Source organism: Micrasema longulum, unplaced genomic scaffold, assembly GCF_059751315.1.
Source record: "Micrasema longulum isolate JH-2025_06_02 unplaced genomic scaffold, ASM5975131v1 h1tg003260l, whole genome shotgun sequence".
Classification (NCBI taxonomy): domain Eukaryota; kingdom Metazoa; phylum Arthropoda; class Insecta; order Trichoptera; family Brachycentridae; genus Micrasema; species Micrasema longulum.
This window is the reverse complement of record NW_028280343.1, coordinates 17,709-88,958: the sequence shown is the minus strand read 5'-3', so window position 1 is coordinate 88,958 and position 71,250 is coordinate 17,709. Positions and strand designations below refer to the sequence as shown.

Sequence of the window (71,250 nt, the reverse complement as noted above, 5' to 3'; positions counted from 1 at the left end):
TGCGCAGCTCTACACGTAAAAACCGCAAAGCTTTACACTGAATTTCCACTTAGTTACGCCAAAAGAGAATTAAGAAGTCTGACTTTAACAGAATGGGAAGAACGATACCAAAGCAGCACCACTGGTTCTGGAACCAAATACTTTTTAAAGACACTAGAAGAGTGCAAAAACTTCAGAAAATCAAACACGCCAACATTCGAGTCAACCCAAATTCTAACGGGCCATGGAGCCACACTCTCTTATCTTCACAGATTTAAATTGAAAGATAATCCGGCTTGTCCTTGCGACGCACAGACGGAGCAAAACGTAGATCATCTGTTGTTTCACTGCCCCATGTTTGCCATAGATCGATTCTCTTTCGAAAAAGAGTGCAACAGATTAAATGTTCCATTTGAAGATTTTACGCAGGTACTTCAAAACAGGTTACTCTCCGGGATGTTCGTGAACTTTGCTAAAGTAATTATAGATAGAATAAGACCCATGAACAAGTAAAGAGGCTGGCACTCTATACTTGTCATAACAATCTGTGATAATAACAATATTAAAATGTAAACTAATCAAAATTTCTCCACAGATACCTCCCTTTCCTGTTAAGGTTTCTCATGGTTCCCTTAACACTTGGACGAATGTCGGAAAGCGAAACTAGCCCATGAAAACAGAGGTTATAGGTACACAAAACACAAACACGCAAAATGACTCACATAAAAACGAACACATATAACAAAATACATAACACAAACAAGTATAGTCGCATTCGGGGGCGCCGACACATGTATTTGTGTTAGTGCTTTTGATGTGATTGTAAACTAATTGACAGTACACAAACACTTACACGTAAAATCATACACAAAGCACTAACACTAAAAACAGCACAAATATATCACCTTGATAAATAATAAGCAAGGGAAAAACAATGCAACACAACCAAGAAAAAAAAAAAAAAAAAAAAAAAAAAAAAAAACCTAACCCAACCTAACCCAACCTAACCCAACCTAACCCAACCTAACCCAACCTAACCCAACCTAACCCAACCTAACCCAACCAGTTGCAATCAAACCGTCGTCAAGGAAGGTCGCGCTCTGTGTGCTCCGTACGCTCAAATATTGAAAATCGCGATAAAACTAGTTTTTTCGAAGTTTTTGTGTTACTGTTACATATCATTTTCTTTGGATTTTTAGTGCGCTTTTGATGCTTGTTTTCATTTTTCTCTAAATTCATCAGTTTTATAAATATTTTTAAAAAAGTGGTTTTCTTTTACGTAAAAGTGCCGTTTAGCAAAACGCTGCCCTCTGGGTTCAGTTTTAATACATTCTGTTTACTATGTCTTGTGTGTTCTATTAAATTCTACAAAAAAGCCCGCTCGACATATAGTGTACCACCTACCGTTTTCGGAACAATCAGTTTTTTCCGTTTTACACGTGTTCCTGAAAATCTCCATCTCTTTTGTGATATAGTGTTCATTCATATCAAATCACGTGAATTAAAGAGGCAAATACATGTACGTTTTTAGATTTTGGAAATATTTAAGTTAAGTGACAGTTTTCAAAGAAAAACTGAAAACGACCCTTTTTCACGAACGCTCACCTTGTGGATTAATATATTTTTTATTTATTTTCTTTTTAAATTAACATCAAAAGACGCGGCTTCTAAAAACAATTAAATAAGACCTTTACACTATATTTTTATCTCTTACACGTGCCGAGTTATCTTGATTATTCCGTTTTTCTTTTCTACGAGCGTACAAAAATATTTAATGTGTGTATGTGCTCGATGACAAAAAGGCTCAAGTGACTTTCGTGTAGACGTCTTGTTCTGTTCGTTCCTGTCCTGTTCTCCTATCGTGTACATTATCTATGAAAACTCTTCGTCTGCAGAAAACGCAAAGTGAAAAGTGAAAACTCGGAAAATTCATAAGAATCATAGTTTGTCGGAAAAGCCCTGCAAAAGCCTGCACTTTGGCGTATTTTTTTTTTTTTTTTTTTTTTTTTTCCTTTATTTTTCCTTTCCATCATAACAATACTATTCTTTCATAATGTCCATCAAGCCGACACGCTCAAGTCTCGGGCCTAAGGTCCTTGCCAGCGGGTCGCGTTCAGTTCCTGGATCTAGGGACTCTTCTCCTATTGAGATGATATCCTCCGGAATAACCATTACAATGCCCGATAAGGTCCCACAAAGAATTTTATCTCCCACTGAGGAGTCTTTACGATTAATGGAAAAGGCTGTTGAAGCACTTAATAGTGCAGGAAACTTGAGGAAAGGAATCAAGCAAGAGGTGGTTGCCTCTCTAAAGGGCCTTGACAAAATCGTCAGGCAACTAGCTGCAGAGGAAAACAGTTCAACCGCTGCCAGTTTCTCCAGCCTTGAGAGGGCTGTCAAGGACCAAACGGCAATGATATCCGCCCTTCCAACCTTGCAGGCCCTGGAAAATTTTCTCAACAGCGCCAAAGTACCACCTTCTTCTGTTATGACGCCGCCGATGCCTAAGATGAGCTACGCTCTTATCGTCAAATCCAACGATCCTAATAAAAAAGGGGAGGAAATCGAGGGTATTGTGAAACAAAGCGTGAATGTTCGTACCACGGGCATAGGCGTTTCAGGGTTTAGGAAAATTAACAACCAGCAAGTTCTTATTAATTGCTCTTCCAAAAAGGACCAGGAAAAAATGATTCATGAAATAAAAAATAAAACATCGAACTTGCTAGTGGAAGAGGGAAAGAGGAAAAAACCACTTATAGTTTTTAAGGGTCTCATAAAAGACGTCACCCAGGAGGATATAAACGAGTCTATGAATACGCAAAATGGTGGCCTGAACGTTCCAAATGGGGACCTCACGATAAAATTCAAGAAAAGAAACAGGAATGCCCTTCTTTCAAATGTCGTCTGTGAAGTTAGTCCATCTACCTGGCGAGCTATTACTCAAGCCAAGAAAGTTAATATTGGTTACCAAAGAGTTGTGGTGGAGGACGAGAGTCCTTTAGTGCAGTGTTATAAATGTCTATCGTTTGGGCACGTAAGAAAGTACTGCAACCGTGAGGAAATGTGCGCATATTGCACCCTTAACCACTCCACTAAGGACTGTCCTACCAAAGAGCAGGGTCATCCTATTTGTCACAATTGTACCGTTAGAAATACTGAAAATAACAGCCATTTCGCTACTAGCAAGCTGTGCCCATTACGATCCATCATGGATCAAAGAGCAAGAGAAAGGGTGGAATACCTCTGCTAAGGGCGGCCAGAATGTGATAAATAATAATGTAATTAAAATAGTTCAGTGGAATATGGGAAGATGTAAAGCGGCGCAGGAAGAAGCATTCTCTGAAGTCGATAAATTGCCTGACATATTTTTGATCCAAGAACCATACACAGGAAGTGATGGAAAGGTATCGATTCCTGGTTTTGTAGTTTTTCAAGCCTTAAACGAGCAAGAGAAAGTTTGTAATGCGGCTATTGTGATTTGCAACAAAAAAATAAGTGGGTTGTTTCTTACAAAATACAGTACTACTAACGAGGTGTTCGTTGAAATAAATATCAATAGCGGAAATGTTACCACTAAGAATGAGAACATCGTCATTGCGTCCGTATACGTAGAACCAACCACGGAAATAGAGAACATTACAGTTGTCTTGAAAAAACTAATAAACAAAAAAATGATCGTCGGAGGAGATTTCAATGCAAAAAATATATGGTGGGGCAGCAACAGAACTGACCGTCGGGGTGATGTGCTTGCTTCGTTTATGGCCGAAACAGATATGCATGTAAATAACATAGGTAACGATCCAACTTTTGAAACTTACAGATGTAATCGACATATATGTAGCACTATAGATATAACAATAACAACTTCAACAGCTTTGAATTTAGTCGAAAATTGGACAGTGATGAGGAATATGTATTACATGAGTGACCACAATCCAATATGTTTTAATATTATTACAAATCCTTTTCTTCCATGTCAAAATAAAACATCCATTTATTATACAAAAAAGGCAAACTGGGAAAAATTTGTAAAGACACTTAAGGAAGAATTTACCAAATCTAAAATAACTGTTGACATATTTGTAAATTTAAACGATAAACACGAACTCGAAAAAATAATAGACAAATTTCATGACTGTTTGACAAAGTCATGCCAGAAACATATTCCGCTTAGAAAAGAATCCCAACATAGAAGTTGTCCATGGTGGAATTCAAACTTAAAGAATATAAAAATGGAATTAAGAAAAACAAAACATAAATTGGAAAACTCTAGCTTTAAAAACAGGCCAGCAATACTTATAAAATATCTTGATTTGAAGCAATTCTACAAAAAAGCCATAAGTAATGCAAAAACAGAATCATGGAGGCAATATTGTTCTATTCAAAACAAAGAAACAGCATGGACAGCAATCCATAGAGTATTAACAAAACAAAGAGTAAAACTGCCTACTGCCACTCTCAAAGACGGGAATGAACAATTGGAAACAGCAGAAAGAACCGCTCAGAGGCTAGTTGACAGATTCTTTCCTGATGATGTAGAACAAGAAGATAATGATGAGCAATCAGAAATTAGAAGTTCAATAACAAACGAAATATTTTTAAATTATCAAGAAGATCCTCCATTTACAGATAGCGAAATACTAGAAATTTTTCAAAACTTGAATCCTAAGAAAGCCCCCGGACGTGATCACTTGACAGCAGATATTTGCCTTCATACTTATATGTCGAATCCTGATCTTATAAGAGAGATATACAATGCTTGTTTACGAATTAAACATTTTCCGACGCGGTGGAAAATTGCTTTTATAGTGGTTATCCCGAAACCAGGAAAAGACGACCATTCGGACGTAAGTTCATATCGCCCCATAGGACTTTTACCAGTTTTAGGCAAAATTATGGAAAGGCTTATGATAAATAGAATCAACTGGAATCTGCATAATACAAAACAACTCAGTGATCTCCAATACGGATTCACTCCACAAAAATCGACGGAAGATGCACTCAACGCATCAATAGAAACTTTGAAGAAAGCTTTAAGATGTAAAAAAGTAGCTGTAGCTATTTCACTGGACATCAAGGGTGCATTTGATAATGCGTGGTGGCCCTTTCTTCTTCTGCAGTTAAAAAATAAGAAATGTCCGGTGAATTTGTATATGCTTGTTAAAAGTTACTTGAAAAATAGAAAAATTCAACTCACCCATTATAATACTACAATAGAGAAGAAAACTACAAAAGGATGTGTCCAGGGATCAGCGTGCGGCCCAAGTTTCTGGAATGTAATAATTGATGACATTCTACGAATAACGTTTGACGGCAATGTAGAAATCAGGGCATTTGCAGATGATATTTTCCTCATCATTGTTGCTGATAATGAAAATGAGTTGCAAACAAATGCGAATAAGGCATTAGAAAAAATAGTAGTATGGGAAAAGAAAACTAAATTGCACTTTTCACAAGAAAAAACCAACGCCATGTTTGTTACGCGAAAGAAAATTATACCTCCCATTATTCATATGAGAAATTGTGAAATTAAGTTTGTCGATTATTTTAAGATATTGGGGGTAACTATTGACAGAAACCTAAATTGGTCTAGGCATATAAATAACACTTGCAAAAAAATTGCAGCTTACACAAACAAATTAATCAGAGCAGCAAAACCAACTTGGGGCGCATCACCGGAAGTCATACAACAAATTTACCATGGAGCTATAGTTCCGTTGGCAACTTACGCATCTAGTATTTGGGTTGAAGCAGCGGAAAGAAAATGCAATGTTAAAAAACTAAATGCTGTACAAAGACAGATCGCAATCAGATGTTGCAAAGGTTACCGCTCGATATCTATGATTTCGGCACAAGTGCTTAGTATTTTCATGCCACTTGACATCAAGATTAAAGAACAGGCAGAATTATACAGTGTTAAACGCACGAAACAACTCAAATGCCTTCCGAATGACCGAAATTATCAAGGAGTAATTGACATTCATACACTTCCTCACCCAGCCACTCGAATAAATGCAAAATACATTTACTTTGATGAAAAAATTCCAATACCAGGCCCAAATGAATTAACAATTTACACAGATGGAAGTCTATTGGATGGGAGGGTTGGCGCTGCTTTTGTTCCTTTTGAAGGAGAAAAAGAGCTACCGGCAAGGAAAATTAAGCTAGAAAATTACTGTTCTGTATTTCAAGCGGAACTTCTAGCTATAAATGAAGCAATTTTGTATGTGCTAAAGAAACCAAAAAATAGATGGGAAAATATAACAATATTGACTGACTGTAGATCAGGAGTAGACAGTTTAAGAGATAGAAAATCAACAAACCCTTTAATAGTGAGCATCAAACGCAAAGCAGAAGAATTAGATACAAGGCAACAATCTCTTATAGTAGGATGGATAAGAGGACACAAAGGAATAAAAGGTAATGAAGCAGCGGATGGCAAAGCAAAAGAAGCAACAAAAAAGAAAACAGCTAGTGAATATGATAAATTTCCGATCAGCTTTGCTAAAAAGACAATAAGGCAGCGATCATTAGAAATGTGGAACGCAAGGTACATCAATTCAAGTAACGGAAAAATAACAAAATTATTCTTCAACTCTATATACGAAAGATTTAAATCTATTGGATTATTTAAACTAAATTTCGAACTAACACAAATATTGACTGGACACGGGAGAATGAATCAGTACCTGCATAGATTTAAAATAAAAAATTCTGACACATGCCCATGTGATAATGTTTCGATCCAAGATGTTCCTCACCTGATAATTGAATGCCCGATCTTCAGTAAAGATAAACATGATTTGGAAACAATGCTGGGAGAAGATCTAAATATATCGAAATTAAATGAAGTAATTACGAATCCAGAAACTGCAGGAATATTTGTAGAATTTTTGAGGAAAATTGTAATAAAAATAAAATTCATAAATGAAAAGAGCGAAAGCCAATTTTGAAAAAGAAAAAAAAAAAAAAAAAAAAAAAAAAAAAAAAAAAAAAAAAAAAAAAAAAAAATATAATAATTAATAAATATTTGAAAAAATGAACAAATAATAAACATGAAAATAAATATTAAAAGTGCCGAAGCCTTGTACATTACACGCAAGGCGGTAAACAATAAAACCAGAAAAAAAAAAAAAAAAAAAAAAAACCTAACCCAACCTAACCCAACCTAACCCAACCTAACCCAACCTAACCCAACCTAACCCAACCTAACCTAACCCAACCTAACCTAACCCAACCCAACCCAACCCAACCTAACCTAACCTAACCTAACCTAACCTAACCTAACCTAACCTAACCTAACCTAACCTAACCGAACCTAACCGAACCGAACCGAACCGAACCGAACCGAACCGAACCGAACCGAACCGAACCGAACCGAACCGAACCGAACCGAACCGAACCGAACCGAACCGAACCGAACCCCGTTTAGCAGCAGCAAATTTACAAACAGCTTATAACAATTCCGACCTACCAGCCCTGAAGCCGAAAACTCGGCACATGGTTATTATTCAGGGTAAAATAACGCCTACAGCGAGCGAAACCCTCGAAAAAAAAAAAAAAAAAAAAAAAAAAAAAAACTATTAAAAGCACCGTCAACGTTGCAGCATTAGGGATCGGAATAAAAAGCCTTAAAAACAAACAAACAATAAAGTTCTTATACAGTGCGATACTGAAGAACAATGCAACCAGCTATCGGCCGAAATTTCAAAAAATGACAGTCTTAAAGCCCAAATCGGTACCAAGATTAGACCAAAGGTCATCTTACCGCCGATCTTACCACGCCGATCTTACCAAAGAACAGATCGTAACTGCTCTGCTTAATCAAAACACAGCCCTAATGAAACTTCCACTCCTAAGGCTTCCGTTCTCTTTACACTAGCTTTTAAAAAAGATGTCACACGCAAATGCGCGTGATTTCAGTCGAGTCTGAAATTTGGTCCCGCCTCGTTAAAATGGAACGCGTTAATATTGGGTACGACAGAGTCTGGGTGGCAGAATACATGGCCATCATTTCATGTCAAAAATGCATGAGTTACGGACATTCCGTTGCTCATTGCAAAAACAAAGAGGTCTGTTGGAAGTGTGGCGGAGAGCATAAAGCTGCTCAATGCTTAAAAATTAAATGTTACAACTGCTCCATAGTCAACAAAGTTTATAAAAGCAAAACACCAACTGACCACAAAGCTCTTAGTCTGGAGTGTCCGGCACACCAAAGACAACCAGTTAGATATAGAAACATTGTCGATTATGGACAGTAAATCTATAAAAACCATCAAAGTTGCTCAGGCAAACCTCCAAAGATGCGAGGCAGCCACATTGTCATTTTTAGAACAAGCTATACAACAAAAGTATGACATAGCACTCATACAAGAGCCGTATACTGGTAACACCGGAAAGATCAATAAATCAACGTTCAGTGGCAAAATATTTCAAAAGTGTAGCCGAAATTCACCAGTAAAGGCAGCCGTTATAATTTTTAACTCTGAGATATCTCAGAGCTGCATACTCTTAGATAAATATAGTGATACTACGAGCGTTTTTATTGAAATTAAAACAACATTACAAACACTTGTATTAGGCTCCCAATATTTTACTCCAAGCGAAGACGTCGACTCCTGCCTGAGCAAAATCAGCACCTTGTTTCAACATATCGTTCACGATAAGATCAAAAATCTAATTTAAGAATAAGTCGGGGCAGATGCAAATTCTAAGAGCAGCGACAGATCAGACAAAAGAGGAGATAGAGTTAATGACTTCATGTCCCAAAATCAACTTCACATATTAAACGAGGGAACCACACCCACATTCGAAACTTTTCGAAGAAATGATTTGTTAACAAGCATCATAGACATCACAACATGCTCTACAAACATGATTGGTCTAGTCGAAAAATGGCGAGTCGACCGACAGCTAGCCGCTCTTTCAGACCATAATGCAGTTACATTTAATATTAAATTAGAAACGGACTCTAATACTTGTGTAAATGACGCTACGACGTTTCTATACAAAACCAGCAAAGCAAACTGGAAAACATTTCAAAAAACCTTAAAGAAAATATTAACAGAAAAAGAGCTAAATTCAATAAAAATAGACGAAAATATTGAACCGAGCGTCCTAAACAGACAGGTAAGTACTATTACAGATGCAATATCTGAAGCCTGTCGCTCATCCATCCCCAACATTAAAGCCTCAAAAACCAAAAAATGTCCCTGGTGGACTGCAGAACTAAATGATCTTAAAAAAGAAGTCATTAGATTAAAAAGGAAATTGGTTAACTCGGCTGCTGGTAGAAGAAATTTCATAACATTACCAGCATACATAGAGATCAAGCAAAAATATAAAGAGGCGATCTCGTTAGCTAAGACTAAAAGCTGGAAGGATTTCTGTACGGGACAAAATAAAGATACGGTTTGGTCCACGGTACAAAGAATATTAAGAAATTCACAATCACGACCCCCCGAGACGCTTAAATTCAACGGCGTTCAAACCACCTCAGCGCAGGAGTCAGCAACTGAGCTTCTTAAACATTTCTTTCCGGATGATACCACGCACGGTGAAACAAGCGAGCAACTCGAAATTAGGCAAAATATAGCAAAAAGTCTACTAGCCGATAATGATATGCCTTTTACGTTATTAGAAATAAGAAATATTCTATTTAGTTTAAATTCCAGTAAAGCACCGGGCCGCGATCATTTCACTGCAGACATTTGCCAAAAAACATTCGAATGCATTCCGAACACCATTCATAGCATATTTGATGCGAGTCTGAGACTCGGCTGCTTCCCAGCACTATGGAAAATTGCCAGAGTAAAAGTAATCCCAAAACCAGGTAAGGAAGATTACGGAGACGTGTCTTCATATAGGCCAATCGGTCTTTTACCCGTATTTGGAAAGGTCTTAGAAAAACTTCTAATCAAAAGAATCTCATGGAGATTCAATAAACTTGAAAAACTAAGCCCTAATCAATACGGATTTACCCAACAAAAGAGTGCCGAAGACGCCATGGTGAATGCGGTCACTCTCATTAAAGAAGCAACAAAGAATGGTTACCATGTCTGTGCTATATCCTTAGATATTAAAGGGGCCTTCGATAACGCTTGGTGGCCCCATATTTTAAATCAATTAACAAAACTTGAGTGCCCGAAGAACATATTCAATGTCTTCCAAGACTACCACTCCGACAGGATGGTAGAAGTTAAATACGCTGGCGCATACTCAAATAAAAGTTCAAACAAAGGTTGCATACAGGGATCTGCTTGTGGACCGGTGCTTTGGAATATCGTCCTAGACGAACTTTTACAGTTAAGTTATCACTGCAATGTTCATTTACAAGCATTTGCAGATGATGTCCTAGTTTTAATAAAGCACAAAGATACGAACTTATTGGAACAAATAACAAACGAAACTCTCTCCTTAGTCACTTCTTGGGGAGACAAAGTAAAATTAAAATTTTCCGAAGAAAAAACAAATGCTCTATTTATAAATAGTTATAACTAAGAGAAAAGCACAACCTCCAAATATATTTATGAGAGGAAAAAGGCTTTATTTTGTCAAAGATTGTAAAATCCTTGGTGTAGTTCTGGACGAAAATCTAAATTGGAGTAAACACGTTGACTCAATAACAAAAAAAGCAGCGAAAATAGCAAATCGCCTAACATTCATGGCCAAACCGACATGGGGACTCAGCCCAGAAATAGTAAGAACGATTTATAGCGGGGTAGTAGAACCCACTATTACTTATGCTGCCGCGGTATGGTCAGAAGCAGCAAAGAGGAAAAATATCCAGACAAAACTAAATAGAATTCAACGGTCAATGGGAATAAGAATAAGCAAAGCATATAGAACTACATCCCTCACCTCGGTCCAGGCAATTGCAGGACTCATGCCATTGGATATTAGAATTAAAGAGATTAGCGATATCTATTACACAAAATTGAACCATACTATCATAAATGCTCCAAACGACATATTGTATCAAGGAAGGATCGCCTATACAGATCTTCCACATCCAAGCAAACAAGTGGGCTTATCTACTGGGCATCCAGAAACGTACGCCAGACTTGAATTTCCAGAGGATGAAATAGACATCTACACGGACGGCAGTAAAACTGGAGGGAAAGTGGGCGCTGCCTTCGCCGCATTTGACAATTCCGGAGAGTTGTACAGTAAGAAGCTTCCCATGGCAGACTACTGCACGGTATTCCAAGCCGAACTCTTCGCAATTGTGAAGGCACTAGAATGGGTCACTAGCAAAAAGAAAAACTGGAAGACTGTCAACTTATTATCAGATTCAAAAAGCTCTATTCAGGCGCTAGATGATGGATCGCCTAACAATCCCATGGTATTCTGCATACAATAATCTTCGAGAAATCTCGAGGAAAGAGGCATTGAATGCAAATTCTTGTGGATACGTGGTCATAACGGTCTCTGGAAATGATAGAGCTGATGAGTTAGCAAAAGATGCAAGTAAAAACTGTAAAGCTATACACAAAGTTTCCACTAAGCTACGCAAAAAGGAAACTAAGAGAAAAGTCTCTCGAAGAATGGGAAAACCGATACCAAACAAGCTCTTCTGGGTCAGTAACTAAATATTTCTTTGAAAATTTAAGTGACTGCAAGCAATTTGGCAAAGCAAACAAACACACCTTTGAATTAACACAAATTCTCACAGGTCACGGTGCTACACTTTCGTATCTTCACAGATTTAAATTGAAGAGTAGCAGTGCCTGCCCATGCGATACGCTAAGCGAGCAAAATGTCCAACATCTTCTCCTTCACTGCCCAATGTTTGCGAAAGAAAGGTATGATTTGGAAAAAGAGTGCAACAAAAGAAAAATTGCAATTGAAGATTTTCGGAGAGTTCTACAGCACAGCATATTGTCCCAAAAGTTCGTGTCTTACGCTAAACTAATAATAGAAAAAATAAGGCCAATGAACAAGTAATGGGGCAGGTACCCAAAACTTTTCAACTGTGATATGCATGCACTAACAATAGACATAGCTATATTTTATATTTAAATTGCTATAGTTTAACCATTTTACAGTTGTTACTGTTATTTTGTTACTTGTTGTTACTTGTTGTTACTTGTTGCTTTGACTGACTCTGTAATGTAACTTTTGTTACATTATTGTTTTGAAGTTGATATGTAACTTTTGCTACATATATATTGTTATGAAGTAGGTGCGTAACTTTTGTTAAGTATCTATTGTTAAATAACTTATTGTTACAAATTATTATGTAACTTTCGTTACATTTATTGTTATTATGTTATAGAAATATAAATTTATGTTAATCCCTTTCCAGTCAAGGTTTTACATGGTTCCCTTGACAACGGTGCTGATTCCAATTCCGAGTCTCGACATGCGCACGTGTTGCTGGATATGTTGTGGTGACTAGGTTAGTGTACGCAGCGCGCACTTGGCAAAAACCGCAAGGTGACCGCCTGTGCATGAAGCGTGACACTGGACTGGGAATCGCGACATTGATTGGTAAAACGTGGGCGGGCGGGACGAAGATGGATAGGCACTAGACAAATGTCGGAAAGTGCAAATAGTCCATGTCACAGCTTCAACACAATACATAAACACATAAAATCATACACAAAGCACTAAAAAAAATAACAGCCCAAAAATATCACCTTGTATAGTTATAAGCAAGGGATATCAAGTAACACAACAAAGAAAAAAAAAAAAACCTAACCCAACCTAACCCAACCTAACCCAACCTAACCCAACCTAACCCAACCTAACCCAACCTAACCCAACCTAACCTAACCCAACCTAACCCAGTTATTTCTGTATTTTGCACGAGTATGCGCGCTAATGCAACGCGCAACGGTAGCGGTAATGCGTGCACCAAAAGGCAGTTGTAATCCATATGGACCAGATGGACCGATGATCTCATTAATGGCCCATCTGTAATCGCATTGTAAGGAATGTCGGACGTGCGTTGTCGGTGACAACAACATATTTGCAGTCGTCTGCGTACCCACATATCCTGGACCGTCATTCTACATTTGTATCTCCTTATAAACAGTCAGTAGCCTAGAACCTAACAAATATGAGGAAGGAATGGGACGTTGATATCGGAGAGGTCGGATAGGAACTCGGGATAACAATTGTTTATTTCCATTTCCAAAACAAACATGGTTTAAATCTTCCTCCTCGAGCCGATATTCGCACATGGCAAAGTCCTTTACGTGGATTCTGAATAGGTGAGAACCATTACAGCAGTGCCCAATGCGCATTCTGCATACAGAGAATGTCTTAAACTCATTCCGAATCACTTTGGAAAACCGAGGCTTTTCTGGTACATATGGTTTCAGTTGGAAAATGTGTTTTCCCTCGGCTCGGGAGGAGGCTACCCGATACAGTTATATTCAATTATTATAATTATTATTTGCAATTAAGGCTCTAGCATTTTCTTTATAGTCGAGTGAGAAAGTAAAAACCGATTACAGAAAAAAAAATAGTATTCTGGGAAAAGATGCATTCTTATTTTCATTTATTCTTACGCATATACCAACATGAAGCAATTGTTGCAACAATAATAATAATTTTCACTCTAACTCGTGAGAATTGTAAAGATTTTGATTACTTACTTATCTTCAAAATAATGAATTTACTGAGAAATACCGGCTACAGTTTTAAATTTTCTTACAATAAAAATGATTTGTAGGTATTAGGTATATCATTATATTTTACAGGGTTTTCTTCATATTATATGTATGTATAGTAAACTAGACTTCTGGAAAATTAAACTATTTCAATGGGGCGCCTCAGGAAAAAAAAACGGTTTTCTTTCTTACCAATGTTTTATCATTTTGGTATTAGAACTATCGCTGTTTCGGGGGACCCGAGACGCTTTTATTATCGCGTACCTCAGTCGGTAGTGAGTATACACGTATGTCCATTTATACATTTCATTCGATAATAATAAATAAAAGCGTTTTTATTAATAATAATGAATCTTTATTAACCATAATAATATAATGTCAAAATAATAACACAATATACATAGTTAAATGGCAGACTTATTACCACTAGCAATTTCTTACAGTCTTACCAAAACTAAATAAAGAATACATCAATAATGAATTAAAAATATAAAAATAAAATTTATAAAATAAAAATAAAAATAAAAAAAAACAAATAAACAAAAAAGGTTAGAAAACACATACAGTTCAAACATTATACAAGATTATGGTGTCTACGTTTACCTACCTATTTCTTACATTAATTATATTTGTAAAGAAATTATATTATCTAATCATTAACATCACAAAAGCTCGTGTAGACTAGGAGTTCCATTCTCGACCGGACAAGTATTTCCATCGGTAAAGGACAGCGCACGTCATATCGCGGCGGGAGCTCGGTCCTCGGAAAAGGCGGGGTTGACGTAACACGGGGGCGGCGGCGCGGCCAGGCGCAGATAGTGCGGGGGCTCCGCGCCCCCCTCCCCGGCGTGCGAGACCGTCCTGAAACTGGAGAAAGACGTTAAGATTCGGGTACGAGCGCGGGACTCTGCCTGACCCGATCGGGGCGGCGGCGGCGGACTGACCTGCGGCGCAAGCGGCGGACGCTCCGGCGGACGGAGGAGCGGAGCATCTTGGCGATCCGCGCGCCGGTGGCCGTGGAGTAGGAGGGCGGGGGCGTGTACTTGGGCGGCGGGTCGGGGGCGGGCGGGGCCGGTGCCGCGGGTGGCGGCGGCGGCGGCGCGGGGAGCGGCGGCGGCTGCGGCGGGGACGCGGCCCCGGGGCGGAGCACTCGGCCCTCCGCGTCGAGTCTCGGCCGGTACAGTAGCTGAATGCGCTATCAGACAAAATCTTATTAATTCTCCAACCAACGTACATATAGACACATGCGCACCCAATGGTGCATATGCCACTGTATTGATGTGCTGAATGCGGAGTATTTTAATTACCTAGTAAATATGAGGATATATTAAGATGGGCCGGACATGTACTGGCCCATGAACATTAAATAGCCATAACCACCAAATGTTTCATAACCAGGGCCTCAATTATGAACGCCGTCTTCCTCTGTTCATATCGAGACGGTATACTTAACTTCTATCTATCTGTATCTTCCCCGGTATGTTCTACCTACTTGTCATATCGACATAATATGATCGAAACAAACCAATGTGTGACCGCAAAAATAAGTCCACGTTTCTTACTTCATTAACATTTAAAATAGTTCTCATTTATATTTTAAATAGGCTTCTGTAATAGAAAGTGCCCACTTTAAAGTGATTATAAACTCCAATAAATCCCAATTCAAGCAAAAAATGTTCGCTTAAACATGGTTTTTAAAAGATTTTCGACACTTGCCAAGACGATATGCTTAACAATCGACTGTATTTATCTACCGAGCGACTACAAAGCCGGCTTTTTTGACGTCTCGACGTATCGTACGAACGACGTACGTATACCCTCCGGAAGATAGTAAAACAAACAGAATAAATATAATAAATAGTAGCAACTTTCTTACGCCTAGATCCTCTTATATGTTAATAGGGCAGAATCTAGCGATATTATTCTTTGCATTTAGCCACTCGTTTCGAAAACTGACAGTTATATCAGAATTTAATTCGACTTCAAAATTTTCTTATTTCTCTCTTATATTTTGAAAAGGCTTTTAAGAAAAAAGAGCCAACCTCAAAACGATTAAAAACTAAAGTAAATTGCAATTAAAGGAAAAATTGCTCGGAGGAACAAAATATTTGTCACTTTCAATGCGTAAATAAATGTATCGAGGGGTTCTAGACCCGTCGGTATAAACCGATGTACTTACATCACAACTTAATGGTGGAGGGATTGGTAGTGTATCTTAGTAGCCGGTCGGGTGACTTTTATCTTCAACTATGACATCATACTTAAGCCATGTCATTTCAGTGCGTAGATATGTGTACCGTGACGTACGCTTCCCCTAGTTTCATATTGATGTACCAACCCAAAACTTAAAGGTAGTGGGTCGGTAGTGTATCTTCGTAATCGCTAGAGAGAATTTATCTTCAACTATACCGTCAAGATGAAGGTATGACGTCTTTCTCTTCCCATCATAATCGAGGCCCTGCTGATTTTTTGCACACGTGTTCTAGATGTAGTACTTAATTATTACTCGGCTTGCGTCTTGAGATATTTCGTTATACAGGTGTCCGGTGGTATATTATATACTTAAAACCATTATAACTTTTAAATTCAAGCAGCTAGAATAATTTGGAGAATGACGTTTTAATCACAAAATTACGTTTTCATTTATTACAAAAAATATCGGTTGAAAGATCGGCGTCGTTTCACTATCGAGGCGTAATTAAAATACGATTTTTGCTAGTGAGCAAAAATCGTATTATCGCAGTGGCGACGGCTAACAAAATTGCGCGTAAACGTTACAATATTTGCGGGATAAGTTACGTGCCTTGAATAAAATATATGCGAAATTGAGTTGACAGATAAAAGGCTTCAGAAACAGCTGTAAACGGTCGTGGCCAAAGCCAAGCTTCATATGTATCGTCTGCGTCTGATATAAAGGTCCGGTGCGAAAGTAATTCGGTTTTGAAAAATCCACAAATGTCAACCGTCGATAGCAAAAGCTTGCCGCTCTTTCATCCAAAGTATAATAATAACAATTTGGAAATCTGCAACTTCTGTTACTTTAACGCCATACTCCAAGTTTTTCTAGGTGCTGATGGAATGATGATTTGTTTATTTGTTTATTTGTTTATTTGTTTATTTGTTTATTTGTTTAAATTTAATGTTGTGCACACAGTGCTATGTTAATATAAATCTAGACAATATTACGAACAAAAAATAAACCTAACACAGCACCAATTACGTACACAACACAATATATGAAACAACTATCTAACAGTACAACAAGATGTAAGAAGAATTTGTGCTTTGTGTGAATTTACTAGTGATTGTGTTTTTATTGTTGTGAGTATGAAATGTAGTGCGTGGAGTGAGGTGTATGGAGTGATGTGTATAAGAAGTGGTGTTTATGTAGAGTGTATTCTGGTAGTACCTAGTTTAGTATTAATTGTTTCTGTTTATTTTCAAAGAGGCTAAATGATACTAATATTACAGTAACTTTAAACTTTGAAGTAGGGCACACATAAGCAAATTCCCCTATGTGCTCCAATAATAACAATAATAACATTAGTAATACTAAACATTAAAATCTATAAGACTCAGCTTCCGTTTGTAGCAGAGAGCTGAGTCGTTAAAGATATCTAAATCGTACATCTTCTCAATTTTAGAAAAGTTACTAACTGCTCTTCCTAAGAGCGAATTTTGAGCTGCTCTGGTGTTGCATTTGTTGTAGCTCAGTAATACAGTATGTCGAGTGCGACGAATAGGAGTATTAAAGTTTATTTCAGACAGCAAATCGGCACAATCAATCCGATTATTTAGCAAATTATAAATAAATAATTGATCCGCAATCATACGCTGTTTATGAAGACAAGGTAACTTTAAATTACTGACATTAGGGAATTTACATTGGATGTACTTATGAAATTTATTTTGTACTTTGTCTATTAAATTTATATAAATGTTGTATTGGGGATCCCAAATGCAGGAAGCGTATTCTAAGTGACTTCTGACTAATGAGGTGTATAGTACCAAGGTCGTGCTTGGATTTTTGAATGGTAACTCTCATTAGGAAGCCTAACATTTTATATGATTTAGATAGAATAGCTTCTATATGAGTATTAAAATTAAGTTTTGTGTCCAAAATTACTCCCAAATCCCTGCAGCTGTTTTTTTTTTTGGATATTAATATTGTTAAAATTATAGGGAAAAGTTATTGTTTTTTTTGTTTCTAGTAAATGTCATTTTATGACATTTCGAAACGTTTAAAGCTAGGTCGTTCTCTTGGCAGTAAGTTGAAAACCGGTTTAAATCGTTTTGCATGGCATCACAATCAGAAATAAAATTAATAGAACAGTATATTTTCATATCATCGGCATATACACTAAATTTACAGCGAAGAAAGCATTTGGAAATATCATTGATATAATAAATAAACAGTAAAGGGCCCAGATGGGATCCTTGTGGCACTCCTGAAATTACCTCGACAGGGTTAGACTTACACCATTTACAATAGTAATTTGGTTGCGGTTACTTATGTAAGATTTTATCCATCTTTTCAAGTCACCGTGTATTCTCAACGAAGAAAGTTTATTGATCAGGATGTTATGATTAACGCGGTCAAATGCTTTTGAATAATCAGTGTAAATTGTGTCGATTTGCTGTCTTTTATCCATATTTTTATGCAGGAAGTCAGTAAATACTGCAAGATTTGATGTTGTTGATCTACAACGAACAAAACCGTGCTGGTAAGGGACAATTAGTGGACTTGTAACTGAGTATAATTGGTAGTAGACGATCCTTTCTAGAACTTTGCTTAATATTGGCAATTTAGCTATCGGTCGATAGTTAGTGACGTCGTGTTTATCTCCACTCTTAAAGATTGGAGAAATAAAGGCTGTCTTCCACCTATCTGGGAAACAACCTTGTTTTATAGATTTTTTAAATATTGCACGTTTGTGCACCCGTTTGGGTGGAGTCAATTTATGAGCACAGTTACGTATGAAAATACCCGGCAGACAATCTATACCAGGTCCCTTTTTTGGGTCTATGCTTAGTAGATATTTAAGCGTGTTACTTTTGTTAATATTGATTGTAGAGATTTCAATAGATGCAGAGTCAATGAATTTGTTACGAAAATGTGTTGCCGTTCGATTTGAAAATACCGATCCGAAATAGTCCGGGAAAAGATTCGCTACCCCAGTGTTATCTTGTGCTGTTATAGAATTATATGTCATGTGATCGGGAATTGTTGGGGTTTTTCTTTTTGATTTCACGTAGGACCAGAATTTTTTAATATCCATTTGGATACCGAGTTCGATTGAATCAATTTATTTTTTATAATCTGACTTTGATATTTTTTTCTGCCTATTTCGTAACAGAGAAAATGATTGATAATCTAATGGGTTACGGGAAAGCTTCCATTTTCTATGAAACTTTAGCTTGATGATGATGTGTAAATCTTTTAAAAACTTAAATACGCTAGAGGTCTCTGTAAACTATCTCCTTGTAAATCCTGATTAACAAAATGTTACTTAAAATTAGCTATGCTCAAATTCCTGCGCATGAGTTTAAAGGCTAGACACGATCAATCAATTCTAGGCACCGCTCATTTGAAGGTTTACAACAACTTCAGTTTATTGTAATTTTTCAAATTTATATTTTTGTTTTAATGGAAATAGTTATCACTGTGTAATAAACAATGTTCTACAATGTAAATAAATAAATCAAATCACGGAAAAGGATCGATAATATTGTCATCAACCTTATTTTCAGTAAACACGTACTGAACTTACCTCCAAAATGTCCGGCGGTCCCCTGGACAGGTAGCGGTAGGTCTGCACCAACGCCAGCAGGGGGACGAGGGCCAGCGGCAGCAGCTGCAGCGCCGCCCCCGCCCGGCGCGCGCCCCCGTCCCACTCGGCCGCCGCCGCGCCCGCGCCCGCGCCCCCGTACAGCACCTGCCGGTACCGCCCTACGCGCCAGTCCACCACGCAGAGGGTCTGCGGCACACGAGTCCTCCGTTACACACGACTGTTCATATTATGGGGCTACACGCTACACGAAGGTGATGTGATCAGTCTAGCGCTCCTTCTCATTTATATCCCTTCGGTAACAGAAATTTTGTTTATCGGGGTATTTAAAGAAAATATAAATTAACAGGGTGCTATAAAATAACAAAACAATTTTGAGCTACTTGTCAGTCAATTTCACAAAGGTTTTATCAATCCACACGACAGGGTAAAATTAGGGTGAATCCATTATTATTTGTAGGTGGTTATTCAGTGACTACTGCTTGCGGTGAAACGTTTCGATGAATGTAAGTAAATATTTGTATAAAATCGCTCACAGACTATTCTGTCTACCGATTTCGAGACGTTCCACAGTGTGTAATATGACTGATCTAGCTTTACTTTAAATATTTTCGTCATATTTTAATTTTACATATTCGAGCATTGGAACATCTTAATATATGACCGATGTAATCTTTTGCATACCTATTTTTTTTTTTTAGGCATGAATATGTTTTATGTATCACGTCGCAAAGTTGAGGAACGCCTTGACACTAAATTCCTTCTTCCAGTCAGTCGCGATTCAACGCCCGGTTTGATTCGACGTGTGTTGAACTGTAGTGATTTTATTTATTTTTTTCGAAACGGAAGTTATAAAACAAGATATGTTATTTATATTTGTTGTAAAAAAATAATTGATATACTCGCGTTAGTACGTAAATTCGCCCAATTTATAAAACCTTAAAAAAAATGGATGAAAATACTTAAACTGTGCATTCACTTAGACCTACAAAAAAATCCCCCTCAAGGCCCGTTTTGATATGTATTGCAAGAGGTAAGTATATATAAGAGGTTGAAGTAATTTATTTGGTTCCAGTTGGGCGACATTATAAAGGTAGGATATCACAAACCAATAAGCAAATTTTTAAGATATAGAAGAATAATGAAGATAACCAAATAAAGTTCCTACAAACAACTTACCCTTCACCAGTTTCGCTCAATCGGCAAGAACATGAGAATTCTCCAAAAGAATAAGATTATGTTGTATAAATTTAATTTTATGAACGGCATCAAAAACGTTATATATAAAAACTTTGCTGTAAAATAGATCAAATATGACTCAAAGATCTGGATTCTATGAAATTAACAACTCGTTAGTGAAATACAAAATTTTAATAAAAGAAGCAATCCTCTACAAATGTAACAAGATTAGTTATTATAAAAAATCAGAATTCTGCCTAGCTGATATGAATAAATGGTTGACAATAAAAAATCTTTGGACTGTATTATACTTACTGAAGCACATCTAAATAACAATTGTCAAGAAAATTATAAAATGGATAATTATAATTGTGCCAACTCATAATCATATAAATAAAAATAGTGGATTATTAGTTTTTATTCACAATAATCATACTATTGAAAAGATTCCGGAAATACAGTTACAACTTGCAAATTGTTTATTAATAACAATCAAAATAGGCAATAAAAGTTTACAAATATTTGCAATATACCGCACACACAGCTCACAACCCATCCAATTTGTTCAAGAACTAAAACAAGTCAATCTCAATAACAAAGAATATCCTTCAATAATGATGGGCGATTTCAACATTTATATTGCTGATAACAACAGCAGTGAAATCAAAGAGGAATATCTTAATACGAGGGCTAAACTAAGTTTTATTTCATGCATGGAAATTTTTACAAGAGTAGTTCCGGAACAAACTCCTTCGTGTTTAGACCACATATGGACAAATTGCAAAAATATATATAAAATAGAAATCATTATACGGGAAACAAACATTACAGACCACTACACTGTTATTTTAATATTTGGCCAAAAATCTAGTAGTCAGAAAAGAGATTATATTAGAATTATTAGTGAGATTGATATCGAAAAATTTCGCGAAAACATACAAAACGAAAACTGGTTATCCACGTTAACTTCTAATACTGAACACGGTTGTGCGATTTCATTTGAAAAAACATTAAATAATTATATCGAAGGGGATTCGACTCAATTCGTATCAATTTAATGTTTTAAGGGTGGAGGATATCTACGGAATGTGTTGTATGCTCCAGGTGCATAAAGAGAGCCTCCCATCGGACCGTAGGGGAGACCGGGGCTAGTAGGCGAACTTTGAGTGTTTTTGTTAATAAAAACATAACTAATTTATTAAGATGGAGAATACGGTATTGGTTTACACAGCTAATCAATTAGGAGTATTTCTACATGTAAAAAAGTACTAATTCATTTTATTTAAGATTTTATTAATTTTTTCGTAAAGTAATTCGAGTTCGCCTACTTACCCCATGCCAGGGGTTAGTTGGCAAACAGTATGGGGCAGGTAGGCGAGAACATTTGGGGTCCAATCTAAAGTACGATTTATTGCAAGAAAAAACATTTATTAAAAAAAGTTAATTACAAAGGTTTAATTATTATACTAATATCTAATAAAACAGGTAAATAAGGAATTGTTTTTTTCAAATGTACTGCATACTGCCAAGCAAGTTTCCTCACTTCTTTCGGGGACAAGCCATAATAAATGCCGGCACATTTTTTATATACTCTTCAAGGAGTGTTTCTTCTTGATCATTGAATTCAATGATATAGTTTTAATTTACGAAATTTATTCATTTTATTTAATGATTAATAATTTATTTATGTATGTTTAATTTTAATTTTTTTTGTATATAACAGCAATTATTGTTTCCGAATTGATCTCATCGACATTTATTTAGGAACAATATCGGTTAAGTGTGCGTTCAGCGATTCCAAAATCTATAGCAACGCTTCTAATCGATCTTTTGCTTTCTTTGACTACTTTCACAGCTCTCAACCTGACATCTTTCGTGGTTTTCCCCTTTTCCGTTTTTATTTTGTAGTTTCTCATAATTATAAGTTCAATCAAACTGTAAAATAATAAAAACGAATCTAATTATTGCACATAAAACCAACTTTGGGGTAAGTAGGTGAATTCGCCAACTAGCCCCGGACGAGATTCGCCAACATGCCCCAAACCGAAATTTTCATTAATTCTTAATCTTCCACCAATATAATATGGATGATTAAAAAAACAACTTAACAGTAATGTAGGTAATACTATGTTCATTTAAATAATGTTATCGCGTTGCGGATATCTTAAGTGGTAACTGAAATATGGATTATAAAGTAGAACACAAAATATTAACTTACGTTAGCAGAAAAGACGTTTTTTGACACAGTAGCACACACACACAGTTGATATGACTGCCAGTTAAATGACAAATGCGCATTAGAATTACCAACGATTATGACTTGGTCGCCTTGCGGAGAGTTCATAAACTAAATTTTAAATGGCTATTCGCCTACCTGCCCTTTCGCCTACAAGCCCCGGTCTCCCCTATTACGGGAAGGTAAAGAACAGGATACCTCGCTCTACGAGAATCAAAATTACCACGACCAAACATCTTTATACTTATATAGGACGGAAGCTTTTCAATAATTTACCACAAAATCTACGTCAAGAAATAAATTACGGAAAATTTAAGGATGAATTAAAGAAAAGCTTCCTGACATAATTAACACTAATCGTATTCTGAAAATAAAGATGTATGTATAATATGTGCCTGTGTATATTAATTTACAAATTTTGTGTTTATTTATTTTTTTATTAGTGTTAAATTTTTACAATTGTTTAATTTTTTATTTATTGTATTATTTTGTTTTGCATTTTTTGTTTTTTTTTTAAACAATATTTTGTAAACCTGCCAAACACGGAGAACAAAACAAGGAGATAGTGGGAAGGAAAATAAGAAAATTGATAAGGGACGGTGAAGGATGAATGCAGGAAAGTAGGAGTGGCGCATTGCATTTGATTTAATGATAAAGAGCAAAAAAAGATACAGTTATATGATAATCCTATCTCAAAGAATTATCTAAAGTTAAACCAAGGTATTTAATAGATTTAACTGTCTCCAAAATAGTACAGTCGCATGTTGATAAATCAGGAGTGACATCACTGGTGGATTTTTATTGTTCCCAAAGACGGCTGGTTTATATCATTTCGGATTTTGAAATTAATGATTTTAGTTTTTTTCTCATTGAGAGTCAATAAATTATAATCTAACCAGTTTTATACTCATCTGAATCCTTTTTCACATTTACTATTTACTTTGGTCCATACTTTATCAGAAAATCAACGGTCGCATCATCTGCAAATACCACGGCCTCTCCATAATCGATGTATATATCTAAGAAGGTTATTCAGGTATATCAAAAAAAGATCAGACCCAGTATGGTCCCCAGTGGAACTTCAAAGTTGATGCATTTCTCCGGGCTTAGCGTATCACTGCAACAACGGTATCCCTAAATAATAATAGTAACCAGTATGGTGATGGTACTTACCACCATGGCCACCGGCAAGATGACGTTCCACGTGAAGCCGAGCAGCGGGCCCAGGGCGGCCGAGGGCCCCAGCAGGGCGGCGGCCACGGCGTCACCCGCGTAGGGCCGGCCGCGCAGCAGAAACACGCCCAGCAACGCCGCCGCCTGCAGCAGGCCCTGCCACCAGGCACCCGCCGCCGCGTAGGCCAGCAGGCGCGCCGCGCCTAGCCCGCGCTCTGCCGCCAGCGGCAGCGTGAGCAGCAGCCCGGCGCCGCCCAGCGCCGGCGCCAGCAGCGCACGCTGGCCGCGCGCTGCCAGCCGTAGCGCAAGCAGCAACGCGCTCAGCTGCGCCAGGCCGAGCCCCAGCAAGCTGGCGTACAGCAGCGCAGCCCAGCCGGTGGCCAGGCGCGCGGGGCCCAGGAGGGCAGCGGCCGCAGGCAGCAGCTGCGTGGCCAGCCGCAGCGGCTGCCCGGCGGCGCCACCCACGCGCACCCCCACCAGCGACGAGTGATGCCACAGGTGCCGCACGCTCACTGCCTCCCGCGATAGGAATTCTACAATACGTTTTGAAAATATTTCTCCATTACATTGTGCCGATTAGCTGTCATACTACATTACTACTATGTATACAGTTTATATAGTTTTTTTTTTTAAATAATTATTTAACCTGTGCATCTGTTTGTAATCGAAATAAATAAAATAAAAATAAAATATAAATTATTAAACTGTTTTTTTTTAAGTTTTATGTTTGTTTACACCACATGTACTATATGTGTTTGTGTAAAGCACATTTACTAGGTGTTAGATTTATTTGCTACCTACTGAGCCTTGGTTTAGATGTTGTAATTTTCCTACTGTGGGTACCATTTTTAACTCCCGCATTTATTTATTTATTCATTTATTAGTTTATACATACATTGTTACAAAATTTCATTGCATTGCAATTTGCATTCATATTGAAAGGTTGTTAAAAGGTTGTAAAGAGCCGTTAATTATTCCCCTTTTAAGAATTTTTACTTTTCATTGAGTTCTTAGACATTTCCATCAGCATGGAAAATATCAAAGGTGGTGCCATTACACAAACACGGCTCCAGGTCTTTGGTTTCAAATTACAGACCGGTGGCAATTTTGTCCTCACTTGCGAAATTATTTTAAATAATAATCCAAACAGTAGTACTGAACAGTAGAAGACTGAACCATTGATTATTAGGAGCATGCATACAGGATGTTCGGCAGAACGTTGAACTTACGAAAATGGGGAGTAGGTGGGGTGGAGTCATTTGCTACCTACTCAGCCCCAAAGATTTGACCTAGGCCCCAAGATTTTTTTAAACTGATTTTTTTTTAATTTGGAATTTCGTAACTTTCATACCTTTAGCTTCTATAACTTTTTTTTATGGGCAGATCTGATTTTTTTATATTTTTATTAAAATTTTAATGGTTGATAAGTCCTTTTAAAATTAATATTTGTTTCATAGTATTGGTAGAAACAAAGTTATGGACTCTCAAACATAAAAAAATAGTTTAAAAAAAATTTAAAGCTCATCTTCGCGTTGCATTCAAAAAAATAAAAGTGATGGAAGACTTCTGATTTTTCAAAAACATATCTAAAGTATGAGCTAGAAATGGCGGTGTGTAGTTTGTTTTGATATCTTTTTTGGAACCAGAGTTATTCGTTGTTATTTACCTAGCCGGACCATTTCGACGAAATTCTACTTATTTTTATTTTATTTTTTTAGGTAATTCAACAAAGATACATACTAGAAAACATACAATTTGAAAGCATTCGTCAATACAATTTTACATGCATATATATCTTCAATGATAGAATTACACAAAATAGATTTATACATTAAGTTATAATACATATTTTTTAATATTTTCTTATACAGGATACAATGCAATAAAAAAAAAGTTTTACGTGTGTACTTATTGAATAAGATTTATTTCTAAGAGATTATTCGCAAAAGCTGAGAGAGTATCATGAAAAATGTCAATTTTATTGTTTCGGCAGTATATATTATATTCCCGACACATGCGGGCCATAGGTGTGTGGTTTGTAGCATTATTTGAAAACAAAGGCAGGTTAAATATTTCCCGATGTCTGAGAGTTCTAAATCCCGCATTTATTTGTATTTTATTAAGGAGGTTAGTATCTACTTTGTAGTTTAATATTTTATGCATAAATTTTATATCAAAAACAACGCGGCGTTTTATCAGAGAATTAAAATGAAAAAAAGTTAGAAGTTGCTCGTAATTTGAATTTGAACGTGGGTTAGAAATTTGGAACTTATCCAAAAGGTACTTTAAGAACTTTTTTTGAACAGATTCTATTGAATTTATATGATTTTGATATTGCGGACTCCATACGCATGAGGCATACTCAAGATTAGTGCAAATTAAACTCATATATAGACATATGACAGTTTCCGGTTTTTTAAAGGATTTGGTTACCTCTTTAGGAACCCCAGTAGCTTAAGTGACTTACGAGTTATGTAATCTATATGATGTTTAAAATTTAATTTTGTGTCAAAATAAACCCTGAGATCCTTAATAATGTTAACCCTACTTAATGGTTTGTCACCAAGAGAGTAGTCAAAAATTATTTGGTTAATTTTACGAGTAAAACTGATAGAGTAGCACTTTTTAATGTTCAATTGCATGTCGTTTTTATGGCACCAACTCAATAAAGTTTGCAAATCAGTCTGCAATTTAACACAACCCTCCACTCTATCAGTTTTATTATATATTTTAAGGTCATCAGTGTACACGAGAGACAAACATTTTAATTTATTTGGCAGGTCGTTAATAAAAATTAGAAATAACAATGGACCTAGGTGAGACTCTTGGGGAATTTCGGAAGTTGGAGAATAGGGCAGTGACTCATAACCTCTAACCATTACCACTTGACACCTATTTGATATATATGACTGAATCCAACGCAGCAGGTCACCATGGATATCAATATTTTCAAGTTTTGTTTTGAGAATGCGATGATTAACTTTATCAAACGCCTTGCTAAAGTCCGTATAAATTGCGTTGACTTGTCCCCTGGAACCTACAGTGCTATGCAAAAAGTCCACATATTCCAGTAAGTTTGTGGTGGTTGATTTTTTACTCACAAATCCATGTTGTTGAGAGCTAAGTACTTGTTTTAATTAACAGTAGATATATGGGTAAAACAAGATAAAATGAATATTGGACGATAGTTACAAATGTCGGATTTATCACCCTTTTTATATATAGATAGGGGAGGGGTAACATTTGCTATTTTCCAGAGTTCTGGAAAGACTCCACTTTTTAAAGATTTGTCAAAAATTATGTTTAATGGTTTTTTAGGCTCGAAACACACATTTTAACGAATAATGGTGGAATGCCATCATGTCCAGGTCCTTTTTTAACGTCAAAATTTTTCATTTTTCCCATTAGATCTGACTCTGAGAAGTAAGAACCAGTCAATGAAAACACATTCAATGTACGTATGCGGACTGTTTGATTGAGAAAATACGGAGCTAAAGAAGTCGGAAAATAGTTTAGGAATTTCATGACCATCAGTAGCTTGTTCGTTATTAAAGTGCATAGCCTTTGGGATAATATTGGATACTTTTTTAGAGGAATCGTAGGACCAAAACCTATTCACGTTACTACTTATCGATTCTTCGACAGTAGTGATAAAATAATTATAGCATTCTCGTATACGTTTTTTTGCTCTTTTTCTTAAAGGTCCAAAAGATTCGTAGTCCCTAGCGTTTCCATATTTTTTTAAACGTATTCGAAATTTATTTTTTTCTTTGATAAGTTTGATAAGTGGGGTATCAAACCATTCCGGATACGATTTGGAGTAGCGCCGTTTTTTCGGTGTATGAGTGTCAATAGTTTCCCACAATCTGTTGTAGAAGCACTTAAGACTATCATTTACATTATGTGGAAAGTAAAATGTTTTGCGAAATTTATCAATGGAAAGGTGAAAATAATGCAACGGATTATTACTGGGATGGTTATACAAAGCAGGATTTTTTTTTCATTCTTGCGCAGTCATAAGGGGTATCTTTTCTCTCTTTCACTCTCTGAGGGAAGCGCCCGACGTGGCAGCGGCGCTTCACAAAGGAGGTAATAACGATAATGTTTCATTAATCAGATAGTTTGTCCTAATTTTTCTGTGAAAAATGAGGCTTTACGCTTTTATAGCTAAACTGCTGAATCCAGTTAGAGTAGTGTAATATTTTTTTTTGTTGTAAGTAGTGAATTCAATTTTTGTTTTGTATGTTCTAGATCTTGAATATAGTGATTTTGACAACAGAAATATTGGATAATTAAATATTGGATGGCAAAACTAAATTGAATTTGCTAGCGACCACGATTCCTACATCAAATTATGATATGGTAATTCTTACAGAAACATGGCTTGATAAAAACATAAAGTCATCAGAACTTAGTTTCCATAATTATAATATATCGCCTTGATCGTAATATTAACACAAATAAGAAGTCTAGAGGAGGAGGTTTATTAATTTGTGTAAATAAAAATATGAAATCCTCTTTTATTCCCTGTAAAAATGTAAGTGTTGAACAATTATTTGTTAAAGTTGAAATTCAGGGTGTTAAGTTGATTCTGATTCTTGTCATTACAATGACCATTGTGAAGATGTTGAAAGCATTTATGGAAGATTTCCTAAGTACTAAATGGTATTAGTGGGTGACTATAATTTTCCGAGTTTTAACTGGCTAAATTCAGTGAATACAAATGTTACTGGTGTGTTGACTATGAACTCGAGTATAGTTAGATACATGGCCGTTTTCCTGGGTCTATCACAGTGTAACTATGTATCCAACTCAAATAATCGTTTTCTGGAATTGATTTTTTCTAACATACCCTCAATTATAGTTGACTTTGGTGTAGATGCTCTTTTACCTATTGATGCCCATCATCCACCATTAGATATTATGATTTCCAATTTATTAATTTCTAAACTAAAACAAGTGACTAGGTACATAATTTTTTTAAGAGTCGACTTTTCACTAATTTGTAATTATTTGGAATCTGCTGATTGGAGTTTTCTTCAAGACCATAATCTAAATGACAATCTCTCAGCTTTTTATAATATTTTGAACTCTTCTATTGATCAATTTGTACCAATTTCAGTTCAAAGGGAAAACAAATATCCGAGTTGGTTTTCTAAGGATTCGATTGATTTAATAATCTCCAAAAAAATTATGCATAAGCAATATAAAAAAACCAGACCAATAACTGATTATATTGAATTCAATAAGATTAGGAAGGATTGTAAAAAAACATTATTAATATGTCACAATGTATAAAAAATATCGAAGATAATATTCTGACTGATCTGAAGTATTTCTGGAGATATGCTAAAACCCTAGACAATAGCGATACCGGTATTCCTAAATCTATGAGATTTGGAAATAATAGGTCTAGTAATATGCAAGATACAGTTAATATGTTCGCTTAATTTTTCTCCAATGTTTATGATGATGCCGTAACTTTAAATAACACAATGAAAAATAAATTAACTGAGCTAATTGGCCTGCTTAAATTAACTATTTCTGATGATAAAATTATTAAGTTTGTAAAATCGTTGGATAAACGTAAGTCTGCTGGCCCTGGTGGTATTCCTGCAGTCTACATTATAAATTATATTCATATACATATTAGCTCATCCTATTAAAATTTTGTTCAATAAGTCTTTAACTACTGGCATATTTCCTGATACATGGAAATATAGCTACATAACACCTATATTTAAAAATGGTAGTAAAGATGAAATATCCATCTACAGACCTATGTGTATCCAGTCCACCTTCCCTAAGTTGTTTGAAAAACTTGTACTTGATAACTTAATTATACCTTTAAAACTTGTTTATTATTTACTTTTAAATTGCTCCTGAGCAACGTGGGTTTATTACTGGTTCTTAAACAGTCACCAATCTCATTTTATACGAGAATTTTACTGCTAATGCACTTTATAAGATGCACCAGGTTGATGCTATATACACCGACTTCAGTAAAGACTTTGACAAAGTTTGGCTTTCTAACTTGTTGCAAAACCTTGGTTGACTGAGAATACGTGATGAACTCTTAAAATGGTTTATTAGTTACTTATACAATAGAAAAATAGCAGTCAAAATAAATTCCAATATTACCCATAGTTTTTTTTAGCAACAAGCGGCGTACCCCAAGGATCACACTTGGGACCTATTTTATTTTTATTTTATGTAAATGATATTGTTGAAATTTTTAGTGATGTAAAATATTTACTTTTTGCCGACGACCTCAAACTTTATAGAGTTGTAAATAATACTAATGATTGCAATACCCTGCAGATGAATCTTAACAGAATTCACGAGTGGGGCAATAAAAATAATATTTTTCTCAATATAGATAAATGCCAGGTTTTTCCTTTTCTAAAAGTAATAAACCTTTAATTTTTAACTATTTGTTGAACTACGCAACAATAGGGTATTTTCACGTTTTATTTTATTTTCCAAAAAAATAGAAAAAAAATTACGATGGTAACTGTACAGTTTTTATTTTTTTATGTCCACGCGTTAATTTTTCAGAGCGGTTTAAAAACGTATACTTTGAATTGGCGCCAAAACGAACATTCGGATGCCGTATGGGCTTGTGACGTCACGCGTTACGAATTTGACTGACCGTTTAAACAAATTCATACGAATTTGTATAGCCTACGTGTTGTTTTTGTTGTAATCGGTTGTTTTACACTGTTTTAACTAATTAACGCGCATAAAATGTCTTTAGTTATAAGATACAAGTACTGCTTAGTTCCGATGTGCACAAACACTACGGTGAAGACGCAAAATAAAGCTTTTTTGGCCATTCCTACTAGGAACTACATAATGAAAAAATGCAGACAAAATGGTTGAACGCATTTGAACGTTTTGAAACGAGATGTTAAAAAAAACAAACCACTATTTTTTTTCCGTAGGTCTTGTTCAGTACAAAATACTATATTTTATGATGTAGACTGTAGACTATAAACATTTACTAACAGTAGGTACTGAAATTAGCACTTATAAAGCTTGACAGGTACTACAATACCAAAATAGTTTATTCTTTGAACGTTAGTGTTTATATTTGTATTATATTTCTGTACTTATGTTACTTAGTTTAATATGTGGAACTGTTGGTTTTCTATATGAAAAAAAAATTAAATTACTAAAAAATTGCTGTATGAAAACCTACCTTATTTATTTGTGAAATTTATTGCATTTACAAAATGGCAACTGACCTTGAGATGCTGGACAGTCTTCACACTTGCAGGAATCTATTATTTCCTAGACTTCATCGCAAATCAACGTCACCGAGTACGATTTGGTTCTAACTTTATGTTCTGCTGGGGTGACTTGACCTTTTACCATTCAAATATCACCCGTCCGTTTTACTTGAATGTAATCTATGGCATTGTCTCCGTAATTTACCCTAGCTGATATATTAATAAGTAAATCACATTTAATAAAAAAAGGCATTAACACGCACTCGAGCAACAGAGATGCTACAAGCAATGGTATTTTATGGATTATGTTGTGTCAAAGTCACGTTACTTCCCTTTTGCATTAAATGTACGCGAAATAATATATTTATAGTACATGCAAATAATACAACTATTTAAATGAATACATTTTGGAAGCAAACATTATATATTTGCTAACCTTACGGCCTTTACATTTCTATACTCGGAACTTAAAAAAATTGTATCGGATGAGAAAAAAATACCCATCATGATTATATCTATTTTGGGCAAGTTATCGGAATTTCCTTGTAAAAAACCAATTTCAGTCATAATGCTATGGATGTTTATAAATGAAAACAAAAAAAAAAACAAAGGAAAAGACGAAATTTAACTATAAAAAACAAATAAAAAGCCACAAACCGCCCGCGTCGGAGTATCTCAGTATAGGATTTGAGTGAACGTAGGATATATAAGTCACGCGTGACGTCATCAACCCTTTTGGCCAGTTACGGGCCGTTTTATTTCTATCAAACTTTAAATAGGAAATTATAAATGAAAACATTCGTTTCAGATTTTGATAGTAATATGGTTCCAATCGTAAAAATATTCTTTAAATACTGAATACATTAAAAATCATATCCCCAGTTTATGAAAATACCCTATTGAAAGAGGTGATTTCATTAGGGATCTTGGCGTAATTTTTGATGGTAAACTTACATTTATCAAACATATTGACAAGATTTCAAATAAAGAGCTAAGTATGTTGGGATTTATTTGTAGGGTTACAGACAAATTTAAAAGTATCACACCAATCAAGTCTCTTTATTGCTCCCTGGTTAGAAGTCGTTTAGAATATATTTCTCCAGTCTGGTCGCTGGTCGCCTCATTATCGCATTATCGCATTCTAATTCACTCGAGCGTGTCCAGAAGAAATTTCTAAAATATATTAATTTTAAACTTCACATTCCAGCTGCTTTATAATCAATCAATTGTTATCTTCAGCAAATCTTTTAAGACTTTCTGATAGAAGAATCCTAACTGACATAATATTACTTTATAAAGTGATCAATTCATCAACTGTCCTGATTTGCTGGAGTTAGTGTGTTTCCGTGTACCTGGTCGACATACCCGCCACAGATCTCCTTTTTGTTCTACAAGTTCTAAGACCAACTATCACATGCACTCGCCTATCCCTAGGCTCCATAGATATGGCAATCAGTATGAGGACAAGGCTGATATATTCGGTTCTGGACTTGATAGTTATAAAACGAGTCTGATTTCTTTTTTTCTCTCGCAATATTATTCTTAAACTTTTCTTTATATTTAAAAATGTTTTTCCTTTTTTTGTTTTTTCATATTTATGTATTTATTTCGTTAATATTTTTGGTTGCTTATGTGTATTTACCTAATTGTTACTATTGTTATAGTTATGCAATTTTGTATTTTTTTGTTTTGTATTTATAAATGTTTTTTTTTCTTCATATTTATGTTCAACATATGCTAAAGGCAATATATACCGTTTATGTAAAAATAAATAAACACTCGGAGCGCAAAAAATTCTATGTACCGAGCACCTATTTAAGAGCTAGGCAACACAGACCTTTTGTTCTTCCAGAATGCAGGACAAATTTACCGTTGATGATGCCTGTGGGGAGAATGATTGGTCTGTTGAACAGCCTACTGAGAGAGGTGGATCTTTTCCATGCTGGGATTACCAGTTTCAGACTCTTCCTCTCTAACTATGTACCATAATGTGTATTAGTGACTTATTCGTCTATTTTTACTGTTGTTTTTATGGACTTTAATCTATTGTGCTTTTTTTATCATGTTTTTATCGTTCCCAAATTATATCATTAATGTACGTTGCAATTGGCAATAGTGCTGTATTATATATTTAAATAAATAAAATAATCTTCGAAAAACCTGACCACCTCAAAAAGCGGAAATCTATCGCCGGTTGCAATCATGATCACCCGTAGTTGCCACAACAACATTACAATGCTATAATTTGTTGGCTATAGCAAACACGTGGTCACATAAACTTGTGACGTTGGGAGGTAATTTATTTTTAGTAAAACCATTAGTATACATTTTTTCATACATTATCGAGAAGCTTCGCCATACAATTGCTCTGATTTTGTCGTGTAGAACTAAAAAACAAAATATACTCAAATACTTGTAAGTAAACATATTTTATGTCCAATTCCCCGTAGCACTAAACTTCCTCATTGGTGCTGTGTTGGGTTTTTGTTTTTTTGTATAATATTATACTAATACAACCACTGTGTACACAACTATAAATAAAATAAATTAATAAATATTTTTACTCTCAGACAACGAAAATATGTATACTGTAAATAAGTTTACAGAAATAGTTCTACAGAAAAAAATCAATAAAATAATACTATATAAACCATCCTTGTTCTCAACTACTGAACTGTTCAAAGAATTTAATGTTTTAAGAGTGGAGGATATCTACGGAAAGTGTTGTATGCTCCAGGTGCATAAGGAGAGCCTCCCATCGGACCGTATAACGGGAAGGTTAAGAACAGGATGCCTCGCTCTACAGAGAATTAAAACTACCACGCCCAAACATCATTTATACTTACATAGGACGGAAGCTTTTCAATAATTTACCACAAAATCTACGTCAAGAAATAAATTACGGAAAATTTAAGGATAAATTAAAGAAAAGCTTCTTGACATAATTAACATCAACTGTATTTTGAAAATAAACATATGTGTTTAATATGTGCCTGTGTTTATAAATTTATAAATTTTGTGTTTATTTATTTTTTTATTAGTGTTAAATTTTTACAATTGTTTAATTTTTTATTTATTGTACAAACACAAGAGCCAGACTCTTTTTTGGCAAGTTCAACCTTAAGTGTTCCATTTTTAAGTGTTCCATTTACTGAATGTAATGTTTATTTATGTTAATAAAGGTTTTTATAAAATAAAAAAAATTAAAGTATGAAGAGGATATTTTTTTAGAGAAATGTTAAGAAATGTTATAATAGCTTTTTTTCAGTTATTATTTTTAGTTTGTTTGAATCTGACAACCGAATTTATTTATTTACTTCGAATACAAACAGGTGTACAGGTTAAATAAATATAAATAAAAACTATAAAAATTGTATACATAGTAGGGGCCTGCTATCCAATTATATGAATTCACTAAATTATACTGCAATAAAGCGAGGACACGACGGTTTAAATTTTAAACTATATAAATAATAAATATACTATACATTAAAATAAAAGAAATATAGACTAAACGAGGAGATAGTGGGAAGGAAAAGAAGGAAATTGACGAGGAGTGGTGAAGGATGATTGAAGGAAAGTAGGAGTGAAAAATTGCATTTGATTTAATGATTAAGAGCAAGAAAAGAGACAAAACGTATATTCTCTGTTATTCTGAATCAAGCCTATATTAATATTTCCGATGATTAGTTTTAGTGTTACGAATATAGATAATATCAGAGAGTCTAGTTGGTCTGGAGGGGACGCGGTAAGCAAGTAGGTGAATTGGTTTGGGAATCAAATTTATTAATTACAATTTTGTAAAGCAGGATCTGATCGAAAATATCTTTTCTGTGTGCTAATGAATCAAGGTTTTGAAATTTTAAAGAAGCTATATAATTTGTAAAATGGAAATTTTGAAAATTAATATCTGAATGAGATAGACAATTGTGATAGAAACATGAACTGATATTGTAAAAACATATTTAAGTAAACACTAAAAAAAGAAAAGAAAATCGTAAATATCATATAAACAATATCATTTTTTTTACGAGAACATAAATATATCTACAATATTTGAGTTTGTCCAAATGTTCGTTAATAAATATATCTAATAATTTGTTAATAAATATATCTATTAAAACGCGAAAACTCAACTTTAGTCCTTAGTTTGACAGACCGCCGACAGAAGCCTCGCAATAATTACATTGTTTGTAATGTAGGATTTTGTTTGTAATTGTATTATTTTTCTAATAAACTGCATCGAGGATTTTTGGTGCTAATCGAAATTAGCACTAAAAATATATATTTCTGAGATACCCCCGGGTAACTTAAACATTCTTTGGCGCATATAACCATGTAAGAAGTAATAATACCTGGTCCTATAGCGGTGTAAAAATATCCGTGTTGCCAGAGCACGCGGCGACAGGCCCCTCCCAGGAGGGCGGCCAACACGAGGAATAGCGGAGTCCCCAGCAACGCGGGCAGCAGCGAGGGCCGACCCCTGCGCCCCGCTTGCGCCCCGCACACAGCCCACGCCGTCGGCATCACCACTCCCCACGTAAGAAACGTCTCCTGGGATGCAGCTGACCAGCTCTGTATGAAACATCGTGTCAATAACGCATCGCCCATAATAATAACTCCAATTCGACAGTAGTGGTTTATTTTCGCATTTATTAGCACAAATAAAATGTCGTATTACATGCTCGTATGCACATTCTCGTCCTGTGCAGAAAATTGTAACATACATACGAGTATTATTGTGTTGTGTATGTAATCGGTGCTGTGTTAGGTTTATGCCTTTTATGGAATGATTTCAACATGGCATTCCAATATAGCGCTGTGTGCAAGTGATCTGTCATATTTAAGGCATTGTCTGATAATGACTATTTTTACGGTACCCTAAAAATGATTCGCTAACCTTACTCGATCTCCACTGGCCTAAATAGATATCAATTTGTTCTTATTTTCAGTATTGCGTTTGTTATTATCTTTGGGAAAGAGAGATATGTATTTATGTTTTTATGCATACATGTTACATAATATAATAATATTAACAGTTTCAATATCAGCAGCTGGGCCCCATACCAAAATATCACAATTCGCAATACTGCGAAAATAGCTGAAATTGACTATCTTCGCGGTAGCTTGTTATTTGTCTAATCTTCCTGATGGCACGGCGCGACGTCATGGCGTCAGTTCCTGAACTGAGCCAATATTTCTTACATTAAATAAAGAAAATTCAATGCATTTAGTTTTCTTCGCATTAAACCTTCTGTACTTCTAAAAGAGTGTCCTTTAGTTCGAAAAGATCTTTGGCTTTGCTATTTACTTTAAATATTAAAGACTCATCATCCGCAAAGAGCGCCATATTTAATAATTCATCTACTATGTATGGTAGATTTTTTTTTAAAGGAATAACCCGCTAAACCTCTATTCAGAGGCTTGTCAGCGGGTGGGATAGAGGATATATGGAAGGTGGTAATGAAAAATACACCACAACACTCGAACAAATTGAGAAAAAATCTTTCTTGGATTTTTTTTCTTGCAACTGTTTTTCTGGCGGGAATCGAACCCGCGACGCCAGTTTCACAGTTGGCCGTCTAACCGACCGCACCACGGCGCCTGTCTTATAATATTAATATAGTAATATAACTTAAAACAGAAATGGTTCGGATTACCTCGAGGGACGCCAACCTTCTCTTATTTTTAATAAATAAATTCGAATAGCAATATTCTCGTTTATCGCTAGTGTTAGGAACAGCAAGGGGGGCATTTTCCGCCCCCGGCCTTGCCGACGTAAGTGTCGCTACAATACCAATATATATATCGGGAGAAAATTATAAAACAATTATGGACAGACTAAATCATGATCTTAATAATGTATCACTGTGGCTAAAAATTAATAAATTAAAATTAAATGTTAACAAAACTAAATATATGAATATAGGAAACAAAATAATAGAAATCACACCATCAATTGTAATAGAAAATGAAAAACTTAATGAAGTCACTGAAATTAAATATTTAGGTGTAATGTTGGATTCAAAACTTACATTTCACCAAAACGCTAAGATGGTAATAAATAAGATTGAAAAAAATATCAATTTTGGGAAGGATCAGAAGATTTATTGATAAGGACTCTTGCAAAACTATTTACAAAGCAATTATTGAACCACACGTCAACTACTGTAGTAGCATTTTATTTTTATCAAACAAAGGAAACATAGATAAACTAACTGTATTACAAAATAAAGCCTTTAGAATCATTTTGAAAAAAAACAGATACACGAGGGTAAAGTCGATGGTAAATGAAATGAAATTATTAACATATAAACAAAGAATATTTTACAATACAATGATATTTGTTCATAAAATTATAAACTCTAATAAAAAAAGAGAATTTTGGAAAAAAATTGATCGGAACCAGCATGAACACGATCACAATACTAGAGAAAAGAACAAAATTAGACTTCCATTTAGGAAAAAGGCAAAGTCACAAAATTCTATTTTATTTAAAGCAATTAAAAAGTATTACGAAATGGAAAAAAAACATTTATGAAGAAAAAAACATATCAAAATTAAAAATAATAGTCAAGACATATGTGATAAACAATTTATAAATTAAATATATTTGCAATGTTATTATTAGAACACACATAACAATATGTATGATATGTGTGCCCTACTTTAAGATTTAAATAAATAAATAAAATACCTTGCTGTCTATGAAGAAGTCGGGCCAAGAGACCCGCGGCAGGGAGGCACTCAGGATGTCGGAGTCCAGCGCCAGCAGACGCGTTACTACGGCGGCCAGCCCCAGTAATGGGAGAACGGTCATCACCCCCGCCACCTGGATCGTACAAATATTTATTTTTTGTCCACTATTCACAAAATTTCATAATCGGGAAACAATTTTTCACCTATTTGGCTTGATCCACTCATAGATCCGTGCGCAAGCGCAACCCACCTCCACTATCCATTTCTTAATAGAAATTTTATATAGTGAATACTTAGGGGAGAACCACCATGGAGAGAACGGCCCATGAAGAGAACAGTTGCATTTGCAACGATTGTAATAAACCTAGCGACACCCCACGGTGACGACATCGCGCGTAAGTTAGCCACATGTCCATTCAGTGTGCTTCGGACAGTGGACGAGAGAGTTTTACACGCGAAGTAAAAAAAATAAACTGCAAATTTTCCCCATCTGCTGAAATTTTAATAGTAAGCGTGGAGTAAAAAGGGTTTACCTGTAGTGTAACGTGATTATATAGTCTTTATGTGGTAAGGTTATATTCAATAATATTAAATCCATCTCGATAATTTCAATGTTTTTCGAAAATAAGGCCTATTTCCATGAAGAGAACACGCCGCAATCCTATGAAGAGAACGTTCTCTTCATAGGTTTAGTGTTCTCTTCATGGTGATTTATGTGTGTTTTGTTTATTTAATGATATTATTTTAAATTATCAAACACAAATGATTTACCCAATCATACATTTTTTTAGATCTTGAGCTATGCCGAAAATAAAGCGTAAGACGGACGATGAATTCAAAGATGCAATAGAGGCATTTTCAGTGTTGCTAAGGAGACAAGTTAGCAACAAAATTATTAAACGATCAAAACAGGCACAAAAAGCCAGGGAGAATTTTGAATATCCTAACCCAGAACTCGTCTTCGGAGTGTGACATCACAATTCGGCTTCCAGATAAGAATCAATGAGAATCAGTGCAGACTTCCAGCATGACAGATAATTTTCGTGTTGAAACTGAACAATTATTTGAACCTCAACCATCGAACAGTTCTGAGAGTCATAAACAACTCGGAATAATTTCTCCTCATATAATTAGACCATACCCAAAAGCACCACCAAGAAAAAATACGAAAAAAGGAGGACCACAAAAAGGAAAGTCGACTATTGCGGATACACCAGAAAAAGATAATTTGATCAAGAAATATATTGAAAAAAATATAAAAAACCAAATAAAGGAAAACAGACAATCGGACTTATGGTAAAAAATGATAATACGGCGCAGAACGGCAAAAATATTAAAAATCTACGTCATAAAATAGACAAATTTCTGTACACGACGATTCATCAGATTCTTTCCTTACCCTTCAAACCCTAATAGATTGCGTCCCTGATAAAACTGGCAACACTGTATACCATATTTGCAATGAAGATTATTATAAGAGTTGAGAAGAATGGCTCCAGTATAAAATTTGCAGTCAATAGTGTCAATGGGCAAATTTAACATTTTTTTGTCATAAATGTTTTTTAAGCCAGATGCATATTTTGTAACATGTTCTCATTAATTTTCATAATGAATTTTTCCTTATATAAAGTTGCATTTTCATTTAATTGTCATTTATTTCCAGAACGTGTCGAACGAAGTAAAGATAGACAAATATAATTCCGCATTCCGATGAACGTGTGTGGCTGTTCTCTTCATGGGAACCTGTGTTCTCTTCATTGTCCCTTGAAGTGAACATTTCCCAAGTTTTATGAAATTATCCATAACCTAGAATCTAACAAGAGAATTTAAAATTCACTTTAGGAATTATAGAAGGAATGAATACTCTACAAAACTTCATACTTAGTTTTTGATACAGTGTATTGATTTAGAATTTAAATCAAGGAGATAAAAAATGTTCTCTTCATGGTGGTTCTCCCCTACTTATTGTCCTTATGGACAATGGAAGTAGATTGTACACTTTAACCGAGTAGTAGGCCAATCCTCTTTGACCGAAAGTTGTATTAATTTTAATTTTCTTTTGCAGCATCAGGGTGGAGTATCTAGTAACTCTTGTATTTGTGTAATGAATTATGGAAGGTAGATAATAATGGTTGTGTGCGTACAGTAGCAGAGCTTTTGCATAAAGTTGTTTTTCATATGTTACATTAAGATTTACGATTTAGATTACTGACTAGATCAGATCTTCTCTCGAGGTCGTTTTTTTTTGCCTTTGCCTTTTTTTTGCCGTAATTTTTTTCAATCATACGTGTTTATAAAAAAAATGTATTTCATTATCACAATAGTGAAAAAAAAGGCCCATAGATAATAAATAATATTCAATAGAATATTACGTAGCTTTGGAACGGGTATTTTTGTATCTAGTGAAGCTGCTTGGAATATTTTCTTGCAATTTTTACATATCGAAGACTTATTTTGTTATTGCATGTATGTACTTTATTTTTTTTTGCCAATAAAGTCGTATTTCGGCACTGAAAAAAAACAGTTTTTTGAATTTTTTAAGTGATAATTCATTTTGAATAAAGAAACAAAATAACAATCTAACCTTCCCGTACGATCGAATGCCACCGACCACCATGAGGGCGGCTCCCGCCCACACCAGCGCCAGGTGAAAGGTCGGTTGGAAATGCAGCGCGCCCAGGCCGGGGTCCGCGGGGTCCGCGGGGTCCTCCTCCGCCTGCAGTACCACAGAGGACCAGTAACGGCCCACGAGCGCGGACAGCGGCGCCGGCGCCGAGCCGTTGGGCGCGCCACCGCCGTCCGCCCAGCGGTAGCGGCCGTGCGCCGGCACGAAGGAGTCGCGGAGGTAGGCCAGCAGCCAGGCCAGAGGCAGCGCGGCGGCGGCGGCGGCCTGCGCCTGCGCCAGCAGCAGCGCCGCGCCCACGCCGCGCAGCACGGGGGCCACGCGCCACGCGCCCAGGGGGCCGGCGCGCAGCGCGGCGCCCAGCGCGGCCCCCAGGGCTAGCAACGGCGCACCCAGCAGCAGGGACAGCAGCAGCCACTGCAGCACGAAGTTGCTGCCGAAGTGCAGCGCTAGGAGGCCGAAGCGACAGAAGCCCGCAGGCCCGAGACAGCAGCTGAGCAGGGCCAGGGCCTCCGCCCCTCGCCACGGCCAGCCCTCCTCGTCCCCCTTACTCGCGCTCTCCTCCTCCCGCGCGGGGCTCGCCGTCTCCTCAGAACCGGAACTGGATAAGAAAGAATCGGATATGGTAATGTTACAATGAAAAAATAATGCCTCGTCGGCGGGTTTCTGTTGAAGAGAAGAGAGAGCATTAAGCTAGTGTTTCCTAAGACAGCGGTGCCCGTATCTTAACGGCCGTAGTGAACGGCGATGCGGTGGACAGCCGTCGTAACGTCGACTAGTGAGTGGTTTTCTAGGAAAACGGTGTTAAATGGTGTTGAAAACACCGTTTTACTAGGAAACCACACTCTAGTCACCGTTGCGACGGCTGTCCACCGCATCACCGTTTACTTTACCGATTTATTCCTAATAGTCGGTGACTATAATGTACCTCATATCCAATGGAATATAATTACTGATGGCCCATGTCATACCGACGACTCTTTCAGTCAACCACTCGCGCGTAATGATCTATGCGCAAGAGCGTTGACTGATTGTCTATCCTTCTCTAACCTCAAACAGTTTCATGATATCAAGAACTCACACGGAAACATACTCGATCTCGTCATTAGTAACTTTCCTGTCTCAATTGAAACATCGGATTTTCCTCTCGTTCCCGAAGACGCTTATCATAGCGCCATCCTTATAAACATCGAGTTTCCAAACCTAATCAAACCAAAACCAATAAAAAAAATTGTAAAACTTTACCACAAAGCAGACTATCAAGCTATCAATCAGTCTCTTAAAGATTCTGATTGGTCACTAGTTATAAATGCCCCAAATGTTAACGCAGCTGTCGATAATTTTTACCAAATCATTGAGGATGTCATAGAAAATTATATCCCAACAAAAGAAATATTAACAGGAAAATTTCCTGATTGGTATTCTCCCGCCTTAAAAAACGTCACAAAAGAAAAGCTAAAGTTTCATAGAAAATGGAAGCTTTCCCGTAACCCATTAGATTATCAATCATTTTCTCTGTTACGAAATAGGCAGAAAAAAATATCAAAGTCAGATTATAAAAAATATATTGATTCAATTGAACTCGGTATCCAAATGGATATTAAAAAATTCTGGTCCTACGTGAAATCAAAAAGAAAAACCCCAACAATTCCCGATCACATGACATATAATTCTATAACAGCACAAGATAACACTGGGGTAGCGAATCTTTTCTCGGACTATTTCGGATCGGTATTTTCAAATCCAACGGCAACACATTTTCGTAACAATTTTATTGATTCTGCATCTATTGAAATCTCTACAATCAATATTAACAAAAGTAACACGCTTAAATATCTACTAAGCATAGACCCAAAAAAGGGACCTGGTATAGATTGTCTGCCGGGTATTTTCATACGTAACTGTGCTCATAATTTGACTCCACCCGTTTGTGCAATATTTAAAAAATCTATAAAACAAAGTTGTTTCCCAGATAGGTGGAAGACAGCCTTTATTTCTCCAATCTTTAAGAGTGGAGATAAACACGACGTCACTAACTATCGACCGATAGCTAAATTGCCAATATTAAGCAAAGTTCTAGAAAGGATCGTCTACGACCAATTATACTCAGTTACAAGTTCACTAATTGTCCCTTACCAGCACGGTTTTGTTCGTTGTAGATCAACAACATCAAATCTTGCAGTATTTACTGACTTCCTGCATAAACATATGGATAAAAGACAGCAAATCGACACAATTTACACTGATTATTCAAAAGCATTTGACCGCGTTAATCATAACATCCTGATCAATAAACTTTCTTCGTTGGGAATACACGGTGACTTGAAAAGATGGATAAAATCTTACATAAGTAACCGCAACCAAATTACTATTGTAAATGGTGTTAAGTCTAACCCTGTCGAGGTAATTTCAGGAGTGCCACAAGGATCCCATCTGGGCCCTTTACTGTTTATTTATTATATCAATGATATTTCCAAATGCTTTCTTCACTGTAAATTTAGTGTATATGCCGATGATATGAAAATATACTGTTCTATTAATTCTATTTCTGATTGTGATGCCATGCAAAACGATTTAAACCGGTTTTCAACTTACTGCCAAGAGAACGACCTAGCTTTAAACGTTTCGAAATGCCATAAAATGACATTTACTAGAAACAAAAAAACAATAACTTTTCCCTATAATTTTAACAATATTAATATCCAAAAAAAAAACAGCTGCAGGGATTTGGGAGTAATTTTGGACACAAAACTTAATTTTAATACTCATATAGAGGCTATTCTATCTAAATCATATAAAATGTTAGGCTTCCTAATGAGAGTTTGTAAACCATTCAAAAATCCAAGCACGACCTTGGTACTATACACCTCATTAGTCAGAAGTCACTTAGAATACGCTTCCTGCATTTGGAATCCCCAATACAACATTTATATAAATTTAATAGACAAAGTACAAAATAAATTTCATAAGTACATCCAATGTAAATTCCCTAATGTCAGTAATTTAAAGTTACCTTGTCTTCATAAACGGCGTATGATTGCGGATCAATTATTTATTTATAATTTGCTAAATAATCGGATTGATTGTGCCGATTTGCTGTCTGAAATAAACATTAATACTCCTATTCGTCGCACTCGACATACTGTATTACTGAGCTACAACAAATGTAACACCAGAACAGCTCAAAATTCGCTCTTAGGAAGAGCAGTTTGTAATTTTTCTAAAATTGAGAAGATGTACAATTTAGACATCTTTAACGACTCAGCTCTCTGCTACAAACGGAAACTGAGTCTTATTGACTTTAATGTTTAGTATCACTAATATTATTATTGTTATTATTATTATTATTATTATTATTATTGTTATTATTGGAGCACATAAGGGAATTTGCTTATGTGTGCCCTACTTCAAAATTTAAAGTTACACAAATTCTTCTTACATCTTGTTGTATTGTTAGATAGTTATTTCATATATTGTGTTGTGTACGTAATTGGTGCTGTGTTAGGTTTAGTTTTTGTTTGTAATATTGTCTAGATTTATATTAACATAGCACTGTGTGCACAACATTAAATTTAAACAAATAAACAAATAAACAAATAAACTACTGCCGTTAAAATACGGGCACCGCTGTCCTAGGAAACCCTAGCTTTACTGTCCGTGCCGTATAAATACGTTGGCGTCGGCGGTGGCGTCGGGATCGGTGGCTACGTCGCGACGCGTCAACATAAATTCTAAGCATCATGTCACGTGGTGTGTCGTGTGCAGCGAAAACAAACGCTTGCGTCTTGACGCGTAATTTTATGTTTATATCAATAAAAATAATCCGGATAAGAACATGTATACTTATTAGTATTATGGCTGAACGATAACAATTTGATTTCATCTCCATTCCGTCTGGTTTGCCACAGGGATCACACCTTGGGCCACTTTTATTTATTGCCTATATTAACGATATTTAATTATGCATTAATGCCCATTACCTTTGTTATGCTGACGATAAAAAAAAATACCTTAAAGTTAGGTTCAAAGTTACAACAAGACTTATACTCGTATGTATTATATGTTTGCCTACCATGCAAGAAGTCTCGGGTTCGATTCCCGACATGGTTGATAAGAAATAATTATTTAAAAGAGTTTTTTCACAACATAATATTTCATAGTCTCTGGACTAGCTCCTGAAGCGAACGACTGATCGTCTTACCTTCGTGTAATAAAAATGATCAAGATACGCTACGATTGGTGTATCAATGCAGTGCCCTATGCACCATTAGGTGCGGAAAGGGAATGATGTTGTATTGAAAACAAACTTCATATCAATGTTTCAAAATGTTACAAAATATCTTTCACTCGATATAAAAATGAAATTAAATATGACTATATGATAAATGAAAATATTATTTAAGAAGCAAACGAAATTGGTAACTTAAGAATTGTTTTGGACTCAAAATTAAATTACAATAGTCATATAGAAACAATAATTAACAAGGCATACAAAATGGTAAGCCCTACTATGTATACATTTTTTATCGTTTTTATTTTTATTCATTTAACCTGTATGTCTGTTTGTATTCGAAATATTTTTTTTTAAATTTTTTTTTTATTATAAATTTAATTTAATATTTTATTGTTTTCATTTGTTTTATAATATTAATAGCCTAAAAATGATTGATACTGTTTCTACCTGCCGATTGATAAATAAAATAATTATTTTAAATCAAATCCGCTCTATGTTGTTTTATGATTCAACCCTATATTGAATGAATGATGATTGAATGAAATTCGACTTCTATTTACTCTTCTAAGTAAATCGGACTCATTTTCTTCTGTCACAACTCGTCGTTTAAAGCTTGGGTTGAAATACATATGCTATAAGAATACACATTACACATGCAACCTAAATCGTTCGGTAAAGCGCTCTCTCTCAGTATAGCATTAAATATTCTACACCGGACTGGTGCGACAGGGACAACGTTTTACAAAGTTGGCAGTCTCTTTCGCTTCTTATGTAGTGTAATAACTGTCAACGCGTATACATACGGAACGCGCTGTCAAACTTATATAAAAAAATACTGTTTGTATTTTCTTAACTTTTTATTTATTAACTTTACTATTTCTAAATTTTTAAAACTTATTTTCATTATTGTATTTTTTGTTTGTTTTTTTGGTCACACTGTAAGAAATTTCTAGTGGCAATAAGTCCGACATTTAACTGTGTATACCTTTGTTTTATTTAAGAATGAATATTTATTTATATTTGTTTTTATCACATTGTATATTATGCTTTTAGTTTTATTAAAATAATTATACATTTTTACAGTTTAAACATTTAAATTTTCGTGTTTTTCCTAAAACTAAAATCCCACCAAGCCACTTTCTGTAGCTTGTTGGTAGAGATTTATATTTATACTTTATACTAACTCATATAATATTATCTATATTTATAAAAACAATGAATTAATCAATAGAATTAACAGCCGGAAAGATCAGAATATACATGTACTTATTCACGAATGTTTTTTTTTTTTTAATACAAGAAAATACACGAAAAATTCAAATATTTACACATAAGCTACTATTCATACATAGAGTTGTAAAAATACCGTAGTCTACCAAATCGCTCGGTAGTATACCGGTAGTCTACCGTTTCCTACCGTAGTTTTGGTAGTTTGTTTTTTAGGTAAAAAATATTAAATATTTTAGTGAGTCAATTCATAAGGCAGCTAGCTTTTGCTTTTGGTACTGCAAATAACCAAAATAAAGATTGGTACGCAGATTGTGCAGTAGAATTAAATCCAATGATCGAAGCGAAAAGCGATGCCGTAATTAATTTTAAAGCATTTCCTTTTGATCGAAATAAAAAATGTTCGAAAAATGCAAGGGCAAATGCACAAAGAGAGATTAGGCGGTGTGCAAATAAATATTGGAATACGCTGTGTAACGACATCCAAAATGCGGCGGATACTGGGAACTCTTTTGCTATGTATGAAGGCATAAAAAGAGCAATTGGACCTGTTGTCAAAAAACTGCGCCTCCAAAAACGATACAGGGAGATATAATATTGGACCAAAATAAACAATTAGATCGTTGTAAAATTACTAATAGAGATGAGTTACCGATTCCAATATTATCATCTGCTTTATATTCCGTTGATGCATTAGAAATTATGGATGAGCCGGATGTGATTCCATCACTTACAGAACTTAAACAGGCTATTATGAAACAGCAAAAAGCTCCTGGCGTGGATGGTATACCCGCTGAGATACTGAAAGACCAGTCTCTGTTACCCCTACTTTACCGTCTTTTCATAAATTGTTGGAACAATGGTTGTGTTCCACAAGACATGAGAGATGCGAACATTATATCATTATACAAAAACAAGGGAGGCAGAGGTGATTGTAATAATTATAGAGGTATCTCCTTGCTGAGCATCACGGGTAAAATATTTGCCAAAGTGTTTCATAGACGAGTTCAAAAATTGGCAGAAAGGATATACCCCGAAAGTCAGTGTGGATCCAGAAGAAAAAGGTCAACTACGGATATGATATTTGTTTTTCGGCAACTTCAGGAAAAGTGCCGAAACTTCTTAAAATATTACTTTCATTCCATGAAAATACGAATTGTACTGTTCAATTTGAGTGTAAAGGGTCAACCGCTTTCAAAGTGGAATGTGGAGTGAGACGAGTATGTGTGCTGGCAACTACACTTTTTGGGATTTATTTTTCGGTGCTGCTTCACTCAGCATTTAAAGATTGTGAAACCGGGGTGTACCTCCACACTAGATCAGATGGAAGGCTATACAACATCGCTAGGCTAAAGGCCATCACTTAAAGAAGACAGATACTCATCAAAGATTTGCTATTTGCGGATAATGCTGCTTTTATTGCGCACTCTGAGGAAGATCTACAATTTTTGATGGATCTGTTTTCAACAGCGTGTAAAAAAATTTCTATGGAAATAAGCTTGAAAAAAACTGTTGTTTTATAACAAGACACAGATCAGAGGCTAGAAATCAAAGTTGATGGTCAAATACTATAGTTCTGTTCAAAGTTTTGTTACCTCGGTTCAACAGTGTCTGGCGGTAATGGCGATCTTAAAATAAAGACGCCTGCGATGGCTCGGTCATGTGAATCGAATGGAGGATGGCCGAATACCGAAATATCTTATGTATGGAGAGCTTTGTGATGCTAAACGATCCCACGGTGGTCAGCGATTGCAATTTAATAATGTCTGTAAACGCGACATGAAGACTTTTTGCATTGACGCTGATCATTGGGAAGATCTCGCCAGGGATAGAGATGTGTGGAGAGGAGCCGTAAAGGAGGGAAAAGCGGCACACGACGACCTCTAGCTGGAAAGTCAGAGGCTTAAAAGACTGCGAGGAAGGCAGCTACCTACTGAAGCCCCCCCCCCCCCCCCCACAACCTGGAAGTGTATGAAATGTGGCCGACTGTGCTGGTCCTGTATAGGACTATACAGTCATCGGGCTGTCTTTCCCAGTCTTCCAATTAAGTGTACATCACGCCATGTTGCCATATAGATATAGATAATAAAATATTACTAATCAAGTGATTATAACATAAGTAATGTAAGTGAAAAACGTTTTCTACCAAAACTACCGTATTGTACGGTAAAATACTTTTTACTATATAATACCAAAGTTATAAATCAGGCTTTGAAATAAAATATTACCAATCAAGTGATTATACATCCATTTTATTAAGCAAAACGTTTTCTACCATAACTACCGAAAACTACCGTAACCGTATTCTAAGGTAGAATACGTTTCTTACAATAAACTACCAATGTTATACTACCTGGCTTACATCTCTATTTATACATAAACTTTTGATCGAGTAGTCACTCTCTATAATTTTGTTCTTGTTACATTGTGTGTTCAATTTAAGTTCTTTCGGAAGTAAATTAAAAATGCTAGGTACCAATTATTTGAGAGTTCTATAACCATATTACATACTTTTGGTACTACCAAACCATCATTATACATGAAGCGTGTATTATGGTTATGTTTGAGAGGAATTTTGAAAGTATTACTATTAAATTGTTCTAAAATGATGCAAAGCCACAGTGTATAAAGAATGTTATTATTATTATTATAATTATGCTGTTTTCTGCCAGGAGACTAGATATTTATTAATATGTTTGAATATTTCTATTCAGAATATTTCTATTTAGGCCAATATGCAATCATATTCTTTAATGGATTCAAATATTACCGATAAATTGCGGACGAATGGCGTGATATTCTGAATACATGACGACCTATCAACATACTGACTGCCAAGATCACCGAGTACATCATCGAGTACCGCCTTAAGGCAATTGACGTTAGGTATTTTTATTTCTTCTACGGAATCAGACAAAGATTTTCTTATCAACAGCGTGACACCATCATTTTGCCGAGTATTTTGTCTTGTGAAGAGCATGTTATAGTTTTTTATTTTTTTGAATCGTAAGGCAGTTGTGAATCCGGCACTCGCTCAACATAAGACAATCAATTGGTTCTGTAATGCCATCAAGAAAAATTTGAAGATTATATATTTTTTTTATGCTTCTTACAATATTAAGACTGACAATTTTTAAACCATTAATATTTTCATTCTTCATTTATACCATTCATACTGTTGGCATTGCGAAACGTTGAATTCAACACTTTACGATCAGCTTTCTTTACTCTTTCAATAACATCCCTATCTCTATAACAGATAGTCAAATTTGCGACTTAGGTGTTATTATTGATACGAAACTAATGTTTAATATTCATATTGAATCAGTCCTGAAAAAACATATAAAATGGTCGGACTTATCATGCGGGTATCGAAACCATTTAAACATGCAGATACATGTAAAAAAACTTTATAAAACATTTGTTCGTCCCCAGCTAGAATACTGTACTCCTTTTTGGTCACTTTACTATGATGTTAGTATTAATAGACAAGAAAGGGTCAAACAAACATTTTTTACACAGGTCGACTCGACTACCGGTCAAACCATAACTTTTCTAACTGTGCTGAAAGTATGCAGCACCACGGAACAAACTCTCTTAAAAATCGAAGAATAATGTTAGACCAGTTATTTTTTATACAAATTAATAAATAATAAAATTGATTCTCCAAATCTACTTGAAATATTTCCCTTCCGTGTGCCATCTAGACCGACAAGACAAAATTGTCTGTTTTACACAAATAATGCGTCAACAAACTATTTGAAACAATCTACAATACCTAGAATAAGCGACCAATATAACAATAGATTTACCGAGGCTGATATTTTTAATGGCAATGTATTCAAATTTAGGTCGAAAATCATAGAAATATTGAATGAAGCAGATATTTAATAAACTTTATTATTATATTTCACATATTTTTCATTTCTTATCTTTTACATTTATTTTATTAAACAATTTTTTTGGTGTGTGCATGAGTGTCCTTATTTTTAATAAATTGTCAATATTTGTGTACATACTGTTTGTTTACCCAAAAAAAAAAATTAACCGCGCCTGTGGCTGAAAAATATTGTAGTACAGGTAATCATTTATTTATTTATTTATTTATTAATGAAATCATACAGTCTTTATATAAAACAAGGAACAAATTAACAATTTTAAAAAGTAAGACCAATTACAGATTTCACACTAATGTTAAAAAAATCACAACTAACAATAAATTATTCGATGCAGGTAGTAGATGTAGGTAAGTATAAATTGAGAGTTGAAATCAAATGATTAAAATTAAAAGTAAAAGTTAAAATTAAAATGAAAAGTTTAAATTAAAAGTTAAAATTAAGAATTAAAATTAAAAAGTTAAAATTGAAAGACAAAATTAAGAATCAAATTAAAAGTCAAAAGTCAAGCAGGAGATAAATTTAAAATGTCTTTAACTGATCTGATAAAAATATGGTATTTACAATGTAGTATGTCGATGTCACTAAAACTGTCATTATAGGTAATCTGTATTCTTCGTAGAGTGCTATTTTTTAAATAATTAGTCATTGAGTTAGGAATGTCGAAGAGTACAGATTGACGAGTTCTACGGACAGGGACTCGATATGAAATGCCTCTAACAATTTCTGGGCTATCAATTACGTTATTAACAATTTTGTATAGAAAGCTCATATCCAACATGGTACGCCGAGTTGCGAGATTTTGAACTTTGTGAAAATTAGCTGACTCAGTCCTACTTGAGAATGAAACATTATTTCTGAAATCTAATTGTCTAAGAAAATAATTTTGAAAATGTTCAATACGATTTTTGTACGTATTATATTGGGGATTCCAAATCGGCGAACCAAACTCGAGGACACTACGTACATATGAAAAAAAAAGTTTTCTTAATGCGTCAGTTCTTGTGAAAGGTTTGGTTGATCGTATGACAAACCCTAACATTTTGTAAGTTTTTTCTACAGTATTTTCTGTATGTTTGTTAAATGTAAGTTTACTATTAAGTACAACACCAAGGTCACGGACTTCCGTAGAAGAATTTATAGTCAACTCATTGATTTTATACGAATAATTAATTTTTTTAGAACGAATGCGGTAAAAAGAAATTTGCTGACACTTTTTAATGTTAATAGACAATCTGTTTTTAATGCAATATGTGTTTAATCTATTCAGGTCTTCTTGAAGATTTATACTGTCTTGATCATTATTAATAGGTAAGTATACTTTCATATCATCGGCAAAAAGACTGAACTGTGCAAATTTGAAACATTGACTGACATCATAAATATAGACATTGGAAAGGAGTGGCCCGAGGTGTGAACCTTGGGGCACTCCTGATGGTATAGAAGAAAAGTTTGAACAGAAGCCACCGATTACAACAGATTGACAGCGATTTGTCAAATAAGAAGTAAACCATCGCAAAAGATCTCCGTGAATACCCAGATATTCGATCTTTAATAGAAGGGTAAGATGGTTTACTTTATCAAAGGCTTTCGCATAGTCAGTGTATATAGCATCTACTTGAGTTTTATTTTCAAATTGAGAGAAAATGTATTGAGTGAATACTGCTAGATTAGTTGTTGTTGATCGTTTTCTAAGAAACCCGTGCTGCTGTTCGGGAAAGTTACGTGACAAATGAGTATAGACCTGATCATAAACAATTTTTTCGAACATTTTACTAAATACTGGAAGTATGGAAATTGGGCGATAATTTTCAATGCAATTTTTATCCCCACTTTTATGAATCGGTACAATATTTGCTTCCTTCCATTTGCTAGGAAATAATCCTTCTTAACTCATATATATAATCATAACTTAAATATTGAAATATTCTCGGAGGATAAACACTTAATAAAATCCGTAGGGGTAGGCAGAGAGGATAGAACGCCATAGCACTCTGTCTTTGCAATCATTCGTCTTCTCATGCACGCACGCCGATTATTCCTACACTTGACATGTCCATCTTCAAGTATTTGATGGACTTGCTCGTGCCATATCTTTCTCGATCTTCCTCGTTTTCTGCATCCATCAACATTCGCAAAACAAATATTTGATCCATACATCCCCTTCCATTTATAAATCCATTTTGTATATCCCAGACTCTATCTTTAGTCACTTTTCTTACTCTCTCAGCCAGTATTCTGCCATATATCTTACCAACAGTGCTCCAAAGGCTGATAGCTCTATAGTTTCCGCAATCCACCCTGGAGCCTTTTCCCTCGTAGTAGAGGCATAACAACAGCTCTCCTCCAATCAGGGGATCGTATTCCTCCTCTTAACATAGGTGGTTAAGCCATACAAAAATTAGTTCTCCGCCCGCCTTTGCAAACTCTGTGGCAATGTTATCATAACCTTGTGCTTTCCCATTACATATGTATATTCAACTAGCGGATCCGACAGACGATGTCCTGCCCGAACATTGGCTTGCCTGCCATTAACTGGTTCAGCAAACGAAACAAAAAAAAACAATTTTTTGAAAAATCTGTTAAAAAACTATTTGCAAATTTCTTTCAGAAAAACAATTTACTTAATTCAAATCAGTATGGTTTTAAAGAAAATACAAGCACACAAGATGCTTTAGCTAAATTAACTTCGATCATTTATAAAAGTCTCGACAATGGTAAAAAGTGCTTAGGTATTTTATTGACTTTTAAAAAAGCTTTTGATGGTATATCAAAACTTTTTTTTACACAAAAAAACAATTTCTTCTCATTTTTTTGCAAATGCATTCTCCTCGAATGCAACCCTGGTATATCTACGAATAAAACATTTATGCACCTAACTTCTTTTTTGCAAATTCGATTGAAGATTTTATTATGTACGAACACTCACAGCGCAAAGATCATTTATCTGAAAACCGCACTAAATCGGTTAAGCCGTTTGGGGGGAGTACGGTACAGATGAATTATACGTATAAAGATACTTAGCAGCATCATCATCTGTATTCATGTTTACTTGAGCAGTGCTTATATTTCCTGTATGTGTTTCATCCACCTTCTTGAAGTATTCCTTCTATCTCGTTTTTATTCCACTATCGTTTGTCACCATTTTTTCATATTTTCCTTTTGAAGCTGTCATAAATCCGCTATTTTTACTTTTTTGGGAATATTTAACCGCTTTCTGGAATATTTTAATGTTTTCTTTTAAATTTTTTTACATTTTTATTCCCTCACTTTCAGTCATTTCTTTCTTCACACACCCTGTTTTACTCTCTATTTCCAATTAATAAATACACTTTTATATGCGGTATCCGTTTGACTTACTGTTAATAAGTATAACCACGATTTCTTCTTTTCTCGAACGACCTTTTTTATTTCATCATCCCATCATGCATCACCTTTCTTTCTTCCTTGTTTTACCACATCGTTTACTTCCGTTGCTGATTCACACATACTTTTTTTTCAAACAATCCCACATATCATCAATGCTCATACTTTCTCCACACTCCTCTATCAGTCTACGATTATCAGCGCTTTCAAATTTATCTTTCATGTCATCATTTTGAATTTTTTAAACTTTGACTCTAGAAGGAGCCTGTATCTCACGGGTTTTGGACCGCCATCCTTGGAACAATATTATTTTTGATACTACCAAGAAGTTATGAGTTTCCATCTTGGCTCCTCTATATACACACGTATCAACTGTTACAGGTTTCAATCTAGAGTCGATGACTACATAATCGATAATAGACCTTTCGTTGCCTCTCTCTCACATATACTGGTGGTTTTTATTATGATCAAAGTACGTATTTGACACAAAAAGGTTCCATTCCAGACATACCTCTAGCAGCTTTCTTCCATTATCATTCTGCCTTCCATCCCCGAACATACCTAGGGCCGACTCCATCCAGTCTCTTCGAGTTCCCATCTATCCATTCAAATCTCCCACAAGTATTACTCTCTCACTATTTTTTTTTACATTCATCACATCCATCACACTTGTCCAGCACTTATCTTTCTCAGATTCGCAGTCAGAATTCACAGGTTCATATCCTATTATTAAAATAATTCCTGTTAATCCATCTTAAATCTGACAAACATAAGTCAAGAACTTATAAGGACATACTCTTTCATACTCTCTATCATTCTGAGCGACAGAAACGCGGCAACACCCTGGCAGGCTCTGTCTGTATCTGGGACTCCAGACCAAAGGACCAGGGCGTCACCGTGTTCCATCAAACCGCTTCCTTTTTCCAACTTTCTGTTGTACATATTATATATCTTTTCCATGTGCCTACAGTTCGCACCAACTATGCACAAAACTCTCCTTTGATTAGCTTGGCGCGTAATTGTAATGTATTTTTCAATAACATAAACATATTTAACTGCAGTTAATTCACTTTTAAAACAAGAATTAAAAAAACTATTTTATGAAAAAAAAAATGTTTTTACATTATAAATTTAATGTGTTTCTATTCGCTCATATCAAACACACACTCACCCTGTCCATAAACCCATCCTCATATACACTCACACACATTTTCACATACCTACCAAAACTACACATCAGTCACTTACCCGCGCATCCTAACACACAAAAACTCGCACACATGCGCTTCTATGTATTAATATCGAACTGAACTAGATTTTTATAATTGTATTTATGTGGCAAACTGATTTGGCTTTATTTTTGTTTTTTTTATTATGTTGTGTACATTTTTTTGCATTGCTTCTTCATCACATCACACAATTCGCTTATTTTTTCACCCATACGTCCCCTTATATTCCATGTCGCAATTCTGAATTCTTGCATTTTCCTCTTCTGTGCGCCCCTACGGGAGGAACGACTTGACGGGTTGCGAGCCTCATCGAAGTTAGTCAAAGGATCAGCTACGTCTACGGCGAGAGTAAAAGTTATTTTACCTCTACGCAAACAGCGCACTAAATTCAGTGAATGCGCATTTGCGGTCGCAGGCCTTATGGGATGGAATCCTCTCTCAGCAGAGGTGCGAAGCTGTGAGAGTGAAGTGATGTTCCAGAAAAAAACGCACTTATTATCTAAATCATTTGAATAAATCCGTAGCATGTGGTAACAAAATAAACTGTTTTAATTAAATTACAAATTTAAAAGCTTTAAACAAAATTATTTATCTATAGAAGCACTTTGTAAAGCGTCCTCGGGGTATCATATTACAAAAATGGCGCTGTATAAGTTATACATTATAATAATAATAATAATGTCTTTAACAAATTTATGTATACGATTTATATTTGTGTATTCTGAAAGCACTAGCCATGCTGTAAACGAAACATGTGGCAACATCTTCAAGCAGTTCTAGGAATTTTTACACACAGAAAAAAAAGTCTTAACGCTGTGCAACACTTTGAATATTGTAATGTATTCAATGTTTTCTTTTACATATATTTAACATCAAACCTCACTATTTTATAAAAACAAACTTTTTCAAAAATCAAAGAGTAAATGTTGGAAATTTCTAGAGAAAACAATCAAAACTGCGAGTAACTTCACGACGCACACGGTCGCCACTCGCCACTCGCCACTCGCCACCAAGCGCCGAGGCACGGGTATTATTTCCGATAATTACACGATTTTTTCGATTGTTTGTAAACATTATAACAGCGTTGTTATTTCTTTCCATAGTACAATAAATTATACCAATAAAATAGTTATACGTATATATTAAGTAACTATTATAATAGACAGTTTTGTGACGTTTTTTTACATACAAAAAAGTATAATAGTAAATGAGAATGATTACGTTTGTAATCGATTTTAACTGAGAGAGATATTTAGTATGGCAATCTATATTTTTCTTAATAAACAAAAATTAAAAAAAAAAAAAATTAAAAATTAAAAAATATGAATAAAAGGCAATGTTCGTATGTGTGTCCTCGATAGACTGAATAACTATTAGAACGATTTACGTGTGGTTTTCAGTGATACGTAGATTTTTGCCATTAGCATATTCGTAGCTATTAAATTCTTCAATATATTAACTAGAGAAAAGTTAGGAGCGTAAATGTTTTTTTCATCCATCACCGGGGTTGCATTCGACGAGAATGCATAATATACTTGGTGGGAAAACGAATTCCTACTCGAATGCGGGGCGAGAAATTGCGGGGGCCGAAGCCCTAGGGCTTCTACGATATTATTTAGCGGAGTGGATTATATTTCAATTTTAATGGAATAAGTTAATATCCTCAATATGCGGTATGCAGTGTCAATCGGTAACAACCCCAACGAATGAGATGGGTTAGGAATGGATGCCACTAACCTGGTTCGTTCTTGATGGAATTGCGGTGGTCCGACTGGTCAATTGCGAGCGGCACCACCACTAGGACAGTCACTCAATCTGGAGCTGAACACTGGTGGTCGGTGGAAACAAAGTCTATGATGCGGCACACATTCAACAAAATAAACGCGCGATTCACTACACGAGGTCCCTTTGTGGCGGATGATCAAAAGATACTAAGTGAACAGATGTTGTGGGCACAAAGGACGTTGAAGTTATGACAATAATTTGAACAATGCATGCCCACATAATTCGCAACCAATACTTAAAATCTGGGAAGATGTTATTTTTTAGTCTGTAACAAAAGCTTGTTTTTTAATATTTTTATTATTTATTTATCTTAACAGTAAAATAGCATACATAAATTGTAATGTTGTTCTCGCAAAGCCTAGGCTTGTCTGCGGATTAAATTACATTTTTTTAAAGGTACTCGTAGGTACAGCGTTTAATAAAAAACGTAGAAAATATTTGTGTGCACACTTAAGATTCGCTTGTTCTTTTTTATAAGTTTTTTAAGGTTTTTTTAAATGTATTTAAGTTTTTTTCCTCTCGATTTTCACTTGGTATTTAAACAGTTTTGGTAGTACACTCACTATTGTTCTATCTCCATAGTAGTTTTTCTGTCGTGGCACCGTCAGCTGCTGTGCCGATACTTGCCGGTTCACGATCTGGTTGGTGGTTTACTTTGAATTCAAAACTGCAGTCGAGGAAATGATCTGTCACTATCTTATACTGACACTGACAATAGGCAAATAGTCAAATAATACTTTATCATTGCCTTTTGCCTCAATATTTATTTTTACAGGTACAATGGTTTTTAAAATTTTTACTTGTAGTTTCAAGGCCCTCTCGGTATAAGGCTTGAAACTTAGGCCCCATTTTGAATTATTGGCTCAACTAGCCCCAAGTAAACTAGACTCAGCACGGAGTATGGTAGGTATGATTTAAGGTGGAACATGTTAAGCAGGCAAACTCCTAGCTTATTACAAATTGCTTTTATCTGTTCTTTCCCAATTAAAAGTGGAATTTATAATAATTTTGGCACTTAATATATTTTTGTACATTTACAGTCTTGTAGATTTTTATGAAAGCATTCGTAAGCCCGATCACTCCACTCTACCTTTCAACTTTCAACTTTCCAACTTTCGTGGCTTGCATGTGCAAATATCTGATTCTCGATTAGAACGCATCTTGCTGGAACAGTAGATACAACCTATGTATGTTGCCGGTGTGCAATTTTTCTTCATTTTTTATTTTCGTCTGGTTGTATTTGTTAGTAGCAGACAGAAAGTTGTCTCTCGGAGTAGATACAACTACGGGGGACGCAGGCGAGGCGGCGCAGTAGGTCGCGATGACGTCCCAGCTCCCGACGCTTCGATAAGGTGTACGTAGACGTAGAACGCTTACGATGTTGATGATATATATATTATATTTTGTAGGTTAAATTTATCCACGTGAGTTGTGTTGTGATATACTCGAATGATTCAAAAGTTGTCTTTCCGTTTGACAATAATTACTTGTAAAAAAAAAACAAGTTTTGCATGACCGGTCGTGACGGTCGTGACGGCCGTGGCGGTCTAGGACGAGATCCGGAGCAGCCGGAGTCGCGTCTCCGCGGCCGCCGGTTAGGTACTTGGTACGTATTATAGTAGATTTCAGCAAAACTGGCGTCTCAAATATAACAAACTAACTTGTACAATGCATAGAAGGGATCTCCGTTCAAGACGCGCGGAAGGAATGCGGTAGTGTGTTGTGACACTTCCCGGTTGAATTTCGATAGCAATAGACCAGTGTTTCCCAGCCTTCTTTATGCCATTCCTTACCGTTGTCTTTTCAAAAGTCAGATGCCCCACCGGCATCTTTTTTAATTAAACAGCAGGTAAATTTTCAAATCATCTTGTAATATGTTTGTAAACATGTGAACCCCTAATGAAATTAAATTAAACCTATTCTAATGCATAAATTATAACTGAGATGATTACAAACCACAAAAATGTAATTAAGTAGAATAAAATAAAAATGAAAACAATAATAAAAGACGAGTGACAATTGAAATTGAGTACAAACACACACATATCTTGACGCCTAATTCATGATTAAATTCAGTTACGATTGCTACAAAAAAAATTGATGTCCGGATCTAACTTAGTTAATTTCAGTCTTAGTTAATTTCAACCTCTATTAGTTATATCCAATCGATTTCGTTTTTTAATGAGTAAATCGCTTATGGCGCTAAAACTACATTCCACCAAGTAAGATGAGGGAAAGGGTAATAACAATTTTCTGGCATGCAAAGTAATATTAGAATATTTTGTGTTAGTTTCTTCGAAAATCCATGCCATTATTCCTACATCCTGTACAGTTTCTGTGTTTTCAGATAATATTGAAATTGTAACGGGTTTCATTCTATTTTAAGTACAATTTAGCGTATATTTCAATTTTGTACATCTCAGGCATTTTTTTGTATGACCGATGAGTATTCCCCATTATTTGTGGAATGCCGACGTGTCTCATCTCTGAAGCGCGGTGCCCCACCTCTGAGGCGTTATGCCCCACCGTGGGAAACACTGCAATATATGCATTCTTAAATATCGATGCGCTAATTTTTATTGAATCTTAACTGAGCAACGTCACAACGTCTATACGTCTGTGACAGTGAACATACTGTACCTGCATACTCACAGCGCATACACACTATTTTCTGTACATTTTTATTAGAATTTGGACAAAATATCTTTATTTTGCGTAAAACATAAAATATCTAGTTTCTTAATGTGGATGACTTGAAAATAATCGACCCAGGACAGTAATTAATAATGGCCGACAGTTATCACGCCGCGGGCTCGTAGTTCGCGCTTGTATACATCGACGGTCCCTACGTAACGTATAGATATCGAATCTGCATTTGCGGGGTTGTCAAACATGACGTGTCTATTGAAATACGAATGAAATATGTCGAGATGTCCATTTTCCGTGAATAGGGTATACTGACATTGGCCGCCCGCGCCCTCGGACGTGCGAAGCAAAACGCTTTTTTTACGATAATTTATTATCCTTGATATTTAACAAATACGTATTTTGCGGACTCGCTTTACCCGTGCACTCTGATGGTATAACTATTGATTAGAAGAAAAGTGCTTGCCTCCGATACGCTGAAGACTCGACGCTTGTGGCAATAAGAGAACATATCGCCGCCGTTCGGGCAAAAGTCGCGAACCCAAAAATACATCATTTTGAGAAATCGTAATTTAAAAGTTTGGAAACCTAGGAAAAATCAGAATTTTGTGTTTTTAAGGTTTTATAAATACAACATAACAATATATTAAATCATATATGTACCAATAAGTAAAACATCGCATGTTAAAAATGATTTTTTTCGTAGGACTTTTTCAGAGCACAATACAAAATTTAAAGATATAGATTACACAAACATCATTCTGTCGGATATAAAATTTACACTTAAAATGCATTATGTAACTTAGCAGACATTATAATAATAAATATATACATCTACCTTCCCCTCCTTATCCTCTCTTCAAGCATCCTTGTCCAATCCCGCCCAATTTACAATAACTTACTGTTCTTAAAAAAAATATTTAAAAATCTTTGATTATTGAAAAATATTTACGAGTACATGAAAATAACATTTTTATATATATTTATTTAATATGTAATATATTTTCTTTGCTAACTTTGTATACTTTGTGAAAATCTGTTATTAGTTCTGAGTTTATACACTTTATCTGTTAGTTTACTATAAATATGTATGTAGAACTGTTGATATCCCAAATGAAATAAAAATATTCAATAATGTTTTTTTTATGATTTTCATTGGTAACTTTTTCTTTCTTATACATTAAAAAATATCTGGAAGGTTTTTAATGGGGTAAGGTTACGAGAGTTTTGCTTGTGTATAATCTGGACAATGTGAGCTATTTATTTATATATTTTTCTTTAAACAAAAATATTTTTTAGCATATTTTTTTTATCGTTTATAATATAGTAAAAAACAAATAATTTAGATTGACGCAACTTTTTTCTAACTAAGAAACCTCGGTGGTGATTGCTTCTTAAAGAACATAATTGTACGCTTCGAATGGCATATCTCAAAACTCTAATTTTTAGAGTTAGTGACTTTTGCCTGAACGACGACGATACTTTTATTGAAGATTAAGATTTAAAGAGAATCAGCCTTAAGTGTAGTCTAAATATCAACAGACTAAAAATTAACGGCAACGGCAACGTTCCAATCAAAGTAATCCAATCATACGTAGGTACATCTAAAATCTTCGGTCACAAACCGGTTGTGATGAAAAAAAAACAGCTATGGCCAAATAAAAAAATATATAGAGAGACTGAAACATAACTTCTACTACATATTATCATCAGAGACCGATTGTGTACCGCGCACCGCGCACCGCGCACCGCGCACCGCGCACCGCGCACCGCGCACCGCGCACCGCGCACCGCGCACCGCGCACCGGTCGCCTACGTACAAATTTGTTTTTTTTGTATTGTTTCTTTTATTTATTTCTGGCTACTTTCAGGTAAAAACCCTGCAAAAGGTAATCGATCGGAAATCAGTCGGCCTCGCGGTTAGTTTGTTTGTCCGACATTATTATATTACTAATGAACTGGGCGAAAGATGTGTCTTATCAAATTAATAAATAATATTATACATCGATAGTACATATAAAAATAGCAGCGTAATAACACTAATTTTTAATTACTAGACGCATGCGCCGAATGTTAATTTAAGGTTTTCTCACCTATTCAGTATTATTAGATTTTGATAACGAGGCAAACATTATGGTAATAATCCTAATCCTTGCGAAGAATTTGAAATAACACACAACTGTGTACTTAGAATATATTTTAATTTCGAAAAAAAAAAATATTTACTGTAACTATTGGTTTTAAAAAATCGTGAAAAAGTGATTTGATTAAACTATTTAGTTTAGTTTAGGTATGTACCTAAACATGAATACTTCTGAACTAAATAAATAAACACATTAAAAATTTAGTGTGCTTACTTTTTTTTGTAAATGGCCTTTGTGCCGTTTATTTCAAATAAAAGAAAATGATAGTAAATAATATTCAAGAAATAAAATATAATATGGAGAGAAAAGAAGCACTATTTATTCAATATGTATACTTGTGTGGGTACAGTGATCGCCTCAACTTTTGTTTCCTTTTTTAAATAAAAATAAATGTTTGCGTTCTTATGATTTACCCAAATATTTAATTTTGAGGGCCATTTTCAACGAGTTGTAAATAACTCACTATTAGAAAATGGGAATCAAGTTGAGGTAGAGTAGGATTCGAACCACAGATCTTCGGTCCGTGAGTCCAAGACACCAGCCACAGGACCACAGCCGGATTTACTTAGGAACTTAGGCTGCGTTGCCTATACATACTACGTACGGGTTAAAATTTTATGCTTCGAGACTAATGACGAAAAATAGAGTACATAGTAAGGCCTGCCATCTAATTATCATATCATATTCGTACTTACTAATTTTAGTCAAATAAATCGACCGACGGCGACGGCGACGGCGACGGTGTACAGTTTAAACAATATAAAAATAGAATGATAAGCCATTGAAACAAGGTCTTGATACAAATTAAAATAAAAGAAATGGGGAAAATCAAGGAGATAGTGGGAAGGGAAAAGAAGGAAAATGATGAAGAGCGGTGGAGGCGGAATAGAGAAAAGTGGGGGTGGAAAATTGCATTTGATTTGGTGACGAAACATAAAGAGCAAAAAAAAAGACAATTTTCTCTGTTACTCCGAATTGACTTTGAGAGTGTTAGTCCTTTTCCGTGCCTATTATATGGAGTGTTAAATACACCTAGACTAATCAATTAATTTAAATGTTTCACATATACGAGGGGTAGTAGAATGTTTAGAGTAATTCGTTTTAATGCTAGGAATAGAGAAAAGATCAGACATTAAGCGATTAAAATTGAAAAATCTGTCATTTTAAATAATTATAGTCAGCTGCCACCGACTGTAACATGATACTAAATTCGGCACTCGGGGCGATCTTAATAGACCTGTCCTTTTGGCCTTATTATATCAGCCCTACTAATGGATCAGTCCTCGTGGTCTTATGAAATCAGTTGAGAGGATCGTTTAATTAGGATCTCGGATGCGTTTAGCGATTAGTTGTCCATAATACAAATTAAAATAAATATTCATAAATGTTGGCGCTATATAAGTTATCTAAAATAATTGTAATAATAATATACGTACATATGTGTAATGTTATTTAGGATACGAATAAGTTATTTTCGCAATGTAAATAATAATTTTTTTATTTTTTTTTATTTTATTTATTTCGAATACAAACAGATGTACAGGTTAAATGAATATTTAAAAAAAAAAAAATTATATAAAATGTATACATAGTAGGGCCTGCCATCCAATTATATGTATTCACTAAATACTACTGTAATAAAGCGACGACGGCTTGAAGTTTAAACTATATAAATAATAAATATACTATATATTAAAATAAGATAAATATGGACAAAACAAGGAGATAGTGGAAAGGAAAAGAAGGAAATTGATAAGGAGTGGTAAAGGATGATTGAAGGAAAGTGAGAGTGGAAAATTGCATTTGATTTAATGATTAAACGAATTATGAATGAAGAGCATGAATCAAGCCTATTAATTCTCTTCTGTACATATTGTATGGAGTGTTAAATATATCAAGACTATTAAATTTTTTGTTAAATGTTTCACATATACGAGGGATTGTAGAATGTTTCCGATGATTAGTTTTAAATTTACGAATATAGAAAATATCAGAGAGTCTAGTTGGCCTGGAGGGGACACGGTAAGCAAGTAGATTAATGAGTTCCGGGGAATCGAATTTATTATTGACAATTTTATAAAGCAGGATCTGATCAAACATATCTCTTCTGTGTGCTAATGAAACAAGGTTATAAAATTTTAATGAAGCTAAATAATTTTGGAAATGCAAATGAAATTTGTATTCTAGTTTTTTGAGGAATTTTTTTTGAACATTCTCGATTCTATTAATATTTAATTTATAAACAGGAGACCAGATAGCAGTGCAATATTCAAGATGGGGGCGTACGTATGTTATGTAAAGCAATATATATGAACCTAAATTTTTAAAAGATTTACACAGCCGCATGATAAATCCAGTCATTTTGTATGCCTTGTTAATTATAGTTTCTATATGACTATTGTAATTTAAGTTTGAGTCCAAAATAATTCCCAAGTCACGTATTTCGTTTACTTCTCTAATTGTATTTTCATTTATCATATAGTCATATTTTATTTTATTTTTATTACGAGTGAAAGATATTTTGTAACATTTAGACACATTGATATAAAGTTTGTTTACAACACAGTAATTCGATAATGCATGTAAATCTTGTTGTAACTTTGCACAGTCATCTCTACACTTGACTTTAAGGTAAATTTTTTTATCGTCAGCATAACAAAGGTAATGGGCATTTTTGAAACATAACTGAATATCATAAATATAGGCATTAAATAAAAGTGGCCCAAGATGTGAGCCCTGTGGTACACCAGACGGAATGGAGATGAAATCAGATTGATATCCTTCAATCATAATTGACTGAAGTCTATTATCTAAGTAAGAGATAAACCATCTGTATAAGTCACCGTGAATTCCCAGATATTCTAATTTACGCATAAGAATTCGGTGATCCACCTTATCAAACGCTTTAGAATAATCTGTGTATATGACATCAACTTGCGTTCTGTCATCCATATTGGAAGTGACGTATTCGGTGAAATTTACCATATTGGTTAATACAGAGCGCCTCTTCAGAAAACCATGCTGAAAATTTTGTATATTTTTAAGAATTTTTGGATAAATTTTATCATAAACCATGAGCTCAAATAATTTTGAAAAAACTGAAAGAATTGAAATGGGACGATAATTTTGAATATTATTTTTAGATCCAGATTTGAAAATAGGGACTATTATTGCTTCTTTAAATTTTGTAGGGAAAGTTTTTTCGTTAATTGATCTATTAAAAATAATAGTCAAGGGTAGTGACAGTGAGTGCGCGCATTGAAAAACGAAAAAAGGAGCAATATCATCATTTCCACTTCCCTTGTTTGGGTTAATGTTGAGCAGATATTTCGTTACCTCTTTTATCTCAAAAGATGCATTACCAATTGAGTCGTAATCATTGAGTAAATTTGGCGTAGATGAAATATTAAGAGGTTGATCATTAGTATTATTGCTAGGTGATTCATAAGATGTTTTAAAATATTTTAAGAATAGATCGCAGATCTCCTTTCCCCCTGTACCAGATGTCTCTCCATAATGCATAGTTTGAGGTATATTACCTCTTTTGTTAACATTTTTTGCAAATGACCAGAGTTTCTTAGTATTACTTGGAATTTCTCCCTCTACTTTGGCAATGTATATCGCGTAACATTCTTTTTGCTGAGTTTTTTGACGTGATCGGAGCATTGAAAATTCTAAGTAATCGAGTGGGTTTTGATATTTAATCCATCTTCTATGAACTTTGTGTTTATTTTTTATTATCTTGATTAAGGCAGATGAGTACCAAACGGGATATTTGTTTTGTTTAATTGACTGCTTAGGAATAAACCGTAAAATAGTATCTTTGAGCATTACATAAAAAGCGTTCACGGAATCATCAATAGACTCAGCATCGATTAAAACCGACCAATCAACCTCGCGTAGATAAGAATTTATGATTGAGTAATCCGCCCTACGAAAAAGAGTGATTTCTTTATGCGGTATAATTAGAGAGGGAGATACTTCTATTCCGATGTCTATATGTAATGCTGGATGGTGAGTATCTTCAGTGACAAGAGGTGCGTCAGAATGCGTTACGCGGCAATCAATATCAGAAATAATTAAGTCGAGAAGCCTTCCATTTACATTACGGATATTGTTAAATTGATTAAGTTCCGCGTATGATAACGTGTCTACTAAATGCCTGCTAGCTTCATTACATGATGTATCAGAAATTAAAAGAGCGGAATCAGGTTGTGGAATCCAATCCAATGTTGGCATATTGAAATCTCCCATAACAAATATCAGGTCTTCGGGATTTTGATCTCGTAATTTAGTTAAAACAGAAAGAAATGAATTTACAGCAGTGTCGTAATTGCGTCCTTGAGGAAGATATACGCATGCAATATGAATGTTCTTCTTAGAGGTAAGTCTGCAGGCAGGAATGGTAACCCAAATGCTCTCTGCTGAACATGCTAAGTCATCCCTAGCCTGAGGGTGAAGATCTTTTTGGCAAATGATCATCACTCCTCCTCCCCTTGTTTGGTTACAATCGTCATATTTTCTATCAGCTCTTAGTATACAATACCGACTGGAAGGAGCAATTTCTTCATCTAAAATACTGCTATGGAGCCAGGACTCTGTAATACCGTATAAACAATAAGTATCATTTGACAACAGATTCTGGTAGAATATGTCTAATCTACCACGAATGCTTCTACAATTTTGATAATATGCCGTGAAGTTCATTGCGAGTGTTGAAATATTAAAATATTAAAGATAGTAAATTCAAGCATTTTTATAGAGCCCCAAAAGGTAAGTAACTGTAACAGTGAGTTAAGCAAAAAAGAAATAAATATTCTCGTACCGGTAAATAGAGTTATATGAATATAATATTTATCTGCATACGTACAACTAATGTAATCACGTAAGGTTTTAAATATATTATAATAAAACTGTACAGAACATGTGTTTTTTTTGTGAATATTTATATAAAATTTTAAAGTAAAAAAAAATAATATGATACATAATTTGCTAAATAAGCATAATATCTGATTTATTACCCGGCGTACATGTATTGACTCAAATAAAATTAAATATATATTTGTATGCAGTAGAAGTGGGCGTAAACAATCCAGTAAATCAAAACAGACGTAAGTAATACTTTTACTGTCATTGAATATAAAAAATGCGAAACACTTTAAGTTTATCGAGTAAAGTACAAAAAACATACTTGCGTTTACAATTATTAGTCTATTGATATAGATTTTGTAAGCGCTAGATAATTGACTGTTAACATTATAATAATAAAATATTATAAAAACTATGCGATAGTAATATAGACGGAGATGTAGCGTATTTGAATTGCACGAGTTATTGAGTGAGTTAGAATAGTATATATAAATTACGATGCCAGAGAAAGAGTAAGAGATACACTGATATTCCATGCGTTTAAAAGAGAAATAATAAGCTTGTAATGCAGCGCGGTAATCAAATGCAACAGATTGAGGAATATGCGCAGGGATAAACAAACGTTGGAAAAGGAAAAAAAATGTAAGTGAATTACAATAATCGAAGACAAATAATTTAAAGATAACTTAGATAAGTATTAAAATAAAAGAATCAAAATAATACAAATTAAATGACACATTGTGTGTTTCAAAAATAATACAGGTACCTATATTTACCAAACTCAAAATACCTAACGCAAAGTAAACATCTGTATTGATGACAGGGTGGGGGAAAGGAAGGATGACGGGGGTTATGTAAAGGTAGAATAGGGAAGCGAGGGGAATATAAAATATAGAGATAATACAAAAAAAAATACAAAAAAGAAAATTGAAATGTGAATTAATAAGGTTATTCGGTGCGAAACTTGTCGAGGTCACTAGTGTTAAATATTTTGATCACCGGGGATGTAGTGTTGCGTCTTATGAAGATGTTTCCATTCCGGGTCCAGCAGAAATCGTGCCCTTTCTGTCGCGCTATGTTTTTGCTTTCAAAAAGGAGTTTCTTCTTTAAAGATGTAAGGTGTTCATTACAATAGATTGGTTCCGCAGTCCCTTGTAAGCCAATATCCGAAGTAGTCAAACCCCGACGTTTCTTGACGGCTGCCAAAAATCCATCTCTGGTCATCTGCCTTAAGAATCTGACTACTATGAGTTTCGGCTTATTAGGTTGAGACGGCAGTCTGGAAAAGTAGTCTATGTCGCATTTTTCAAGGGGAAAATGAACAGTTTTGGCAATTTTATTAACAATTTCCAATATGTCTTCTCCGGTTTTATGAGTGATTCCTTGAATTTCGATATTGTTCCGGCGTGACCATTGAGCCTGTTTATCAGTGAAATACTGAAGGTTGTTTATTTGTTTTTGTAATTCCTCAAATTTCCCTTGCATGCCATCTAACTTATTAATTTTTTCCTCTTGCAATAGAATTTTAGCCTCCATGGCATCAAATTTGTCATTTATAAATGACACGCTCTCTTTCATGCCAACCAATTCATTCCGTAAGGATTTTATGTCACATTTTATAGTCCGTAGTTCGGTCAATTCCATACGAATATTTTTAATTTCAGCGAGTATAGTCTTCGCCTCCGAATTGTTGATAACCCCTGATAATTGCTCGTTATCAGTTCCGAGCGATGTGTCCCGAGCGATACCAGAAATACAGTCAGTGCACTTTACCTTACCACGACGTTCGATAGATAACTTTTTGTAAGCAGCCTCTGGCAAATCTCCGCACACGAAATGATTTGCACCTTTGCACTCTGAGCACGTATAATACGCTCCGGCCGTGACCGGCTTTTTACACACTTGACAGAGGTTAGACATATTGCAAAAATAAATTTTGAGTTACCCACTATTCACTTTTAATGTAATTTTAAAAATAAGCTAATTAACTGCAGAAAAGAATAGTTTAAATCACTATAAGATGTATTAATTCGCAAAGCCTTTCGTTCAAACACTGCTAGAATAACACAACCACTTAAAAAATATGTTAAATAATACTTTTTATACAGAGACAAAATTAAAGCCGCCACTTCGTATCAGTTTGATCAACGATATGCTCCTTCGTATCAGTTTGATCAACGATATAATTAAATTTATTGGCATTTACACAAATATTATTGAAGTCATTTAAATCTAAAATAAACTTAATCAAAATTCATGCACTAAAATTACCTGTCGCCCTCTACGAGAAGTGCCGGTGGGGCTGGGGCGGTGAGGGCGCGCAGGGAGGCACAGCGCCGCGGAAGCTCCGCCGCGCGGCGACCGCGCACCCGCGGGGCGCCGCCCGCGCTATGGGGGCGCAGCGCTCGACCCGGCTGTTGGCTCTGCAGGAACAGCTGCGCGGACAAGGATAGTTCCGGCGAGGGGGGCGCCGACAGAGGCGGAGCACTAGCTTCTCGCAGTGGCTGCAGGAGCCTCATGGAAGCCCTCCTGTCGGCTCTCGCGGACAAGGATTCGCCCAAAATCGGCCCAAACTTACAGTCTTCTATTCGTATTTCTATAAAATTTTCAGGAACACTCGGATCTGTTTCCGCTTCATCTGTGGAAACCATTTCTAAAGACGAAATGGTATTATCTTCAGATAAACTTCCGTTCACATCACTGTCACCTAACGTGTAATTGGTCCCCACACCTGTCCTCTCGTCATATTCGTAATTCTCTATATCGGCAGTCATCGAATCATTTCTTACATCTAATAAATCTTCTTTAATATCTGAAAAATCCTTTTTTGTGTCATTCACATTGCCATTTACTTCTGGAAAATCGGCTTTCACTATTTCATTTCCGAGAGTCGAATTCGTATTGTCTCTTGTGTTTATTACTTCGCTGTAAGCTGGTGAACTAGTGGAGGATATCGCTGGTATTTCTTTGTTCGTTTTATCGATTTCATTAGGCTCTTCTAATGAAGACATGTCTAAAACGGTATCTAAATCTGTCAAAATTTTCATGATTTCACTATTCAGAGAGATAAACGATCGTTCGATAGGAATTTTCCCTTCTAGCGACTCTATCGATATAACAGTTGAAATTTCCGGCGGTTTGTATTTAATCGAATACAATTCATCCGTGTCGATATTTTCGAATGGCGATTCACCCGCGCAACTGAACCTTACTTTGCAAAAGCCTATTGTATCGCGAAATTCATTTATGCTTATACTACTACATTGATTGTTATCCAAATAAAAATCAACCATATTGTTATTGGCTGTTGGGAAAGCGTTCGCCACGTCGGTGTTCTTAAAATCAAAGGGACCTGAGGCACCTTCCGTGTTTCTCACTGCCCGTGGCAGATTATGACCGGCAACGAGTATATCTTCTTGACCGGGCCGATCAAACTGGACAGAATAGGTTGCACTATTAGGCTGGGCGGATCGAGCAGGCCGGTCAGGCTGGGCAGACTGGATCGAACGATCAGCAATGTCGGGCAGATCAGACTTGACAGAATGAGCGGAACCGTCGGGCTGAGCAGACTGGACGGAATGGGCGGAACCGTCCGGCTCGGCACGCTGAGAAGGCTGAGCAGACTGCGCAGAATGAGGAGTACCATCAGGCTGGCCAGGTTGGCCAGGTTGGACGGGTTGGGTACTCACATCCCCGGGGGAACATTTCTGAGCACTATCTGCGAGCGGAGACATCTTGCGTGATGATAGATATCCATCTGAAATGTATTATTTTTTAAATTATATTTTTTATTTAGGAAACATTTATTACTTAAAAAGCTACAATAGGGTATTATCACGTTTTCTTTTTATTTTGCAAAAAAATTGAGAAAAAAATGACGATGGGAACTGTACTTTTTTTTTTTATGTCCACGCGTTAATTTTTCAGGGCGGTTTAAAAACGTATACTTTGAATTCGCGCCAAAACGACCATTCGGATGCCGAATGAGCTTGTGACGTCACGCGTTACGAATCTGACTGACCGTTCAAACAAATTCATACAAATTTGTATAGCCTACGTGTTGTTTTTGTTGTAATCGGTTGTTTTCCACTGTTTTAACTAATTAACGCTCATAAAATGTCTTTAGTTATAAGATACAAGTACTGTTTAGTTCCGATGTGCACAAACACTACGGTGAAGACGCCAAATAAAGCTTTTTTGGCCATTCCTAGTACCTAATGAAAAATGCGGAAAAAATGGTTGAACGCATTTGAACGTTATGAAACGAATTGTTAAAAAAAAAACAAACCTCTATATAATAAATATATAATTAAAATAAACTCAAATGTAAAACAAATACTGGTCCTGATTGTATTCACGAAATATTCATTAAGATTTGTTATTTCACTAATTAATTTTCAATATGGCGCCTTAATCTGGTGAGTTTCCAGTAGCTTGGAAATCATCGTTTATTACACCTATCTATAAATAATCTGGAAACAAATCGGACGTCACTAACTATAGACCAATCTCAATTCTATTCCATTGAGTCTTTTTTATTTTCTTTATAATAATTTTCTATGTATAAATATGTCCTTAAAGATGCCCATTGAGGGTATATATAAATAAATAAAATAAATAAATAATAAATATCATTTTCTTCTCCCCTGCTGGCAATAAATAAATCGTTTTAATTAGTTGCTATCAAAGAACTTATTTTGGGACCATTTCATGACCATAAACGTAAACAGACATAATGTAGGCATAAGTTCCTTCGCTACAGATGCAACAGCAGGCTATTGAGATTTGAGAATAGGTATCTCAAAATAAATCTAGGAAAGTGGTGGTTCGACTTTTAGTTTATTAGGAATGTGTAAATAGGTGGATTGTGGAGGTGGTCGCTCGCCTCACGATGTAATGGTCAGTGCCTTTTCCTACCATCCAAGAGGTCTCGGGTTCGATTCCTGGCATGGTTTTCGTGAAATATTTATTTTAAAAAGGTGTTTTTACACTAGAATATTTCCCTGGACTGGCACCTTAACCGTAAGATTGATCATCTTACCTTCATGTAACATTTTTTTATTATTTTATTTGTACATTTTATCATCTTTACATTTTTTGTTAAAAACTTTTCCCAACTTACAAGGTTACTGACCCCGTTTCAAGCTAGGCAAATGATCAAGATAATGCTAGTAATAATAATAAGGAAATAATTAAATGAAAAATAACCAAACAGATGGACACAGTTGGTGTCTGTTGTCTTATTTTGCCTCTAGCAACAATTTTAATCTCATCTTGTCTCATAAATTCCCATTAATCAGTGGTCACTTTATTGGATATATGTTA

The 71,250-nt window shown here is 35.3% G+C and overlaps 2 protein-coding genes across 2 annotated transcripts; one reads left to right on the top strand and one right to left on the bottom strand.

Moving 5' to 3' along the window:
* Window positions 1–1,960: 1,960 nt before the first annotated feature.
* Window positions 1,961–3,386, top strand: LOC148270910 (uncharacterized). The gene has a single exon (XM_088242067.1). The coding sequence runs from the start codon at window positions 2,033–2,035 to the stop codon at window positions 3,227–3,229; it is 1,197 nt and encodes a 398-aa protein (XP_088098193.1). The 5' UTR covers window positions 1,961–2,032; the 3' UTR covers window positions 3,230–3,386.
* Window positions 3,387–14,018: 10,632 nt separating this feature from the next.
* LOC148270909 (sodium-dependent transporter bedraggled-like) lies at window positions 14,019–69,675 on the bottom strand. The gene is made up of 8 exons (XM_088242066.1): window positions 68,197–69,675; window positions 40,491–41,130; window positions 37,905–38,039; window positions 35,563–35,782; window positions 23,976–24,508; window positions 19,370–19,576; window positions 14,543–14,793; window positions 14,019–14,465 (listed from the first exon to the last, which is right to left on the bottom strand). Exons 1-8 carry the CDS (start codon window positions 69,657–69,659, stop codon window positions 14,336–14,338), a joined length of 3,579 nt encoding a protein of 1,192 aa, XP_088098192.1. The 5' UTR covers window positions 69,660–69,675; the 3' UTR covers window positions 14,019–14,335.
* Between the last annotated feature and the right edge of the window lie 1,575 nt (window positions 69,676–71,250).

What these genes read in the sequence shown, in the direction of transcription:
- LOC148270910 (XM_088242067.1), top strand. Translation starts at nt 2,033, where the DNA reads ATGTCCATCAAGCCGACACGCTCAAGTCTCGGGCCTAAGGTCCTTGCC.
- LOC148270909 (XM_088242066.1), bottom strand. Translation starts at nt 69,659, where the DNA reads ATGTCTCCGCTCGCAGATAGTGCTCAGAAATGTTCCCCCGGGGATGTG. An exon ending in CTTCTCGTAGAGGGCGACAG is followed by an intron (nt 41,131 to 68,196) that starts GTAATTTTAGTG and finishes TTTCTTATCCAG; the next exon opens with TTCCGGTTCTGAGGAGACGG. An exon ending in TCTTGCCGGTGGCCATGGTG is followed by an intron (nt 19,577 to 23,975) that starts GTAAGTACCATC and finishes CGTGTGCCGCAG; the next exon opens with ACCCTCTGCGTGGTGGACTG.